General features: G+C 39.5%; 3 protein-coding genes and 1 pseudogene across 4 annotated transcripts; 3 read left to right on the forward strand and 1 right to left on the reverse strand.

Moving 5' to 3' along the window:
* Nucleotides 1-3,666: 3,666 nt before the first annotated feature.
* On the forward strand, nt 3,667-5,690 carry LOC100773719 (regenerating islet-derived protein 3-beta). Its single transcript, XM_027429557.2, has 5 exons — nt 3,667-3,742; nt 4,257-4,375; nt 4,556-4,693; nt 5,226-5,352; nt 5,623-5,690. The coding sequence occupies exons 1-5, from the start codon at nt 3,667-3,669 to the stop codon at nt 5,688-5,690; spliced, it is 528 nt and encodes a 175-aa protein (XP_027285358.1).
* A 3,984-nt stretch (nt 5,691-9,674) lies between these two features.
* On the reverse strand, nt 9,675-12,148 carry LOC100773429 (pancreatic beta cell growth factor). Its single transcript, XM_027429556.2, has 5 exons — nt 12,076-12,148; nt 11,047-11,165; nt 10,740-10,877; nt 10,010-10,136; nt 9,675-9,742 (listed from the first exon to the last, which is right to left on the reverse strand). Exons 1-5 carry the CDS (start codon nt 12,146-12,148, stop codon nt 9,675-9,677), a joined length of 525 nt encoding a protein of 174 aa, XP_027285357.1.
* A 2,747-nt stretch (nt 12,149-14,895) lies between these two features.
* Nucleotides 14,896-18,681, forward strand: LOC100750692 (annotated as a pseudogene).
* A 14,180-nt stretch (nt 18,682-32,861) lies between these two features.
* On the forward strand, nt 32,862-35,055 carry LOC100773144 (lithostathine-2). 2 transcript variants are annotated; one of them, XM_035448511.1, is made up of 5 exons: nt 32,862-32,933; nt 33,483-33,614; nt 33,917-34,054; nt 34,694-34,805; nt 34,988-35,055. In XM_035448511.1, the coding sequence occupies exons 1-5, from the start codon at nt 32,862-32,864 to the stop codon at nt 35,053-35,055; spliced, it is 522 nt and encodes a 173-aa protein (XP_035304402.1). The 2 variants fall into 2 exon arrangements, with proteins under 2 accessions (XP_035304402.1, XP_027285356.1); XM_027429555.2 differs by having other exon boundaries at nt 32,862-32,925; nt 33,475-33,614.
* The last annotated feature ends 37,034 nt before the right edge of the window (nt 35,056-72,089 follow it).

The raw sequence follows: 72,089 nt of genomic DNA on the forward strand, positions 1-72,089 counted from the left end.
TTGGAAAATCACTGTGGCAATTTCTCAGAAAAAATGTGAATCTATCTACCTGAAGTAGAGGCAGGTGAATCCCTGTGAATTTGAGACCAGCCTGGTCTACAAGTTCTAGATCCTGGACAGCCTCCAAAGCTACAGAGAAACCCTGTCTTGGAAAACTCCACACAAAAAAGAAACCACAAAACAACAGCAAAAAAAAAAAATCTGCCTCAAGATCCAGCTATTCCACTCTTGGACATATACCCAAATGATGCATATTCAGACAGCAAGGACATCAGTTCAACTTTGTTCACAGATAGCAGCATTGTTTTTAATAGCCAGAACCTGGAAGGAACCTCCACAGAAAAATGGATGGAGAAAATGTAGATTTACAAAATGGAGAATTACTCAGTGGAAAATAAAACAATGAAATCTTGAGAGTGAATGGAATGAACTGTAAGAAATTATCCCGAGTAGCTGAAAGACACATAAGAAAGTGTTCAACATGCTTAGCCATCAGGGAAATGCAAATCAAAACACCTCTGAGATACCATCTTATACCTGTCAGAAAACCTGAAATCAAAAACACCAATGACAGTTTATGCTGGTGAGGATGTGGAGAAAGGGGAACACTCCTCCACTACTGGTGGGAGTGCCAACTCATACAGCCACTTTGGAAATCAGTATGGTGATCCTTCAGAAAAATGGGAATCAGTCTACCACAAGATCCAGCAGTTCCACTCTTAGGCATATACTCAAAAGGAGCACATTCATACAAGGACATCTGTTCAATTATGTTCATCGCAGCATTTTTTGTAATAGCCAGAAGGTGGAAACAACCTAGATGCCCCTCAACTGAAGAATGGATAGAGAAAATGTGGCACATTTACACAATGGAGTACAACTCAGCGGAAAATAACAATAACAATGGAATCTTAAAATTTGCAGGCAAATGTATGGAAGTAGAAGAAACCATTCTGAGCAAGGTAGCCCAGTCACAAAAACACAAACATGGTATGTACTCACTCATATATCAAGTTTTGACATAGAGTAAAGGATTACTAGCCTACAATCCACACTGCCAGATAAGCTAGTAAACAAGGAGGACTCTAAGAGAGACATATATGGTCCCCTGGAGAAAGGAAAAGAGACAAGCTATCCTGAGCAAAAGGGGAGCAGGGGGTTAGGGGATAGGGAACTAGGAGAATGAGAAGAGGAGAAGGAGAGTGAGGAGGACATGATGGGGCAGAGACTTTGAGTTTGGGGAAGAACAGAAGAGAGCAAATACGATATACTACAATAGAGGGAGACATTATGGATTTAAAGAGAAATCAGGCACTAGGGAAATGTCTGGAGAGCTACAAAGATGACAGCAACTAACAATCTAAGCAACAGAGGAGAGGCTATCTTAAATGCCATCTCCTGATAATGAGATTGATGATGATAATTCATATGCCATCCTGTAACCTTCATCCAGCAGCTGGTGGAAGTAGAAGCAGACACCCACAGCTAAACCTTGAGCTGAACTGGAATCCATTTGCAGAGAAGGATGACTGATGAGCAATGGGGTCCAGACCAGGCTGGTGAAACCCACAGAAACAGCTGACCTGAACAAGGGAGAGCTCTTGTTCCCCAGATTGATACCTGAGAAACCAGCATGGGACTGATCCAGAGTCCATGAATGTGGGTGTCAGTGAGGAGACCTTGGAAATCTATGTGGCCTCTTGTAGTGGATCAGTACTTATCCCTAGTATAGAAATGGACTTTTGGAGCCCATCCCACATGGAAGGATACTTCCTGAGCCTAGACACAAGGGGGAGGGCCTAAGTCCTGTCCCAAAGGATATAACAGAATTTGAAGATGCTATGGAAGGCCTCATCCTCCCTGGTGAGCAGAAAGTGTATGGGACAGGAAGGATGTTATTTTTAGGGGGGGCAGAGGAGGAGGGGAGGGAGAGGGACCTTGGATTGACATGTAAAATAATCTTTTTTTTTTTTTTGGTTTTTTGAGACAGGGTTTCTCTGTGTAGCTTTGGAGCCTATCCTGGCACTCGCTCCGGAGACCAGGCTGGCCTCAAACTCACAAAGATCTGCCTGCCTCTGCCTCCTGAGTGCTGGCATTAAAGGCGTGTGCCACCAATGCTCAGCTAAAATAATCTTTCTAATTCAAATAAAAAGTATCAAAAACATTTATACACAAGGGTTAACATTTCCTACAATTAATTTCTTTTTGTAATTAAGTTAAATAGTATTCCAAAGTGATGGCATCTTTATTGTGCACATGTCCTACTGCAATGGAAACCAAGGCATTGCAAATGGTAGGCAAATGTTTTACTACCAATTTATACCCCAAGACCTATCTTTATTTTCTCCTTTGAGATAGGTTCTTTAATATGGTTCTCAGATTGGCCTTATACTTATTCCTTAGCCCAGACAGGGCTAAAACTTTCAGTCCTTCTGCCTTTGCACCTTTAGTATCTTGGATTGCAGAACTTGACTGCCAATGAGTATTTGATACTTAAAAGTCTCTCACTATGAAGAACACAGAGTGGTGATCCTGCCTTAATCAAAGCTAAACCAATAGATCATTTCTTTGGTACCATGAGTACAGATGTCACAGAGTGAAATATTTAGTATGAAATGCACAGTAGACTAGTACAGTTACTGTAGAAAGATCTACATGATCCCAGTGAATAGGAGATCCCAGTCTGTTCATGCTTCCCAAGGTAACAAACTGCCAGATTATAGTACAATGAACTGACATTTATTCGTAAAGTCAGAGGAGTACATGTTGGATGCATCTGTCCAGATTTTTTTTTAATTTCTAACAAGACTCTGGACTTATTGAAAGTTTACATACTGATATGAATCTTTGTCAGCATATGTAACTTATTATTTCATCTTTCAGAGTGAATTCATCCTTTGTAAATGATGACTTTGCCCATAAAATTCCCATTCCACTCAGTTCTTACCAATATGTTTTAAATATTCCAAACAGATATAAAGAAATGTCTACACACTTATATTTATTTTCCTTAACTATCCCTTTTATTTACCTTAACTTCCAGGTAACAATATGTAAAAACTATGTCACAGCATAATTTGTGATCCAGTGCTGCTGTTCTTCACTCATGTTTCCTGGTACAGAATATCTATAAGAGGGTGTGGAAGGTTGAACTTCACTCACATCTGAGGGTAAAGGGCTGCTAACAGGAAGCAGGCAATATTTATGAAAATTCTGTATCTTTGCCAGGAAGAACCTGCTGCTCTTTCTGGGAAACTCCTCTCCTCTGTACCAAGCACTACCCACCCTTTGATGCCCCTCCCTCAAATCCTATTATAAAAATACAGCCATCTCTGCCCTGACAAACCATCCCAAGATCTCTTCAAGATGGGTAAGTGGGAGCTGAAAGATGATGGAAGCTTTGCAGGGGTTCACCTGCCACTAGCAGAAGGTGTTCCAGGGTTCATGCTCTCACATAATAGAGAACTTTGTGAGTCAGTCAAGCGTAGCTGTGGAAATCTCAGAGGAAGAAGGAAACCTGGATTTCCAGACCACAGGGGAAGATATGACAAAATTAGTGTCATACTACCAAACTAGTAGAGCGAAGGAGAGCAATGGTCCTTTCTGTGCACCCTCTCTAACCACACTACCTGGAGTGACTCTGATTGTTTCTCCCTAACAGGCAAGATGCTGTCTGGCATAGCACTCACCAGCGTGTCCTGGATCCTGCTATCCTGCCTGATGCTCTTAACTCAGGTGCAAGGTAAGACTTCTCTTCCTGTAGCACTGAGTTCGAGTGATTATTTGGAGTCAGGTAGCAGAGGAAAGTCTCATGAGGAATAATGAGGAATTTCTGTACAGAAAATCTGCTGTAACACCTCCACCATCCTGCATTCCTCCAGGTCACTGGTTGTGGAAAGTACCATGTTGGTTTGCCACCAGTGAAATGGACAAGATTTATCATTTTGTCAGGATGCTACAATTTATGTTGGTAGAATGAAGGGGGGAAATGATGATTAACAATGAAGTCTATGTGTGAAGAATGATGGACAACTTAGGTTAAGCCTATCAGCCCAGAGTTGGTGGAGTCATGAATTAATACATAGGAAGGAAAAGAAATGTTCATTATAAAAAAATAAGTCTCAAAAACTATAAGAAGGCTTTATATTGATTTCCTTCCAAGAAATAGTCTACTAAAATAGTCCCTACTTTGAACAATCTATCTAAATCCCACTTTTCATTTCATCCCATTGCTCTATTTATCTTACTCCACCCAGGTGAAGACTCCCAGAAGGAAGTATTCTCAGCACGCATTAGTTGTCCTAAAGGCTCCATGGCTTATGGATCCTACTGCTACGCCTTGTTTCGGATACCACAGACTTGGTTTGATGCAGAAGTGAGTACTGAGAGGTGGAAAGCACATGTGGGTCACGGGGGAATGTTGGGTTCCATTCTCTCTAGTTTATTGTGTCTGAAATGAATACTGGACTTCAAAGTAGCCTGTTCCCTCGCCTACCTCTTCCTGGCCATTATTCAGTGCAGTCTCAATCTTCTTTTTATTCTTTTCCTCACCCAGCTGGCCTGTCAGAAGAGGCCTTCAGGACACCTTGTGTCTGTGCTCAGTGGAGCTGAAGCTTCATTCCTGTCCTCCATGGTGAAGAGCACAGGGAACAGCTACCCGTACATCTGGATTGGGCTCCATGATCCCACCCAGGTATGACATCCTCTTCTATGTTTCTGCTTACCTGCTATTATCACATAGGTACACTTGCTGAGCCTCTCCAGAAAGAACCCTAAAGGACACAGAGTTCAAAGATGGGGTGACACTGGGACAAAGGAAACAGTCAAGATGAGACAGTAGAGATGAGCTCTGTGAGGATTCCTAGACTTCAGATGAAGTACATGTGCCGGTTCTTGACTTTTTTGAAGGTGTCACAGGAGGCATTGGAATAATTTGCTGTTAGTTTTAGAGAGCTATCACACACACACAGTATTTTCAAGAAATACAGAATAAAGAGACAATCCATATTTTATCTTTGTGGAATAAATATTCTACTTCCATTTTAGAGGAAATTGTTAGTTTACCACAATATATATTTCAAGTAAATTTCAGTGAGTTCCAATTTTATCAGTAGTTCCTAGGTTTATAAACAGAAATGAAGCAACAATAATTTCTAGAGTCTTAAAAATTGTGTCTGATCAGAGCATTGAGAACCCTATCTTTTATCTGGTTTGCTCCTCATCAGGGTGAAGAACCCAATGGAGGTGGATGGGAGTGGAGTAACAGTGATGTGATGAACTACTTTAACTGGGAGAGGAAGCCATTTGCTGCCTTAGACCGTGGTTACTGTGGCAGCTTGTCAAGAGCTTCAGGTAAGAGAGAGAAGAGCCACGTCACCTTGAAGCATACCCATCTTCTCACATCTTGGGGTACCTCTAGCTAGGAAGTGGAATGCTGTCTTCTTCTGTCAGTTCTTTCATCTTCTTTATTGGCTTCTTGGATATGTCCTTCCTCTAGATTGTACTTAGAGGAAGTGAACAGGAGGGAGTGACTTTTAAGTTGGAGCCACAAATTGAGGCATTTCTTCATTATGTTCTCAAGATCCACAGTCCTCAATTACTTAACCCATTTTATCTTTCCAGGATTTCTGAAATGGAGAGACAATACCTGTGATGTGAAGTTGCCCTATGTCTGCAAATTCAGTGGATAGGCTTATCAAAAATCAAACAGCTAGAATTTGTCCTGAAGCTCATCATGGACATGGGACCAAATGTGAAGACTCACCCAGGAAGAGCATGTCCTATCCACGGTCCACATCAGACACCTCACTGCCTCTTTCCAAATCTTGCCTTAGTCATTTCTGTATAGGTTGAGGCCTCAAGTCTCAGATAGAAATAATAAAACTTTAGTCACACTTTGAGTTTTTGTGTTCCATCAAAAATATTATTTATTATCACTGCCTATGTTATGCATGCATGTATGGGTGTGTGAATACCACAGCATTTCCATGGAAATCAGAGGATAACTTTGGGGAATCATTCTTATCTTCTATCTATTGAGACAGGGTTTCTGGTTTTTTGCCACACAGTAAATTCACAAGGGTCGGGACAGTTGTCCAAACTCCTCTGCTTTCCACCTCTCCACAGGAGTACTGAGTTTACAAGTGGCAGACACTGTATCTAAGTGTTTTTAGTTATTCCCCTAGGAATTAGGGCAAACAAACTCACATCATCAGGCTTGAGAAATAAAACTTTAGCCTACCAAGCCATCTTGCTGGCCCTGTGCATCATTTCTAATTGAAAATACTTTGCATATAATATATAATGCATTCTGGTCTCCTACCCCAACTCATCCCAGATCATCTCCACCTTTCTACCAATCCAATTTCATGATCTTTTTGTGTCTATCACTTTAAAACACAAATAAACGAATAAACTAAAACCAAGAAGCAGACTCAAACTCTGCAAAGACATGAAAATGGAAACCAAAATATTCAAGCAAATGACAAATAACAGGAAGGTTGTCAGAATGGCAGAGGAGACATCGGATAATTCTTCTCAGTTCTGTCCATACAGACAGTGCCTAATGGTGCATGCTTAGCACTGCCCTATAACTAAGAATGTTGGCCGTGCTCATTGAGCGTTGTACTGTGACCATATGAAGGCATTACCTTCCTTTACAGTCAGGGCTCCAGTTGCAGGCTAATGACTGATGTTTTCAACAGTTCAAGAATCATCTTTGAAGACTAACATTAAAAACTGCAATCTATATGAATGATAATTTTTGTTGGATATGGTAAAAAGAAATGAACTTACCACAATAGTGCAGGCATAAAGAGTCTATAACTTTCTTATTCTCTTTCCAACAAGACAAAAAGAAAATCTGAAAGTACTTTAGCAAATTCTTTTTGGACTAATGAGGGAATGGAAGCAGCAGGGAAAAATCCTTTTCTGGTTTTTACAGAAGAACCAAGTGCATAGCTTCCTCCGTCTATACCTATAAGATGTTGGAGTAAGGTTCAAGGCTATGTGGGGGTCCTTGGTGAGAGGAAAACACCTCTACAATCTCTTATTTCTAGAGAGACCTGCGAATACTCCCAATGGGAATTCTTTTTTCATATAATTCATCAATTTCTTATGATAAAAGCCAAGAATAATTACTGCAAGACCTGTAAGAGGGAGGAGAACATTAACCCTTTGAAGTCAGCTGTAAAACAAGTAACTCTCACGACAGCTTGTGCAAAGTGTTTATTCAAATCCTCCCTCCTTTATAGTTCCTGTTTTTTCTAGAGTGGGTAAAGCTAAGAAACCCTTTGTAAGTCTTGACCTTGGGTATAGGACCAACACTGTTTTTTTTTTTTTTTTACTTATTTTTTGTGTGTGAGTGTGCATGTACACATGGACCAGTGATCAACTTTGTGTTTTTAAGGTGCCTAGGAAGTGTTAGTCCTCATGCTCTGTTTACCTTGTTTTATATCATGGGGTATCTCATTGGTCTGAAATTCCTAAATTCAGCCCTGATAGCTGAGATCCATCAGTCTTTGCTTTCCCTGTTCTGAGATTACAGAAATATGGCACCACACTCAACATTTTTTTTAAAAAAATAAGTGGATACTAGACATAAAGCAAAAGATACCCAGCCTACAATCCACAACCCCAGGGAAGCTATAACCCTCTTCCAGAAACAAATGGAAGCAGATGAAGATATCCACAACTAACCAATGGGCCAAGCTCCTAGAGTACAATTGAAGTGAGGGAGCAGTGATAATATAAACAAAGGAATCAAGACCATGATGGGGAAACCCACAGAATCAGCTGACCTGAGCTAATGAGGGATCACTGACTCAGGACTGACAAATGGGAAACCTGCATAAGACTGAACTAGACTCCCTTAAATATAGGTGACAATGGTGTGACTGGGACAATATTTGAGGCCACTGGCTGTGGTTCCAAGATCTAACACTAATGCACAAAGTGACTTAGTGGAGCCCATTCTGAATGGAGAGGTTCCATGCCTAGCCTAGACACAGGAGTGTGGGGTTGGAGAGGTGCCTTGGTCCTGCCTCAACTAGATGATGGGACAGACTTAGTAGACTTCCTAGGAGAGGCCTTACTCTCTCTGAGGAGCAAAAGGGAGGAAGGGGAAGTGGGGGAGCAGAATGGGAGGGGGAAGGGGGAGGGGGAACTAGGATTGAAATGTAAAAAAGAAATTAAGAAAAAAAAAGAGAAATGTCACTTTATGAAGGGTCTAATACATAACTACGGTGAGTAACTGGTAGAACCATGAGTACCTCGTCTATCAAAAAGAACATCTGGTGCTGGGTGTTGGTGGTGCATGCCTTTAATCCCACCACTCAGGAGGCAGAGGCAGATGGATCTCTGTGAGTTCGAGGCCAGCCTGGTCTCCAGAGTGAGTGCCAGTATAGGCTCCAAAGATACACAGAGAAACACTGTCTAGAAAAACAAAAACAAAAACAAAAAGAACATCTGGGAAATTCCAACAGTTATGGGAAGCAGAGACAGAACAAAGATCTCTGGAGAGAATCATGTGCAGAGCTCTGTACTGTGGGGCAGTTATGCCAGTACACAATAAAGAAGAGACACATTCCTACCACTTCCAGGCAAAGGTCACTAGCACTGGTTACCTGGAAGCTACTGCCTAAGAGCAATGTGGAATTAGAGTGTCCCAACCTTTGCTTTGTTTATGACACACATGGTTTAAGAAATACAGGGAAAAATTTTGCTAGAATATTCCTTCTGACTGACTCAACTCAAGCAGTTTGACTTGAATTTTTTTATTTTTATTGATATTTTATAATCTATTGATGGGTCTAATATATATATATATATATATATATAATATATTATATATATCCTATGTATGGACCTTAGCATTGAAGAGAACAATATTTTGCTGTTTTTTCTCTTGTGAGCTCTTTTCCATGTCCCATTTTTATTTCCTTTTTTTCTCTTGATTTCTTTTCTCTTTCTTACTATTTTCAGTTATTACCTTCATTCTTCTCTTAACTTTTACCCTGATATCAATTTTCTATTTAAATACTTGATATTTTGTTGGCAATGAGGGAGTAAGAAGGTCCAAAACTCTCTACCTGTACTTTTATTGTAAGTCCATAGAAGTAATGTTTTAAACCATATTCTATAAAAGTTTGATTGTTCAAAGTAGATTTCATTTTGATTAAAGTTATACTTCAAAGATGATATTTATGCTTGGCTGCTTAAATAACATCAGACTCTATGTGTCCCAACATGAAGGTATGTATGAACAGGCAATGTCTTCATCTGTTCACAACACCATCTTCTATAAGCCCTGTCCACACTTTCAACGCAGTATACCAGTAGATACAAAGTTAGACCACTGTTAGGAACAATGGTTGGAACTGGGATGCAGTGATTTCCAGAAGTTCCTTCTGTAATTACTCGGCACAACTTCATACAGCCTTACTACAAAATCAGACCACAAAAGCCCAGAGTGGTTACAACATTTTATTTTTGTTCTCTGAGCCTTTAGGTTAGAGCCCCCACAAAATGTATTGATAGAATAACAGTGGAGATGATATGAGGGATTTGCTGTGGGTGTGTAGGTAGAGCTTGCTCTTTCTGGGTGAATCCTCATACTCATTCCCTTGTCCATGTGAGCTTCATAATATTTTCAAGCTGTTGAAATCAGAACTGCCCTAGGCCTTGAATTTGCAGACATAGGGAAGTAGTACTTCACAATTATAATCTCTCCACATCTGGTAACCTACGGAGAGATACAAGTAAAGGGATTGGGGCAGGTGAATCTGTGAACTCAAAGAAAGAATGACCCAGTCTTTACCCTCGATTTAAGACACATCTCCTGCAGGCTAGTCACTGTTGCATTTCCAAGGGAAGGAGACACAGAAGGAACCATTAGAGATGATGGCAGATCACAAGTCCACACTGTATTTCTCAAATATGTCTCACACCCAGGTGGTCAAACTGGATAAGGGGAGGTGGGTTAATCAGAGGTGGCTCTTCTCTGTCTTACCTGAGTTCCGAGACAAAGCTGCACAATAACCACGGTCTGCAGCAACAGAGGGGTTCCTCTCCCAGTTATAGAAGGTCAGCATATTGGAACTGCTCCACTTCCATCCACTTCCATTGGGGAGTGTACCCTGTAGAGTGGGAAGGAGTTGGTGGTAGAGATTCACTAGCACTCTGCATGATACCTTCACTGAAACACTTGATCCCAGTGTTCCCTAGCCTTCCCAAACATTGTATGTTCATACAAGAGCCATTGTATGCCAAGAGCCTTCTGGTGAAATATTATTTCAGAATTCCTTGGCCCTATTTACAAACCCCAGAAACAATGGAATGAAATTGGGATTGACTGGAATTTATCTGCTCTTGATAAATACAACTGGCAGTACTTTTGATGTTTCTTCAGAAACAAATGTACAAAAACCTGTTCTATAGAGAAAACACGGGAGATTTCTTTGTTCAGAATTTCCTGGCAATTGTATGTGCAGACTCCCTGATACTGATAAAATCCTCCAGTATCTCACACGAAATCTAGAAAAAGTCAATCACAGGCATACAGACTTCAAGTGAACTCTGAGATTTCCAGAGCTCAGCTCTTTGGTTGCTATTTCCCTTGCTTTAATGCCATCCAGCATTGGGGATCTATGACCCATTTGTGTTTTCTGGGGAGTCACAGGGAATCTTCCTCAGGGATAAAAGGCACTATGGGAAAAATCAAGGCAAAGATAGGATCGCACATGTGAGGGATCATGGAGTCCAATCCAGATGTATTTGTAGGTGGTCAAACTGTTCTTCACCAGGGAGGACACGAAGGTAATTTCACCAGTACTGAGCAGAAATGCCAGGTGTCCTGAGAAATGCATCTGACAGGATAGCTGTTTGAAGGACAGAATGGAAACAATATTAAACCCCCACAGGGAAATGGTAGAGGTGAGGGATTGGGTTCATCTCAGTTAACTAAACCACAGAGATTGAAATCCAACACTCCTCTTGACCTGGAATTACTTGCTTCTATTGCTCCCAACCCTGTGTGTCACTACTCACTTCTGCATCAGACCAGGTCTGTGGTATCAAAATCAGTGAATAGCAATAGGAGCCATAGGCTACAGAGCCTTGAGGACAGGTGATGCGTGAAGAAGGCAGTTTCTTTTGGGATACTTCACCTTCACCTGGTGTAAAGGGAGAAATAGACAGTGATGGAGTGAATAAGGGAGTGAAGATTAGAGAATGGTGGTCAACATAGAAAAAGTTCCCACTCTTTACCATTTCCCTAGTTCTCTCTCTCTCTCTCTGGTGTGTGTGTGTGTGTGTGTGTGTGTGTGTGTGTGTGTGTGTGTGTTAGGGGGTGTTTGTGCAGTAGTATACGTGAGCATAGAGACATGAATGCCAGAGGTCAGTCTCAAGTGCCATTGCTAAGTCCCTATTCATATTGGAATTTTTGATAGGGTTTCTAACTGACCTTGGAGGGTAATATATTTTGCTAGAGTGGTCATCCACTGATTACTCATGGATATTTCTGTGTCCTCTTCCCCAGTATTTGCATTGAAAGCATGCATACCATGTCATGTTTAATTTATGTGGGATCTGGTTGTTCAACTTGGGTCCTCAGGCTTACTTTAAAAAGCACTTTACTGGCTGAGCTATTATATCTGCAACTTCAGGTTCTTAATTTAAAGAGACTTCTTCATGTGGAAAAGCATGACATTTTGTTTTACCATTCCTGCATTTAATAGTCTTTTATTTTCTCTATTCACTAGGAGGACAGCCTATGGTTCATCCTCTGCCCTCTGTCTCCTTCCTTAGAGTTCATTCCTGACATTTACACTTTCATTTTTTTTAACCTGCCAACATGAATTAGAGACCACTGACAACTTGGAGAAACTTTCTTTCCATTACAATGATGCACTTTGGTATATTCCACTTCCTCCAATGATCCAGAGGGAGGCAGGATGAGGAAGATTTCCTGTGAGACTGCTCCCCTTACTTAACACATCAAACTCCCCAGAGTGAGTCTCTCCTTCTCACCCCTGAAAACTCATGGGGGACCCAGTGCTAGATGCACAGCAAGTTTACCTTCCACCCGAGAAAGGAACATCAGGCATGAAAGCAGCATCCAGGACATAGTAGAGAGGGTCATGGGAGGCATCGTGGTACCTGTGAGGGAGAAGGGAGTGTGGTCAGAGAAGACATGAAAGCAGAACACAGCCTCTTTCTATCATGCTTGCCTATCTCTTCAGGGAAGCACTCATTTGGGTTTGACCCCTCTCCTATTCCAGAACAAAATGGAGATCCCATGTTTAGCCTTCAGCTCCAATCTCTGCTGAGTTTCAGAGCAATACCTTGTGAGGGCCGAGAACTTTCTCTACCTTCTCCTGCAGTGTGAGAGGTGAACCCATGCCTGTCTCTAATCATCATTCAGCTCCAGCTTACCTGTCTTACAGAAATCTGGAGTGGTTTGTTGGGACAGAGAAGACTGTGCTTTTATAACAGGATCTGAGGGAAAGGCGACAAAGGACATGAGTGAGTGTTAGGCCCTTAAGAGTGATCGGTAATGCCTGGCATGGATTCAAGGAGGTTTCCAGTAAGAATGCATGACTTTTCACAGCAAAGACTGGGAACTGCCACACATGTGTCTCCTTTCCTGTTAGGCCAGCTCTGTCCTCAGATGCAGCTGTAGATTAAAACCCTGCCACCCTCTACAAGGTGTCAGGTTCTGCAAAATTTAGGAATACTCAGGCAGCCTTTGCTGCAGATTAGGAAGTTTTATTTTTTTAAAAAATATCAATCTATAAAAATTACAACTTCTAGTCTTTAATGGTTATATATGTATATACATATATATATATATATAATATATATATATATATATATGTAAATCAGGAATGCATTTTCAGTTGTACTAAAGAACTGACTTCTGTAGGTACAGATGCATTTTTATTCCTATCTAAAAAGATTTAAGATACATCAAAAGAGCAAAATTTGGTGTGTTAAAACTTGATTTGTTGAGTGAGGCATAACAAGCATTTAATACAAAGTAGAATTACTGGTTCAAATGGCTGCTACAACTTTTGAGTATAAACTTTAAAGCAACCATTGAGTCAACACTGTAGCCAATATTTTAAGGAAAAGCAGCTGAATAGATTTGATTTTTAGCTACTTCCATGTGTGAATACATAGGAACACTCTGAAAAAGACAAGAATGTTTTGCATTGATCTTAGTTCAGTCCCAGTTTAACTCAGGAGAAACAACTCCAAAATAGTTCATTCTAAGTTCTGCCATTTGTGTGATAGTGTCCTCTTTAATTCCATCTTTAAGTAGACATTAGTTACCAACATACATTTACTATTATTCCTTTCAGTAAGTATTATCTTTCAGTTTTATTAAGATATAAAAACCACAGTATTTTGTTTCTTTCCATGTCTTTCAGCACTTTTCTTTAAACAGATATGGGTTATTGGTCTGCTATCATTTTTTTTATCTGAAAGATGCTTTACTATTTTTCTGGGACTGAGTTTTCCCAGATCTTATTGGAGATAGTCTACACTGCTCCTTCACATTGAAGAAAATGTTGCAGACTACAAAAATCTAGTTTAATTTTTTCTGATGAAAGATTCAATTAAGATTCAATTGTTTATTCTATTTGGTGAAAGTCTGTTACTACAATAATGATTGTCAGAGCACCTCCAAAGGTAATCTAGCCAAAGGTAGTCAGCAAAAACAAAACTAAAAATCTGCAAGAAACAAGGGTTGGGTCATGTACAAAAGTGACTTCTCAGAAGAAATTCCAGGGTTCAGAAGAGTATGGGATGGTGTATTTTAAGTCTTGAAAGAAAATAACTATCACTGATATATATTATATATATATATATATATATATATATATATATGTTATGCTTATGCTTCAGGTTTAAAAGAAAAAATATAACAAGAAAAAATAAAGGAATTTATATCTACTAAACCAGAATAGTAGGCAAACTAATGAGAAATAGGAAGAGACCAACCAATTTCAATACAGTGAATGACCAAGAAATGATTAAGAGCAGAAGCAATGGGCACAGAATACTGAAAACAACAAAAGGAAACGTCAACGAGGTGACAGGAACAACCATACCCTTTCAGTAATAACTCTGAATGTAAGTGATAAACAGTAAGAGAGAATGTATGTGATTTTTTTTTCAGTTTTTTGAGACAGGGTTCCTCTATGTAGCTTTGCAGCTGGAACTTGATCTGTAGACCACTCTGGCCTTGAACTCACAGAGATCCACCTGCTTCTGCCTCTTGAGTGCTGGGATTGAAGGTATGAGCCACCACCTCCTGGCTGTAAGTGAAATATTTTGATGACAAACTGTATTAAAAAGCAAGACCCAGTAACATGTTACATGCAAAAGACTCGGCACACAGGATGACAAACACAGACAGGAAGTAAATGAGTGGGAAAGACATTCTAAGAAAATAGAATGCAGGCCAAGCACTACCCACCACCCTGACCAGTGTAAGTGTTCCAGTTGTTCACTTTGATGCCCCTCTGTCAAATCCTGTGTTGAAAGCACAGTTGCTTCTGTCCTGACAAACTATCCCACATCTGTGCAAGATAGGTAAGTGGGAGATGAAAGATGACAAGAGCCTTACAGGGGTTTAACGTCTCAAACCACAGAAGATATGGGAGAGTCCCTGTCTTCACAGGCTCTGAGAATTAGCAATGGCTTCCGGAAATTTTCAGGTAAATGGAAAACAGATTCTTCATTTCATTCCAGACTATAGAAAAACAGCAATGGGGTTCAATGTATCCCTGCAGATCTAGACAAAGCAGAAGGGAAGGAATGACCATCTTTCCATGATTTCGCTTACCACACTCTCTATAGAGTTGTGATTGCTGCTCCCTCATAGACAAGATGTCGCGTCACCTAGCCCTCAACACTGTGGACTGGATGCTGCTCTCCTGCCTGATGTTCTTATCTCAGATGCAAGGTAATGCTGTTTTGCCTCTAGAACTGAAATCCCTGTGAGTTTCCATAGCCAAGAAGCAAAGGAGGTTTTTTAACAATCTCCCATGGAAATTATGAGGCGAATCCATGCAGTCACATTGCCTGCAAGTCATCCATCATCTTGCTTTCTTCAAAGTCACTGGTGGTGAAAAGTAACACAGTGATGCATCAACAGGGGAATCAGAGGGTTTCCATTTTGCCAGGAGGATCTAAATTATGTTAGTGATTTTGGAAAAGTGAAGTATGAGGGTCTATAATGAAATGTACAAATAGTGCAGAGAATTGTGGAATATTTAGGAAGGGTAAGATGAAAGGAGAAGCTCTTCTACATTGAACAGGGTTACAAAAAACAAAGAAACTAGCTGGGTGGAGTGGCATACAACTGTCATCCCAGCATTCAGGCGGCAGAGGCAGGAGCATCTTTGTAAGTTCAAGGCCAGGCTGATCTACATAGTGAGTCTCAAGACAGTCTGGGCTACAGTGATGTTGTCTCAAAAAAAAAGGAAAACAAGCAAGCAAAAAACAATACAGTATAAAGAAAAATCTTACTGAGGCTATCATTGTCATAAGTGATATGACAGCCACCATGGGAAACAAAACAAAACAAAACAAAAAAACAGGCTTTATAAACCTCTTAATTTGACCTCCCCACCAACTCTCATTCTTCATCTCATTTCATTCTCTCCTTACCTCCCTCCACCCCCAGGTGAAGACTCTCAGAAGGAACTACCCTCTCCATGGATCAGCTGCTCCATGGGCTCCAAGGCATACCACTCAGACTGCTATGCCCTAGTTATGACACCCAAATCCTAGTACCAAGCAGATGTGAGTATTAAAGGATGGAGCTGAAGATAATAGCATAAAGTAGAAGCTGGAGACAAAATAGTCCTCAGGTTTTCATGACTCCATGGGAATCAAAATGACTGTTCTTTTTTATGTAATCTATCAACTCACATGCATCTATCCCACCAATGATCAGAGAAGTGTCAGTCTCTCTCATTCTGTCCCTCATATAGCTGGCCTGTCAGAAGAGACACTATGGACACCTTGTATCTATTCTTCCTGGAGCTGAAACTTCCTTTGTGTCCTCCATGGTAAATGACAGAGTGAATAACTACCAAGACATCTGGATTGGACTCCGTGATCCTACAATGGTTAGATTCTGTCTTTTCCCATTTCATCTCCAGAAGCTGATACCTCCCAAGCACAGGTATTTTCCCCCTTTTTTATTTAAATTAGAAGCAATCTTATTTGTTCATGTCAGCTGTTTCTGTGGGTGAATACATACCATGTTTGTCTTTTTGTGACTGGGTTACCTCACTCAGGTTGGTTTCTTCTAGTTCCATCCATTTGCCTGCAAATTTCAAGATTCCATTGTTTTCTTCTGCTGAGTAATACTCCATTGTGTAAATGTACCATATTTTCTTCATCCATTCTTCAGTTGAGGGGCATCTAGGTTGCTTCTGGGTTCTTGCTATTACAAATAATGCTGCTATGAACATAGTTGAACATATGTCCTCATTGTATGAATGTAAATCCTTTGGGTATATGCCTAAAAGTAAAATTGTTGGATCTTGAGGTAGACTAATTGCCATTTTCCTGAGAACCTGCCATACTGATTTCCAAATGGCTGTATAAGTTTCCCCTCTCACCAACAATGGAGGAGTGTTCCCCTTTTTCCACATCCTCTCCAACATAAACTGTTGTTGGTGTTTTTGGTTTTAGCCATTCTGACAGGTGCAAGATGGTATCTTAGAGTTGTTTTGATTTTCATTTTCTTGATATCTAAGAATGTTGAGCATTTTCTTCAGCTCCTATTAAGAATTCTATTGAGAATTCTCCATTTAGTTCTGTACTCCACTTTTTAATTGTATTTTTTGGTGTTTTGGAGACTAGCTTCTTGATTTCTTTGTATATTTTGGAGATCAGCCCTCTGTCAGATGTGGGGTTGATGAGTATCTTTTCCCATTCTATGGACTGCCATTTTTTCTTGGTGACTGTGTCCTTTGCTTTACAAAAGCTTCTCTGTTTCAGGAGGTCACATTTATATTGTAGATCTCTGTGTCTGTGCTACTGGTGTTATGGTTAGGAAGCAGTCTCCTGTACCAATTCGTTTGAAGAGACCACCTAACTTCAATTCTAAGAGGCTCAGTGTGGTTAGATTTATGTTGAGCTCTTCGATCCATTTGGACTTAAGTTTTGTGCATGTCAATATATATTAATCTATCTGCGGTCTTCTATATGCTAGCATCCAGTATTGTCAGCACCATAAGTTTAGCTTCTTTGTCAAAAATCAGGTGTTCATAGGTGTTGGAATTAATATTATGGTTTTCAATTCTATTCCATTGATCTACCTGTCTAAGTCAGGGATGGTAATGCCTCCGGAAGTTTCTTTATTTTTCATGGTTGTTTTTTCTATCCTGGATCTTTTTTTTTTCCACATAAAGTTGATAATTGTTCTTTCAAGGTCTCCGAAGAATTTTGGAGGCATTTTTATGGAGACTGCATTAAATTCGTAGATCCAAGCACAGTTTTTTTCTCCAGTCCATGTATAATATGAGGAGGACCTATAACTCAGATGTAAGGTGACATTAGGATAAGGGATGTCCTCAATGCCAAAGTGAAGGGCTGAGTTCTATGGAGGTTCCTAATCTTCAGATTAATCTCTTTGCCTGTTGTCAATTTTTCTTTTATCTTAAGAAAGCCAGCTTGTGGGTTCTTTTGTCTTCAAGCAATCTTCACAAAGAGTTCTGAGAGCATTGTAAATTAAGATAAGATTTATATTTATTATTTAAAGATTGGGTTTATTTATTTTATTTATATGTATTCCCTGAACATATTGTGTACAACATCTGCACGCCTGGTGCTTAAAGAGGTCGGAAAATGACATCAGATCCCTTGGAACTGGAGCCACACATGGTTGTGAGCCACCATTTCAGTGCTGGAAGCCACTCTTGTGTCCTCTGAAGGAGCAGGCAGGGGTCTTACCTGATGATCCATCTGTATGCCTCCTACTTTAGTTGTTTATAGAGAGGATACTGTGAGATTCAGAGGATATCTCAAAATGTATCATTATTCATAGTGAAGCAAGTACTTTGGTACTCTAGTTCTATAGTCCTTGTGATTATTGGCAAAAAGAAGCCTAGGGGAGATAGAATTTTTATCAGAACTTCCAAGTGAAAAGGCATCTGGAGAGCATGGTGAAATGGACCAGATTCTATGATGCACTAATGTATTTTCTCTTCACATATGTACTGTGCAGGGTCAAGAACCCAATGGATTATGGGTGGGAGTGGCGTGACTCTGTTGTGCTGAATAACTTTAACTGGGATGGAAATCCTTCTTATGTTGTAAACTGTGGTCATTGTGGGACTCTGAGAGCAACCTCAGGTAAAACATGGAAGCACCACCTTTGCCCAATCATTTTCACACCTCTCCTCTGCTACTGAGTCTGACTTTGTCACTATCCTCCTAACCTAGGGAATGTAGTATGGATTTTTGCTCTAACTTTCTGAAATAAAGGCTTCTGAGACTAAGGCTGGTTTTAAGTTGTCCTAACATGACTTCTAACAAGATCCAGCACGTTTCCTCTCTCTAGGATTTCTGAAGTGGGGAGATCATCACTGTGATGGGCAATTACCTTTTGTCTGCAAGTTCAAGGAGAAAGAAGGTAGCATCCTGAGTTTATCATAAAGCTCATCATGACAATGGATCAAATACAAAAATTCACCCAGCAAGGCTGTGCACACTTCACTGTCCCATATCAGATGTGTTATTCTTATTTCCTATCTTCTTTCATGCATCTCCTTGCCCTTATTTCAGGCTCTTCTGTACAGTTCATGATTTGAAATCTTGCATATAAATAATAAAAAATCTTTTTTGTACTTTTGTGTTTTACTTTCATGGTAAAACTGTGTGGATGGAGCAGAGAGTGGCTGGAGAGGGAATCTGTATTCTCACTACAGTTCAGTGCATCACCCCTGGTTTGCTATGATGAATGAAGATACCATACTCTCACACACTCACTATTGGGGTAGAAGGAAGGTAAAATTACCCTCTTTATCGACCCAGGGCAGTAGCAATAGGGTATCACAGTTAAATTCCCATAGTTGTTGTCCCAGCCCTAACACTAACCCTCAGGCCCACTCCTTGTATCATGTCTGCTCCTTTTGCCCTTGTCACAGGAAACCCCCACATACTGTGACCCTCCCCTGACCTTCATGGCCATCAAGATTCTCCTCAGGATATTAAGATGTGCTTATTGTCAGCTATATCTCATCCATTTAATTCAGACATCATGAAGCCTCACTGCCTCAGTTACTATGGCCACCTACAATATCTGTAGTCCTGTATTCCAAACCTCAACTCTGAACCTCACCACCAGACAAAAACTCCCAGATACAGACTTTAGGAATGTTGACTGCCTGGCCAGTCTTTTTTTTATCAACATCTTTTCCCACTTTCTACCTAACACTGTGTCAGTCCCATTAAAAAGACCTCATGATTTGATAATCTCCTATGGATCTGCTTCTAGGTTATGCCTCATGATGACAGGAACCACTCTGATACAGTGATGTCCACTCATCTGAACTCCCACTAAGCTATGATTCAAATCAATCCCCATAGACATAGATTTCCCATCTGTCCAAGTGGTTAGGCTGCCTACTAACATGCAGATGAAAATTGCGTAAATACAGAACACTTATTATTAAATGACAGGATCAAGTTTATCATGAATTAATTGAACAAAAATTGTGTATACATACCACATATCCATACTCACTTGATCTCCACATGAGCACATAAAAATATCTCAAAGACCAGAGTGATGGCCCAGTGGGTAAAGGTGCCTTCTGTCAATCCTGTGGATGGGAGTTCAATTTAGGACCCAAATGCTATAAGCAGAAAACTCTGACCCCCACACACATTCAGCAATGTTGTAGCTCAAATGCACCTTCCGTATCACACATATGTACACAAAATAAATGAAAAATAATAATACTTAAAAGTAAATAAAATAAAAATTAATTCAAAATAGTTTAAAGACTTGATTGCATTACCAAAATCATGAAAAATCATTGGTGTAGTTTTGATAATATATTAGTTTTGGCAATATCTTTGGATGAGAATTCAAAAGTATAGATAAGAAGTCAAAACAGAGACAAGTGAGTATATCAGAAATAAAAAGTGTCTATGTGAGAAAGTTAATAAACCAACACAATACAGGTTGAACCGGTAATATTTAGGAATATATATATATTTTTTTTTCAAGCAATGAGGATTAGTGAAAAAAGTGGCCAAGAACATGAAGGAGAATGGGTAGGGGTATACTAAAGGGTTTAGATAAAAGAAAGTGAAAGAAGTGTAATTATATTACAATTTGAAAATTAAAAATATTAAAAATGGAAACAGGTGAAAAAAAGTGTGTGCCAAGCATTGTAACAGTTATCAGAATAGAAAGTGGATCTACAGAACAGGAGAAATTACTTAGAGATTGTGTATGAACCCAATGGATCAAACACAAAACATACAAGGAGATCAAATAGTTTAATCATGTAGCAAGAATTAACCTAATTATAAAGCAACTGAATAGAAACCACTCAACAGGAGTTATGAATGACCACAGGTGTGTTTGAAAAACAAGTCTTAACATCTCCTAATTTTCAGACATATGCAAATTAAAATCATCATGTGGCCTCTGCTTGCAACTGTTACCATGACTGTTAGCAGCAGATGAAAGATAAATGTTTGGGAAGATGCAGAGAAAAGGGAACATTTGTCCATGTTTAATTGGAAGGTAATTTTACAGCCATTATGTAAAATATGGAGCATCCTCAAAAAGCTAGAAACAGAAGTGTCATGCGATATACCAATCCCCTGATGAATAAACAGCCAAAGGAGACAACATCAGTATGAAATGAAATTTCTTTAGCCTGTGTATTTCTTTCAGCAGTGCTCATAATTTAAAAGATGTAGGTGAACAGGCTTTCCTTTAATGATAAATTTTATTTTAATTATGTGTATGGGGCAGTGATATGTACATCAGTCATGCTCCTGTGGAGGCTAGAGGAGGGTGACAGAGACTCTGGAGCTAGGATTACAGGTATATGAGCCAGTGAATGGATATGGGTGCTGGAAACAGAATCCACGTCTTCTGCAACAACATTTATCTTGGCCTTGATTTTCCTTATATGTTATATTCACGATAAAATACTATTCAGCCATTAGGTACAAGAAAATTCTGTCACTGTTAGCACATCAGTGAACCTGCAGGATACTGTATTAATTGAAATAATCTAGGCATAGAACCTCAAAAGACACATGCTCTCAATTACACATGAGAGAGTCACTGCACAGAAAGGCCTAAAATATCAAAAAGAAAATTTATGGATGAACTATCTGATGCCTCTAGCAGTAAGGTTGTCTTAAATAAATAGCTCAAGTGCTATTTATCTGGGTGGGGAGTTGCCTAAGCTCTCCTTCATCTACATCTTTTCCATGTTTCTTGCTTCCCTTTTACAGCAGCAACTAGGACCACCCATGCCCCACCTGGCCCATAAGAAAGAATTCAGTCTCTTTCCTGAAATTACAGAAGAATTCTGAGTTACTCTTTTTAGGCTAGCTTGAGACCTCCCCATGGGCAGGGACATGTGATGCACCAGTATTTAAATTACTATATTTTAGCATTGTTTTTACGACCAAGAGAGTATGCTATATAAAAAAAAATGGTTAAATTATAAAAATTCTAAACTTTCCAGATACTTAGATTGTGGTAATTATCAACATAACCTCTGGAAGATATTGTCTCAAATATGAGTGGTAATATCTTCTCAGAGGAATGCCAGGGTTCTATTTAAGAAATATAAAGGGAACAATGAAATAATGAATATAGTCAGGGTTGTTACTGTACACACTCAGGCAAAGAACAGGGAGATGGATAGTAAGCTGTGACGCTGGAATGCAGTATGTCTAAAAGGTGTGTATAATGATTTAAGCACCTTTCATATGATAATTTTCATTTTATTACTGCCATCCAAAAATAAGGTGCAGGAACTAGGTGAACCAAGGTACCTACTACACACTCATCATTTGGGAAGCTGAGGCAGAATGATTTCTGTGAGTTTGAAGCCATTCTTGGCTACACAGTTGGCTGTCATCATAAACTACAACAAAAGATTCTGTTAACAAATACACAGAGAATGAAAAGGGAAGAAAAGGAAGGATGTAGAGGTCTTGAGGAAGCAGAAAGTTTGAGTCAGGTGTAGATTAGAAGAAAGGACATATGACAGGTAGGATTTTAGTTGGGTGGGTGGTAGGGGAGGAATGGATGGAGAAGGGAACTGGGATTGTCATGTTATTCAATCTTCTTTGTAATTCAAATATATAAAAAATTAAAAAATCACCATGACCTAAATAAATAAATAAATAAACAAATAAATAAATAAATAAATAAACAAACAGAGGCTGGGATCTGCCTGTCAGTAAAATTTCTAGTTCTCAACCATGAAGACCAAAGTTCAAATACCAACACTCAGTTAAAAACTGGAGGGTGGAGGTATACACCTCCACAGTGTGTAGGGAGGGGCAGGGATGAGATAGAGGCAGGTGGATTCTTAAATCTCATTGGCTAGCCAGCCTAGTAAAATCAATGAGCTTCAGGTTTAGCAAGAGACTCTTAGATGAACAACAATTGAGGAAGACCCAAAGTCAACCTTTGGCCTTCACAACCATGGGCATGCATGTGCACACTCACACTGTAGTCATCCACACTAACAGAGAAATTCAACAAAACACACACACACACACACACACAGAGAGAGAGGGGGGGGGGCACTGCACAAAATTTAAACATAAAAAACTAATAAATAAGATGAACCAACCAAAGAAATTACAGACATATTCACAGGAAGTATCCCAACTCAGTAGTCCCCAGAACGTCAAGGACCCACTTCTATGTTGTCACTTTACTACTGACACATGGTAGCTATAAAATATACTTTTCTTTGACAAGTGTGGTGGCACATACCTTTAATGTCCCTGTAATCCCACCACTCGGGCTGATGGGGCAAGGAACATTGAGTTCATGGCCATCTTGGGTCTATATAGTCATACACTGTCTTAATTTCCTCTTCTTTTTCTTTGTCAATTCTTTTTTCATTTATGTTGCCAACATTCCCTTACAATTTCTTTTTGCTTAGATATTTCTGCGAGTGTTGGCTACACTCTGCCTCCTGACAGTAACTAAGCTCAATGATACTGAGCTTTAGGTGTAAGAGTTTCACATGTAAAGCTGCTGATATACATTTCAGGCAAGGAAGGAGTAGGGGAAGCACCTGCTAAGAAATGAAATAAAAATGAAACCCCTCGTTGGAGAGATTGAACGATATGGGAAAACTTGAGATATCATGGCTTAATAATATTTTTGGTGATTTATCTCTCTAAGTCAGGGTTAGATTGGACATTGCACTTTTTTGATGATGGGATCAATAAGAAAATACTTAACTTATAGCTCCGGTGAGGTTCCTGGAATTCTCAGTCTATAGACCAAATAACTATAAGTGATTCCTTAAGATTACAGAAAAAAAAAAAACAAGTAATTACATGCTACAAGGCATTGTTTTAGAAACAAATGTTTTTTTTGTGTGTTAAAATTGCAAAAGCCACATGCACTTGAAATACTATTTTAAGAAAATGTACTTTTACCTATTTATTTTTCTCCTTGAATATATAATACAAATGTGTGGACTAGAGAGATGGCTAAGTAGGTTAAGAGTGTGTACTGCAAGGATGACCTCAAATAAGAATCTAAACAATAGTGCAGAGTCTATCTTAAATGCCCTTCCCCTATAATGAGATTGATGACTACCTTAAATGCCCCCATAGAGGTTTTATCCAGTTGCTGATGGAAGCAGAAGCACAGATCCATAGCTACACACCAAGTCAAACACCTGGAATCCAATTGTAGAGAGGGAGGAGCGATGAGCAAAATGGGTCAAGACCATGTTGCAGAAACCCACAGAAACAGCTTGCCTGAGCAATTGGGAGCTCACTGACTCAAGACTGACAGCTGAGGAACCTGCATAAGATTGAACTAGGCCCCCTATATGTGAGTGTCAGTTGGGGGGCCTGGGAAGTCTATGGAGCCACTGGTACCAATATTTATCCCTAGTGTATGAACTACCCTTTTGGAGGCTTTCCCTATGGAGAGATATTTTCTCAGCCTAGATATAGGGGGATGGTCTTGGTCCTGCCCCAAATGATGTGAAAGGCTTTGTTGATCCCTCAAGACAGGGCTCACCTCCTCTGAGGAGTGGATGTGGGGGTGGGATAGAGAGATGACTAGGAGTGAGAAGACAGCAGGAAGGGGGAACTGTGATTGTTGTGTAAAATAAGATTGTTTTTAATTTAAATTTGTAAAAAAGAGTGTATACTGTTCTGGAAGAGGACACTAGTTTGGTTCTAATCAGACATGTTGGGCATCTCACAAATCTCTGTAGTAAGTAGCTCCAGCTCTATGGGATCTGACACCTTCTCCAGGACAGCAAAAGAATGTGCACTCATGTGAAGGCCCTCCACCCATGTCACACAAACATATAATTAGAAATGAAATAAATCTTTGAAAAATGACAAAGAAAGGCCTTCAGGAAGACAGATGTATTTAAGAAATTAGTCAGAGCTGTTAGCTCAGACTTACATCCTGTAACCCCTCAGTTGTTAAGGCTGAGGCAAAAGGACATTCTGAGTCTGAGCACAACCTGGGCTACATAGTGAGTTTCAAATGGTCTTGGTTACATAGCGAGAGAGCCTACCTCAAGGGGAAAGTGTGATGAAACCATTGACCTGAATAGATTTTCACCATTCTTATGGTTTGTTGTTGTTGTTGTTGTTGTTGTTGTTGTTGTTGTTGTTGTTGTTTTGGTTGTGAGCCTAGCCTTTAACAGTTGAGCCATCTCTCCAGCCCTTATTTTCACCATTCTTAACAGCAATATAATTTTTCCTTTTTGTTAAATTTTGGAAAGTCAGATTCTAGAGAGGAGCTGAAAGCATTTCAGCAACTATTTTTTTTACAGTCTCTCACCCCTGGTTCAGCTCTCACCAGAGCACACAGGTAAGACATGCTACACAGCACCCAAAGTAGAAATCAGTGTCTAGTCAATGAAGGAAGCACCAGAATACACTGCAAGGAGAGTCACAGTACAGCCCAGGACACTGAGTGTCACACAGGGTAGAGCACAATATCATCTAGAACACACACACACACACACACACACACACACACACACACACACCACAGGAAGATAGTTGAGAGATGTTTTTGGCATGCTGAGATGCTCTTCCAGGAAGAGGTAAGATATCATAATCAAAACAAACTTTTTTTTCAAGTAGTAATAGAATCTAATTGCTTTGGGAGTGTACCCAGATGCTCAGTTCCCACAGCCCTGAGACTCAGAAGGGTCATGAAAAGATCTTCCAGGAAAGTGTGTGAAAGATCGTTGTAGTAGCCAAGAATACAAACATTCTACATGGAATACTAAAGGCAAATGGGGAGAAAACATGAAGAAAAGAGTAGTAGGAGCAGTGGGCATATTTTATTTTATTATTCTCTATCGTTTACCCCTATAAATGAAAATGGTGAATTTGTAACTATGTAGAATCTTGCTGGGTTTTGGTGGTTCATGCCTTTATTCCCAGCTCTTGGGAGGCAGACGCAGGCAGATCTCTGTGAGTTCGAGGCCAGCCTGGTCTACAGTGCAAGCGCCAGGATAGGCTCCAAAGTTACACAAAGAAACCCTACTCCAGAATCTGATAGCTACAGACTTCCTGGTATTCTTATCCTTAAATTTTCTCTGCCTCTTCTTCCATGATGTAGATGAAAGAAGAATAGACTATATAAATGCATATGTGATATGCATATATATCTATACCTATATGAATGTATGTATTAATAAAAGTTAAGGAATAAGAGGTGATTAATTTGAGAAGGATTGGTGCATTTAAAGGGAGGGTAGCTTGTAGGGTCTTGAAAGAGAAACATAATTAGAGATCATATTCAGCTAAACTAGTGAAATGAAGGAGGATAAATATTGACCCGTCCTGAGGGTCCAGTCATTCAGGGTTCTGAAGGGGGGCTGCCTGAAAGAGTCATGGGCGAGAGAAAGAAAGAAGACCAAGCGGCGCAAGAAAGGACAAGAGTCCGTCTGTGCAATGTTAAGGTCTCGATTTATTGGGGCTTAGAGTGGGCTTAAATAGCCCTGCAACAATAGAATTGGGGGGAATAACAGAAGGAACATCAGGTATTTGCTGGGACTGGAACATTCTTCTTATCAGCCAGAACATCTAGTGGTCTTCCTTGGAACATTGAACAGAAAAGCCCCAGACCCTTTCTCGGAACAGAAGCAGTTAGCAGTTCCACTTGGCCAAACCGTGTCTAATTACAGGTTACAGGAGGCTCACAGACCTGGCTTTAAGCCGCAAACTTAAAGGTCACTAAAAGGCTTACAAAGGTGGGCTTTAAGCCGCATAGTTTTGGTCCCATGGCCCCTTACAAAATATTATACATGTCTTCCCATCCTCATTTGTGGAATCTACACTTTACACACACACAAACATCCATGCAGCATCCATGTATGGATGCATGCACCCAGTCACACATATGCATGTGTATTAGAATATAGAAAAAAAGTGATAGGAGAATAGTAGGAAAGGTAATGGAATGTGAACATTGTCAAATTATGTTACTCATTGACAAACTAAAACAAAAATATCACAGGGAAATTCTTTGAAAAATAATCAGTTTATTGCTCAAAGGGGAGATACACATTCTTTGAAGCTGGAAATTTTCATTTAGAAAAAGTTTGACTGAAGATGCTCTCTGAAGGATCTGCCTGGGTCTTAAGTATATGCATAAATGCTTCATAAGGATGATGGAAGTATTTCATTGTCTCATTATTACTGTTGGTACACTTCTATTCCGATGTTTTAACCATTTTCCAGTGTTCTGCCCTTTTCACTGCCACCATTTCCCAGAAGTTGCTTCACAACATTAGATGCCTCAGAATTGTTTTATCTAAAATCCTCCAGCAGAAGTAGAATATTTGCCTAGCAAATATTAAACAGTTATACAAAAATTATTCTGGGAAAAGTCAAGAGTTTCTTTCAAATGACTGATAAAATATTTATAAATAGAAGAAACTCATAAGTAATCTCAAATAAAATATCTTGCTTGTTTTATTGAGATAGAAAAGGATGCTCTGAGAAGTCAGAACAGTCCTCTTAGGATCCTCTACTTCTTTTTGGGCAGGGTTGCAAGTACATTTGGTCTAAAAGGTGTTTCAGATGTTTTGAAAGTAGACATGACATCTCCCTCTAAAGCAGCAGTTCTCAACCTGTAGGTTGTGACCCCTCTGGGGGTCAAATGACACTTTCATGGAGCTACCTAAGACCATTGGAAACTGTATTTACCTTACTATTCATAATAGTACCAAAATTACAGTAGCAAAAATCATTATATAGTATACGGTTAGGTGTCATCACAACATGAGGAACCATATTAAAGGGATGGAGAGTTAGAAAGGTTGAAAATCACTGGTCTAGATGGTCTTTCAAAAATTCTGAAGGTATACATGCTGATATCTGCCTCTAAAACAAGAGAAAAGGTTGGTGTATCTTCCCCTAGAGAACAAAAGACCTGCTGTCTTCCCAGTGTAGCAAAGATATTATTGCAAAACAAAAGGCCACATTAGCAGAGAATACTCATAGGAATAATTTGTTCCCTGTTATTTAACCATTACATGTGGAGACATCCATCAATGCTATTTTTTGAAATAGAAGTGTAAAGAACTAAGGTTCTGATTACTCCAATAACAGCACATTTTTTCTTCAATAACAATAGAACTATGGAAGAATAACCTTGTCTGAAAACTGAGTAAAATCCTACAGCTTTTCATGTTTCCTGACAGATAGGTAACTTTATCACATATTAAATTAAAAGAAAAAAATCTTAACTAAGGGGACAGTCACACCCATTAATTTTCATACTGACTCCAATGAGCCCTCCTTTTAGAAAAGTGCACATTGCTTCTTTCAGTTGCCAGTCCTTCTGTCCTTTTCTGTCCCTCTGACATGCTTTGCCTACTCACCCCACCAGGGCATAATTGTTACCAACAATGTCTATTCTCTGTCTCCCATGTCTTGTACCTATTCCTCTACTAACCTCATAGTGACAATGTGTCTAACACAATTGAAACCCAGAATATGCTCACTTTCTTACCTAAAGAACAACTTAGAATCCCAGGGACTTTTATCCAAAGACAGTTGAGTCTTAAACAAACATTCTTCTAGAACATCTGGATATATCAAATCTCTGCTGCTAAAGAAAGAAATTGTATTTTAGGTTGTCTTATAAGACAATAAGCATGGAAGGAGACAAAACAGCATGATTAAAGTTAAGAGTTAGGTTGTTCATGCTTTTTATTTTTTTCTTTTTCTTATTAGAAAGAAAATCATTTTACATGTCAATCCCAGGTCCCTAACCCTCCCCTTATCCCCTGCCCCCCCAACTAACACCCTACCTATCCCATACCCTTTCTGTTCACCAGAGAGGGTGAGGCCTTCCATAAGGGGTCTTCAGAGTCTGTCTTATTCTTTGGTATAGGGCCTAGGCCAACCCCCTTGTGTCTAGACTCAGGGAGTGTACCTTCATGTGGAATGGGCTCCCAAAGTCCATTCCTATGCTAAGGATAAGTACTGATCCACTACAAGAGGCCCTATAGATATCCAAGGTCTCCTCACTGACACCCACATTCAGGGGGTCTGGATCAGTCCCATGCTGGTTTCCCAGATGTCAGTCTGGGGACCAAGAGCTCTCCTTGTTCAAGACAGCTGTTTCTATGGGTTTTAGAGCCTGGTGTGGACCCCTTTGCTCATCAGTCCTCCTTCTCTGCAACTGGATTCCAGTTCAGTTCAAGGTTTAGCTGTGGGTGTCTGCTTCTTCTTCCACCAGCTGCTGGATGAAGGCTATACTATCGCTTATGAATTAGTCATCAATCTCATTATCAGGAGAGGGCATTTAAGGTAGCCTTTCCTCTGTTGCTTAGATTGTTAGTTGCTGTCATCTTTGTAGCTCTCCAGACATTTCCCTAGTGCCTGATTTCTCTTTAAACCTACAATTTCTCCCTCTGTTGTTCATGTTTTTATTAGCCTGTTCTCAAAAATACTTCAGGAAAGACATTTTAAATTTTTCCTACTTTTAGAAATTTTAGATACTATAAAACCATCCTTAGAATATTTTTATTTGAAATCTCTGTAACTTTAGAATGTAAGGTGCCACATAGTGGAATATCTCATTAACAACTCACTTTGTGGGCTGCTAGAGCTATGGCTTGTCTTTCGAGTGATATTACCAGAACTTTAAGTGACTAGCACTGTTGGCATCAAAATCTTTGTTCATATTAAAAGACACAGTCGATGCCTAAAGTCCATTGAGTAACTGTCGTTCCTCATTTAAAAAGGGGAAGTAAAAAACTGAGTTCCTTAACCTTATAATTCCACTTGTTATGAGAATTTTGAATGATGAAATAGATCAAGAGCTTTATATGAGGAGCAAAAGAGACAATGAAGTCTTAAGAATTGCTTCCCTTCCAGGGAGAACAAGGCAGTGTAATATAAACTGCAAGTGGACTAAACAAAGGCCCTCCCCTTCTCGATTTTTATTTTACTTTTTGTTTTTAAGCGCGTGTGTGCATGTGCGTGTGCGTGTGCGTGTGCGTGTGCGTGTGCGTGTGTGTGCCCAGAGAGGGCATCTGATCCCAGGGAGGAAGAGTTATAAGCAATTGTGTGCTGTAGGCATCTGGTCTGTGAAAAATGTAATAGTGGCCACACCCCTTTCTGTGTGGCTTCAGGCAGATCGAAGCAGGAGGGAAGCTTGAGATGTGCCTATCCTTTCCTCAGTCTTTCTGATGGGTCAGCCAATCTGGTAGGAAGGTCAGAGAAGTACTCTTGTGGTTCTTTGTATTTTTCTGTATGGTTGTTCCTTAATAAACACCCATTTATTATTTATCTGAATTTGGATCCTCTGCAAGAGCAAGGGCAGATACCTGCTGAGCCATCTTTCTATCCCCCCAAACAAAATTTTTTTGAAACTGCTTGGCATGAGTTTAAGACATTGAAACTTAAAAGAGGAGGGGATACTCTCTAGGACTTTAGAGTAGGAGCATGGGTTAAGGTTCAGATGTTGTCAAGTATCAATGACTTGGTTGTGTTTATTACTAGCTGTAGATTGAGCAATATGAATCTCCCCAAAAGAAGTTCAGAGAAGCATTTAGTGGATGAAGCCATTACAGGTGCTGTTGGTAGTAGAATGTGTTAATTAGTCAAAGTGGCAAAGAACTGCAAACATTCAGGGAGAGTTCTCAGGTTGAAAGTTCTTTCACTTATATCCTATGTGTGAATTCAGATTTACCCCCAAGAAGTCTCACATACAATGGGTGCTCTTTGAATGTGGCCAGAACCTATGAAAGAGACAGGATATAAACCTCAGAATGGCATTATATTCTTCAGAAATAGAAATTATGGAAGATGAAATTGTTACCTGTATTCAATTGCCCTTGACTTTCTAAAGACAGAGATTATGGAACTCTTTGGGATGAATCCAACCTAGTCATTTGATCTGTTTAAAAACAGATTTCCCATGGTTGGCAGCATGGCCATTCAAAATAGCAAAAGTATTAATGGAATCTTTATTGTCTCAGAAGATGGAAATGATATTGTTTCAAGGAATACAGTTAAGAATGCCACCTATACTAACAGCTAGAAAGGAAATGGGGACCACAGTAATATACCTTTGTAACTCAGTGAGTTCACTCAACCACCAGAATGAGATTAGAAATTTATCACAAAAGAGTGATGAACAATGCACCATTATTGGAAGAAGAATATATAGACACAGGCTAGAATTACTGTAGAGCATTGGTTGTCCACCTTCTTAGAGCTACAACTTTTTAATACAGTCCCTTGTGTTGTGGTGATTCTCAGCATAAAATAAATTTTGATGCTACTTCTTAACTGTAGCTTTGCTAGTGTTTTGAATTGTCATACAAATTTCTATGATTTCTGATGGTCTTACGTGACACTTTTGAAAAGATTCTTTAACCCCCAAAGAGTTCACAGCCTCGAGGTTGAGAATGATTGATCTAGAGAGTCGTAATTACTTTCTCCAATTGTTAAGGTCTAGATAACTCTAAAGTTGTTTCTACAAAAGGTTTATTTTAAATTTTATTTTTGAGTATGTGTTTCTGTGTTTGTGAACATTTGTGCAGGTAACTGTGGGGATAAGAAAATGGCATTGGATCTTCTGAAGTTGGAGTTACAAGGGGTTGTGAATTGCCTGATATGGACAATAGCAACTGAACTGAGGTCTTCTTTGAGAGCAACAAGAGGTTGTAATTGCTAAGGCATCTCCTCAGCCCCTCTAAAATCTTTACTCACAGATCCTAAGACATGTTCTGCTAGATTCTAGGTGTACTTGAGTACATAGTTTGGGAAAAGAAGGATAAATCTTCCTGGTGCATTCTTTAATTTAAAAAGAAAATGAAATGTTACTATGGGTGGGATCAATACATAATTTTCCCACTGGCAGAATCCAAGAATGGACCAGCATATGAAATGAGGGAGAGTCTAAGAATCTGTGTGAAAGCTATGTTGTACAAGATGAAACAGAATCCTTGTTGATCTTAAAGCTCACTGAAGAGAAAGAAGTGAAATAGACTTTCCATTTGTGAGACAGTGGAAGCTCTCCTGCACAGTTTAGGAAGAAGACGATGATCAAGGCAGGAGTAGATATGCTACATGGACAGCTGACATCTAGGCAAGTGGACAAGACAACCTGAACAGGAATCTGCCAATGGGAAAGCTCAGAGAGCAAAGAGTATACAGCATGAAGTTAAAGGAAAGAGAAAGATAGAAGAGGAAAACACCAGAATAGAAAATATTGACTTCAGCCTTCTTTTTCTTATGTAGTGGCATGCTAGAGAAGGCACCTAAGTTGTCTAAATCCTAAACTACTTTACTTTCTGTCTCAGCAGTCTGCTCTATGTCCTGTATGGCTACCTATCCTTCTCCAAGCCCCACAGACTGACCTGCTCTAGAGTCACACATATCCTTTGTATTGCTCATGCTGCCCTCCCTCCTCTCATTAGCCATCTTGAGTTCCTGGAAGGGTTCTGTTCCTGCTCAGGGACATGGGAACTCAAAATCTGGATTCTGTCATAGAACAAAATGTTTTTTTTTTTTAACTTGAGATGATTTCCCGCTATAAGTGTGAAGAATTCATCACCTGTGATCATTCCCATGATGTTCCAGAAATACATGACTCCTATTGCCAGTATTTCTGTATGCCATCTGTGCCAAAGACAAGTCTTCTGAGACTCCTTGCCCCTCCCCTTGATCAATTGTCATGACTTTTCTACCCTACCCTGTTGCATATAAAAGACCAACCAGTACATAGCCCGACAAAACTTATTATTCCTGGTTGTCAGGTAAGTGTTTCCAAAAAGAAGAGTCCTCAGTAGAAGCTATGCTACTTAGATCTGGGGAAAGAGACAAAGGGGTGTTGTAAAAATTTCTATAGGCACTGGAAGCCCAGTAGAGGCCCAAACTGCCTTTCTAGTCCTAGGGCTATAAATTCCTAAAATCTCAAGAAAAGGAGTTGAGTATAAGGGCATGCCAGACAGCTTTCTTGAACTATGAAATCAAGAGACAAGAGGGCTTGTGGAGATCAAGTTTGCTGTGTTCACCGCTCCTAGAGTTACCTTCTCTTTCTTGTTCAATAGAATTGTTGATTTTGAATTCAAATCTAAGACTGCCTGCTGCTCAGCATGGCTCAGAACATTGAGTACCATGTCCTGTTCACATGCCTGATGCTCCTCTCATGCAGCCAAGGTAAGCTTGTTACACCATAATCCCCACAGACCTGAATGTTTGGCTCCATTCTTACACATGGCCATGTTCTTGGGGAAAGGGCATAGTAAACATTGGGGGTTATTGCTTCATTGATCACAGTCAAATGCATCCTCATCTATCAGAGAAGTTTAGTTTGAATATTAAATTATCCCTTGTTCATACAACTACTGTTTTCTTAGTTGGTATAGTTAAATCTAAATGTCTTCATTAGTTCATGGAGGCTTTATGCAGAGAATATAAAGGAGAATCTTATGTAAGAAAATTCATAAGATACAGAAGAAAGGTAAGAGCTTCACAAACAAGGGTGAAACTGTGAAGAAATAGCCTCAGAAATTAATAGTGAGTTCTTGTCTCAAGGAAATTAATCCTGGGAGAGAAAAGTGACAATGGAGGGTTATAAGGTAGGCAGTCACTCCACTGCCTGTCTTACATCCTTGCATACCTACAGAGGAGTTTCAACATGGGTGTCTCATCTTCCAGGCTTTATCCCATCCTGAGCATCTCCTTTACTTCCTTTTCTCTTCCTAGGCCTGAAGGCTGAAGAAGACTTGCCTACGGATGCGGAAGACCATCCTTCTGCCAGGATCACATGCCCAGAAGGTGCTAATGCCTATGGTTCCTACTGCTATTACTTCATTGAAGATCGTATGACCTGGGGGGAGGCAGATGTAAGTGAAAATAGAAATGTGCGGGGAGGGAGGTATCTGAAGGTAGAGACAGTTAACATTTCCAACTGGCTTCCTAAGATAGGGCTGGTCACCTATTTTCCCCATCACCAACCTCAGTTTTGTCCTTGATGGTGGCTGTTGTTCTGAATCTTTCAAGCAGAGACCTTGATGCTCAGTCACAGTATCATCAGGAACATTTCTTCACTGTCCTTTTTCTCAAACATTCCTTAGTAGGACTGGTATATTGTTAACAAAACACCCTTCTATATTGAGTAATCTATTTTCTCTTTGAATGCCTATAGCTCTTTTGTCAGAATATGAATTCAGGCCACCTGGTGTCACTGCTCAGCCAGGCTGAAGACAATTTTGTGGCCTCTCTGGTTAAGGAGAGTGGTACTACAGTCTCCAATGTCTGGATTGGACTCCATGACCCCAAAAATGTGAGTATGTGGCCTCTTTATCTTCTAATAATCAGGTGAAGGCGAAATGAAAGAATCAAGTCTAGCCTGTGAAAAGCCAATTTTAAAACATTTACAAAAAAAAGCAATGTGTCTGTGGATGTTAGGATATATGAGCCTGTTGAGGCTCACTTCAGGTAGTTGTAGATATAGCTGAGGCTCAAGTTCCTCCTGAGAAACTTTTGTTATGTACTCATTATTATTTATTGTGTACCTTAATGATTTGTGTGTTAGAAGAGAAGCCTTCTCAGATAACAGAGAAGAAAATACTTTACTGCCTGTTTTGGTGAATCTGTTGCTTTACCAACGCACCTAGTACTATCTAGTGATAAGTTGAAAGGGGCAAGGTTTGGTCCTCAAGAAAGAGTCTCTTGGAGCAGCTTTCTATAATACATGTTTATAGGTCTTTGTAAAATTCAGAGTACTCTGAAGGACAGTAGAAGGAGTTGCATATTTCTGGAAGGTACAAAAGCAAAGAAATGCTATGATTCTCAATGGAACTTTGATATTTATTTTGGTTCTGTTTTTTTTTTTTTTTGTACATTTGTGAATATGTACACGGTACACTTGTTTCCCCTACTTTCTAAGTGACATTGGCTCGGTTATACTCATTCACTGTAGAACCGTCGCTGGCATTGGAGCAGTGGATCTTTGTTTCTGCACAAAGCATGGGCTACTGGAGCTCCAAGCACTACTAATCGTGGGTTTTGTGTGTCACTGACTTCAAACACAGGTAAGAAGCAAAAAGTTTGCTGTTTGTGTCTTCTGCTCAGCTCTGGGGACAGACCTGGGGATGCAGATAGAGGAAGGGTTACTTATGGAAAAAATTGAAGTGTTCTCCTTATTTCCTCTCTTGAGTCTTAGAACTAGGTGAGACCACACTCTCTCAATTTGACTCTTTAACTTTACTTGTAGCATACAAGAAATGGAAGGATGAAAACTGTGACGCACAGTATTCCTTTGTCTGCAAGTTCAAAGCCTAAAACAACCTGAACATCAAATGTCCATAACTTTGTTACTATGGATCAGAAAATGAAACAAAACCATCTATATGTCCCAAATTAGATACTCTTTTCTGTTGAACTTACAACAGATTTGCAGCATTTTTATATACCCCATTTTTAGACCCCTGACCTAATGCAAATAAATTCGTATCCCTCACTTGTCCTGTCTTCTGTGCTCACTATGTTCATTGTCAATGGTTGGGTACCTGAAATAGAAGGGATTTTAGAACTGTTAACGTTGCTCTGACATAGCCATTGTTAAAATTACAGACTTCATCAAACTTTTGTGCCATTGTTTATGATAAATTTAAAGTGCATGCATTCTTTGCATTTGCTTAGACTGTGATTGCACAAATTGTGAATGGCAGGGGTGTATATGTATATATATATATATATATATATATATATATATATATATTCTGTGAGATGTTACAAGCTTGAATTCTAAGGAAGCCACTTTTCTGTATTCAAGAAAACAATCTGAAGCCATAATTGATTTGAGATTTTAAGGAAAATTCTTTGCTTTAAATTCTTAATAAATTAGTGACCAATAGACTAGAAGTTTAAAAGCCAGCACAGTCTGTTAAATGACATTCTTTGAATGCACTAACTAATAAACACATGATAATTTAAATAAAGAAAATGTATAAGAATAGTTAACTGCTCCTTTAAGAAACCTATCTCCAAATTACTGTCAAGTGTTAGAATTTTAACAAATTTATCAGTATAATTCAGCCCTAGCACTTATTATACCAATGAGACTATTAAATAAAATTTGATGAAACAATCAAATCTCTTCAGACACATATCAGTATGAATTAAAACTATGACAACACAATATGAAAAACAAAGATGCAATTTGTGTATTTACATATCTATAGGAAATATGCCTTATAGTGAAATATACAAATAGTTTCAAAGGAAAACATGTAAAAGATAAGATAAAAATAACCACAAAAGCACTGAAATATGCTGATATGAAATTACCTAAGATACAATAACTAGGACTCTAACACATGAGAGACAAAGTAAGAAAGAAAGATTGTACAATAGAGCACTGGGTATCATACATAATATAACGCAAAAGGTAGTATAATATACTTTTTGTCCTGTGGTGGTATTGGCACAAAAATAGACAGATAAACCAATGGAATCAAATTGAAAACCCTGATATTAACCCACACACCTATGAACACCTTATTTTTGACAAAGATGCCAAATCTATATAATGGAAGAAAGATAGCATCTTCAACAAATGGTGCTGGCACAACTGGATTCAGATATGCAGAAAACTGCAAATAGATCCATATCTCTCACCATGCACAAAACTTAAATCCAAATGGATCAAAGATCTCAACATAAATCCAGCCACACTGAATCTTCTAGAAGAGAAAGGGGGAGAAACCCTTGAATGAATTGGCACAGGAGACTGCTTCCTGAATATTACACCAGTAGCACAGACATTGAGATGTGCAATTAATAAATGGGACCTCCTGAAACTGAACAGCTTCTGTAAGGCAAAGGGCACAGTCAGCAAGACAAAACAACAGCCCAGAGAATGGGAAAAGATATTCACTAATCCCACATATGACAGAGGGCTGATTTCCAAAATATACAAGGATCTCAAGAAGCTAGCCACCAAAACACCAAACAATGAAATTAAAAAGTGGGGTGCAGAACTAAATAGAGAATTTTCAACAGAGGAATCTGAAATGGCTGAAAGACACTTAAGAAAGTGTTCAAAATCCTTGGCCATCAGAGAAATGCAACTCAAAACAACTCTGAGGTACCACCTCACACATGTCAGAATGGATAAAATAAAAAATACCAATTACAATCTATGTTGGAGAGGATGTGGAGAAAAAGGAACACTCCTCCATTGCTGGTGGGAGTGTGAAATTGTAAGACCACTTTGGAAATCAGTATGGTGGTTGCTCAGAAAAATGGGAATCAGTCTAACTCAAGATCCAGCAATTCCACTCTTGGGCATATACCCAAATAATGCACATCCATACAACAAGGACATATGTTCAACCATGTTCATAGCAGCATTGGTTGTAATAGCCAGAACCTGGAAGCAACCTAGATTCTCCTCAACTGAAGGATAGAGAAAATGTGGTACATTTATACAATGGCATATTACTCAGCAGAAAAAAAGCAATAGAATCTTGAAATTTGCAGGCAAATGGATGGAACTAGAAGAAACCATCCTGAGTGAGGTAACCCAGTCACAAAGAGATGAACATGGTATGTCTTCACTCATATATGAATTTTAGAGATAGAGCAAATTATTACCAGTCTACAATCCTCTCCACCAAAGAAACTAGGTAACATGAAGGACTCTAATGGAAAAATGCATGGACTCCAGAGAATGAGAAGGGGCAGGAACTCCTGAGTCAATTGGGAGTATGAGAGTAGGGGAGAGGGAGCTGCCAGAATGAGAGGAGGAGATGTGGAGAAGAGAGGAGAGGATGAAATGGAGGAACAGAAATATTGAGTTGGGGCAAGAATAGAGGAGAGCAGGATGAGAGATACCATATTAGAGGGAGCCATTATAAGTACGATGAGAGATCTGGCACTAGGGAGATTTCCAGAGACCTACAAGGATGGCATGTACTGACAATCTAGGCAATGGTGGAGAGGATAACCTAAATGCCCTTTCCCTGTAATGAGACTGATGACTAATTTTTATGCCATCCTAGATCCCTCATCCAGTGGCTGATGGAAGCAGAGGCAGATACCCACAGATACACACTGAACTGAACTCTGAAACTTAGTTGAAGAGAGGCAGGGATGAAGATCAAAGGGGTCGGTTGTAGGAAGCCGGTTCCTGCATTATAATGGTGCCTGAAGACACCAAGATGTGAATTACTTCACAGGCGCTGGGTAATCTCCATTCCTTTGATCTCTGCCTATCCCGTGGCTCATTTTTGCCTGAGGAGCTGAAGCCATTCTTAGGGTAACACGTCCCAGGCGGCTGGTCAGCCTTTATATAGGGATGGTTTTCTTGGTTTAGTGTCTCTGCTCTGGTCTCCACTCTGGTAAGATGCATTAAAGCTTGTCTGCAGAAGGATCCGAGTGTCCTGCGTGTATTTCTTGCTGGCGAGGAATACAGAGCACGCGCGGGACATATGGTGCCGAAACCCGGGAACATATGAACATCTCCAGCACCGCGGAGACCCCTTGGCTACAAGGCGGATTCAGAACTGCAGGATGGTAAATTCGGAGAGGTATGTTTTTTCTGGACTTTGGCTTAGGAATGTTGCTATTATGGGAGGTTAATATAGAGGACTAGGAACTATTTTGACTTTTCTATTGTGGGAGGTTAATATAGAGGCTTCTATGCTTTTGCTAGGAGCTATTTTAACTTTTCTCACTATTGTAACAATCTTAAAGAAGTCCAGAATTACATATCAGAAACCGAATGTAATGAGAGAAATTCGGAGAGGTATGATTTTTCTGGACTTTGACTTGGGAATGTTGTTATTGTGGGAGGTTAATATAGAGGCTTCTATGCTTTTACTAGGAGCTATTTTGACTTTTCTCACTGTTGTAGCAATCTTAAAGAAGTCCAGAATTACATATCAGAAACCGAATGTAGTGAGAGATGGGGCGTGCCTAACAATAAAATATAAGAAAAAAGGACCTCCCGGAATGTCTACTGACAAGGGAGTGTGTACAGAAACAAATAAGAAAAAAGGACCTCCTGGAATGTCTACTGACAAGGGAGTGTGTAATTTGTTAGATGAGTCTGTAAATGAGTTTAAAGCTTTAAATCTTGATAGCTCTAATGACGCTATAAGCTCAAGAGATGGGGTTTTAGAAGGAACAGCTCAGCTGGATGAGGGAGAGACAGAGAAGGAGGGAGAGAAAATAGGAGATAACCGGTCACACCCTGGTAAATTTAGGAGAGATGAGGACTCGAAACCTAGCCTCTGCCCTGCAACGAAACTGGAAGCCTTGGAGCTGAGCAGCTCAGACTCTGAGATTTTAGACTCTAACAAGGAAGCAGAGCTAGAGAAAGAAGCAGCTCGATACCACCCCGATAGATATCGGCTGCCAAAAATGCCAGCGGGTGTGCTTCCATCAGCACCCCCACTATTTGGTACCGACTCCTTTTTACCATCAGAGGAGCGGAGAAAATTACAGATGGCTTTCCCAGTCTTTGATAGGGGAAAAGGCCATGCCTGCTATTCAACACTTCTTAAAGGCCTGGAATGCCTGGGGCTTTAAAGCCTCATTAACATTGACGCTCGGGCCAAGCGTCTCACCTCAAAACCTAAAAAACCAAAAGGAAATGGTAAAATGAAAAGATATCTTAACTGATCTTTGGAGAAGCCTGGATCCTATTCTCATAAGATCCAGGGGAGCGATATGTGTTTTTCCACAGGATGAAGAAAATCCTCTGTGGATCCCAGAAAGACTCACCCGAAGAGTCCCTTCAGACCTTCAAAAGTCGGAACTCCACCCTCCCCCCGGGAATTGAGAGCCGCTATTGTTATCCAGATTAACTCCTGCCCTTGGCGGAGAGATTGTCACTGCTTAAGGGGTGGGGTGTAATTGTTTGATGCAGCCGTTTGCGGATTGCTGTTATTTTTGGCTGGTCTGTGAGAAAAGGGGTGGGGGTAATTGTTTGATGCAGCCGCTTGCGGATTGCTGTTACTTCTTTGGCTGGCCTGTAAGCTCCAGGGCTCAAACCAAGAGATTCGCCCAAGCGTTTATATTTTGGCTAACTATGCTTAAGCGATAGGCCGCCGGCCAGACAGCTCTTGCACACCCGGAGCCTAGGCTCACTGCACAGGGTAGAGTGTCTGGTCTGAGCAGCCCAAAGAGGGATGCTGAGCATAGGCATCGCACAGAGTTGCCTATTATACAGGCTTCTCTGGGAGGTACGTTGACCTGCATAAGGGTTACCTGCCCTGAGAATTCCCTTTCCCAGAAAAACGGCAGAGGACAGGTCGAGAGTACTTCGGGTCAAGCTAACAGCCTGATGGTGACTCCCGTACACAGTCTTAATGTTTGATTTTGGGAAGGTTCAGCCTCTACCTCTATCCCTCAACATTTGGGTGACCTATTTGCTTATAAAAATATATAAAGCCTTTTCATTAATTAATAAAAAAGGGGGATATGTAGGAAGCCGGTTCCTGCATTATAATGGTGCCTGAAGACACCAAGATGTGAATTACTTCACAGGCGCTGGGTAATCTCCATTCCTTTGATCTCTGCCTATCCCGTGGCTCATTTTTGCCTGAGGAGCTGAAGCCATTCTTAGGGTAACACGTCCCAGGCGGCTGGTCAGCCTTTATATAGGGATGGTTTTCTTGGTTTAGTGTCTCTGCTCTGGTCTCCACCCTGGTAAGATGCATTAAAGCTTGTCTGCAGAAGGATCCGAGTGTCCTGCGTGTATTTCTTGCTGGCGAGGAATACAGAGCGGGCGCGGGACAGTCGGTACCAGGTGGGTGAAACCTACAAGGGGGTTTGTACAAGGGGGAGCACATTGACCCCAGACTGCTGTCTGGGAGGCCAGTACAGGACTGATCCAGATCCCTGAACACAAATGTCAATTAGGAGGCCTCTACACTCTAGAGGGTCCCTGGTAGTGGATTAGTATTTTTTCCCTGGTATAAGAAGGGACTTTGAGAGCCCATTCCATGTGAAGGGATGCACTCTTGGCCTGGATACATGGGGGATAGCCTAGGTCCAGCCCAGGATGATGTGTTGGATTTTGGGGAGTCCCTGTCAAAAGCCCTACCCTGCCTGGGGATTGGAGGGTGGATGGGGTGGGGGATAGGTTGGGCATAGTAGGGGAGAGGTGAGGTGAGGGGAGGGAGAGGGATAAGGGTCTGACATGTGAAGGATGCTTGTTCTTCATTTGAACTAATAAAAACGGTAGTATAATATATAAATAAAATCTCACATAATAATTCTCAAAACAACTTGAACTCACAAGATCCGTATATCAAAATCAAGATAATATCCCAGATCAGGTCAGATGGTGAGATAAAAGCAGAACTCCAAAAATTATTATACATATATAACACCCTTTAAATTGTCACATGTCTTTGTCAAAGTTAACAAGTTTACCTAAATTTTACATGGAAGTTAAAAATAATAGAAACACACTCTCTGAGCACAAGGATATCTTTACTAAAAGAAAAGTCTGAGACATCATCCTTTTCTAGAATCCCTTTTATCTCCGTCTCATTCTATTACTCTAGCTAACATGTGGAACAGTGCATTGCATAAGAATGGAGCAAGTAGATGTCCTTAATTTATTCCCAATTTTACTGTAAATGCTTCCAATGTTCCCCGTGTAGCATAATGTTTGTTTCATGTAACCTACATCTGCAAGACCCCTCCCCGCCCCCCCTCCCCCCCGAATCTCAGGCCTCCAGAATCTTTTCCCAGGTCTGTGGCCACCCCAATCACCATGAGGAGGCAGAAACTTGATGCAAACAGCAAGAGGCTTTAATGAAAGGTGGACATTTGTAAAAAAAGGGCTCTCTCAGCATGCATGCTAGAGAGCAGCCCCATCCCCCAGGCACAGGCATTTTTTAAAGGCAAAAACCATAAGCTTAGGGAGGGGCCTCGACTCTCTGTTGAATATGTGACCAGGGTCATGGGTTCCTAGGAGGCCCTTTGTCCTGAGGGGAGGCCTGGGAATCAGATGGCCTCCTGACCCACCAGTTCTAAAACTTGCAGACCTCAGGATATACTTCTCTTGATCTTGCCTGAGCAAATGGTAGCTATCTCTTTGTTTCATAGGGACCCTTAATTGTTAATTATTGACACATTGGCCAGTGGGGCAATCGGTTTCCTCCATGAGCCCCTCAGGGAGGGTGGCCATTTGGGAATTCTTGGTACCCAGTTATCTTATGGCCTTGTAAGCTGGTAAATTCCAGGCACTAAGTCATAGTAGTGGCCTTAATTTCTGGGTTAGGCTGCCCTACATTCAGTTTGGAGAGTTCGCTTATCTAGGCTATATTTCTTTGCTAATTTTTAAGTCTTTCACATCATGTTGAAATATGTTCCTAAAGTTTCTTTATGTCTTTTATTGTAAAGGGATGTTGGGCATTTTTCAAAGCCTAACTCTAATTGACACAATCATGTGACTTTGTGTTAAACCCATTCATATGCTACATTACATTTATCAATTTGTGTGTTGAACCACACCAAAACCTCTGGAGTGAAGTCAACTTGATTATTGTAAATGTGTGTTGTTTTAATCTAAATCTCAATCATTTGATTTTACCTATAAAATCTCAGGAGCCAGATGCTGGGGTGAAAACCTGCTGGCTCAGAGAGGCAGGGAAAGCATGTACTTGACTTTCTTTATCTGCCAACATCCCAGAAAGAGGCCTTTCTCCTACCCTGTATCTAACAAAACTCCTCAAACTGAATGTCCTTCACTTCATGTGGGGGACCAAAATATTTCCGCTATGGAATATTTTGAGATCCAGCCTTGGGTTTCACTAAACAGGAACACCAGAAAGCTCAGGCCCACTATTGTATTGTTGATGCCAGTAAGGCTACTATTGTTTACCATGGCCTCAGGGTAATAGGCCTCCTATTTGTATCTCTGTGGGCCTAAGCATGTGAATAGGCCTGCATCTGGGCCGAGGTGCAGGTGTGTGAGTGACTAGGGAAGACAGAGGTTAGGGGCAAAGGACCAGAGAGCAGAGAGGAGAACAAGGAGAGAAATGGTTCCCTTGTGGTCATGACAGGACAGTTAAGAAACAGCAGAAAGGATGACTAATAAGGAAATGACTCTAGTTCTACAACATGGAACTGAGAGCTCTTTAAAGTTGAAAAGATCCTTGTGTTTGGTCTTTATCGCCGATGGGTTGCTAGGAGCCTCCAGGTCCACACCCCCCAACTCAGGCCGAACCTCATGGATTGAGGCTGAAACATGCTGGGTCATGACAATTTCTGTTTCCTGTGTGCCTTTCTATCCATCCTCCTGACTCCCTTTTACTCTCTATGTTTTTTTCCGTTCACTTCCTGCCAATAGGTTGCTTATGTTACCTCTTGAACTATGACTGATTTTATTTACTCCTGTTTACAATATTCAAGCAGAAGGCTCTTGGATTAGAGATGTTTGCTAATTCTTGAGCTACATAACAAATAGAAACAGGCTCTCCCAATAAATAACACAATATCAGGGGTTTACAGTTCTATCAAATATCTGCAACAACTATTCTCTTTGATAAATTTTTGAATTATGTTTGCAAGTATTTTCTTGAGAATATCATATTTGTGATGTGAACTATATTGGCCTATAATATTCTCTCTCAGTCTGTGTGTATGTGAGTGTGTGTGCATGAGTATGTGTGTGTTTGTAGGTATGTGTTCATCTAGCTTTCTACTCATGGTAACAATAAATTTTTAGAAGAGTTTGGAGGTATGATTTCTATTTTTATTTTATGGAATAGTTTCAGAAACTTTTGGGGTAATATTTCCTAACAGGTGTGATAGAGTTCTATCTGGAACTTAACAATTTTTATAAGAGAAACTTTATGACTGTGTTTATTCTCTTGCCTTTTATAGATTAAGGTATTTAATGTCATCTTCATTTAGTTATGGTAGGTCACATGAGTATACATATTTATACAATTACTTCAAATATTTTTATTTGGCATAACATATTTATAAGGTATATCTTAATGATCTCCTGAATTTATTACCATTGTTGATTTTAATTGCCACTAAAGAACCATAGTCAAAAATCATCATAGTATGGGTAAAAGACAGTTAGATTTAGGAACACAATAGGCTGCTTAGAAACAAACCCATGCATCAACAGCGACCTAGTTCTTGGTAAAAATTCAAAATATACATGGAAAAATAAAAGCTCTTCAACAAAAGGTGCTTGTAAAATGAATATTAACATTTAGAAGAAGAAAATTTCCTATAGTGTATGAAAACAAATCCCATATTAGTGAAAGGCAGTAAGTTAGGATTTGAATTATTTAAAAGAAAGAGAAAAACAAAACATGTACAGAATAGTACAGAACATACCTTAAGACACCTAAACAGGCAAGAAATTTTAAAACAGGACCCCAATTACTCAAGAAATTGTGTCAATAGTTAATAAATGAGTATTCTTGACGCTGAAAGACTAGTGTATCACAAAGGGAACACTCCATTTGCTAGAGTGAGGAAAAACATACATAATAGGAGAATATTTTCTTTATTCATATTTCTAACAGAAGATTAATATCTAGAACACACAAAGAGCTTTCCAAAAAACTAAACATACACAAATATAAACACACACACACTAACACCTGTATTAACAGGTGTTAATATGCTAATAAAATCTGCAGATGATTCTTAAATGAAGTACAAATAACTAACACATGAAATGTTTTCCATCACACTAGCTACCAGAGAAACACAAGTCAAAATTGTATTGATACTCAATTTACCTAATCAGAGTGGCAGTCACAAAGACACATAAAAATAAATGGTAGTGAAGATATGACTAAAGGGGCAGCATTACAAATAGCTGGTGGGAATGTAAATTCCAGTTACCATGGAAATTATTACAGAGGTTCCTCATAAAACTAAAAATAAACCTTCAGGTGATCCAGCTCTATTCTGAAAGACTATTTGTGGATTTATCACAGAGAAACTTCCACATCAACATTTTCTGCATCACTAATTCACAGCAGCTGAACTAGAGAACCAACCTAAGAGTCTAACAATAGGTGAGTGATTAAAGCATATGTGATTTAAAATCAGTTAATTTTTTCAGCTACAAGGAAGAATAAACTGATATCATTTCCTTGAAAATAGATGCAACTATCTTAGTCAGAGTTTCTATTGCTGCAATGAAACACCATGACCAAAAAGCAAGTTGGGATGGAAAGGTTTCATTCATCTTATACTTCCAAATTGTTGTTTGTTACCAAAGGAAATCAGGACAGAAACTCAAGCAGAGCAGGAATCTGGAGGCAGGTGCTGATACAGAGTTATTTGGTAGGTTATGGATGTTTGTCATCATTTAGGGGGGTTGTTTACAAGTTGTTGGTCATGTTCAGAAAAAAAGCTGAACATAGGAGATTAGATTCAGGGATCTTTTCTGAAGGGGAAAGGGGGGAATATAGAATGATGTGATAAAATGGAAGATTGCTAAGTCTACTTTTCAACAACCACTACTCTCAAATATTTTAAATTTGTATAGATTTTTCTATATTGGTACATATTTAGGCTTATTTTGTTATATTGCACATATGTTTCTATACATCTTAAAGAGGCTATTGTACCTACATAGGTCATTTAAAAGTATAATGTAAAGCTTTAGTCATTGAAAGCTATTTAGGATAATAAAAAAAGTACAAGATAGTAGTTAATCATCTATAATAATCTAACTTAAAATCATGTTATGTATGCTTCCAAGATCAATCAGATATATTTTAAATAGATTGTCTTCAAAGACCTACAGAATTTGGCATTTAAAATGTTATAATAACAAAAGGCTTTTCATAACAGTATGATGTGTGCTTCTGGCAGCATCAACTTACTTCAAAAATGGAAGAAAGGAAGACAGACAACAAAGAACCTACATATGGAGTTTGATTTCATGTGTGTCAAAGTTAGACACTGGGAAAATAGACTGCCCCTGCCTCAACTGTTGACAGTATGCTGTCCAAATTGAACAAGCAATGCAGTTTCTAGAAACTTTTCCAGTTTGCCAGTGACACTTGCCAATTTTGGGATGTTTTCCAAATTCTCAAAGCAAAAGAAACAATTAGTACACTGAAGAGGCATCCTAAAGAATGGCATAACACTTTTACCATTCATGTACCTGACAAGGAATTGATATCTAAAATATATAAATATGTAAGAAAACTAAACACAAGAAAAACCAAAATTCCAATTAATAAGCAGACAAACAAAAAGCACAGACATTTTTCAAAGGACCAATTACAGTGGCCAATAGACACATTAAAATACGTTCAACATCCATAAGCTTTAGGGAAATGCAAAGCAAAGTACATTAAGATGCCATCTCACTCCTGCCAGAATGACTATCATTAAAAGAACAATAGCAGTGCTGACACATCGAAGTGACATTTACAGAGTATAATTCTGAATTGACAGAATGGGGATTGGTTGCTACATACTATCAAACTCCTGGTATTCAATGGATATTGTAATCATTTCCATAGATCTTTGGTCCAATAACATAAAAATTGAGAACAACATCTTGAAATGTATCTCATTGCATGTTCAGAGATAAAAAGAATTACCCATTCTTCTCTGAAGGCCCATAGTAGAAAAATCAGCTGCCAAGTCACAGGGGTTCTTTTCACTGGGGTTAGGAAAGGATTCCTTCCTAGAATGAGAACACTGCAGGCCTTTTATCATAAGGGTAAGGCTTCTGGTCAATTGTGGTCAAAGGTGTAACCATTGACATCTCAGAAAGAATATTCTTACAATGGAAGAGGTAGGAAGACCAATGATAGAATAATAATTATGTTTTTCTTTCTCTTTAGGGGAAAGTCTTCCATAAAGAACATTCATTGTAGTTGAAGGACCCTCATTGAGGGACCCTCAATACAACAACAACAATATAAAAAGCAAGAACAAAAATATGGTGGTAAGGTGTAGGAATTGTAAACTATTGCAGTCACTATAAAAAAAAGATAGAGATTCTTCAAAAAAAAACACAAATAAGGGCTGAAAAATAAGTTCAGTGGCAGTGTGTTTGCCTCACTCTATGTCTGGCTTCATTCACCTCAGAAAAAAAAAAATCATCATATGGCACCCACAAGACACCTACTTATTCATTTCTTGTGAAGCTCTTCACAGTAGCCAAGAAATAGAGTAATCTATGTCTAGCAGCTAGTGAATAGACAAAAATATAATGTATACTTGCTGGTTTTTAATTCAGTCATAAAGAAGAATGAAATTACTTCATTTGCAGGAAAATTCATAGAATATGACACCAGTTTATTAAATGGAATGACTTAGATTTAAAGAGAAAGATATCATGTCTTCTTTCATATGCACAACTTATAATTTAGATACACACACACACACACACACACACACACACACACACACACACACACACGTATGTATGCCTGGAAAACTTAATGTAAAAACACAAGGGCTTCTATTTGAGAAGATGAAGGCAGCTAATGGGGTAAAGAGCACAAAGTAATGAATATGATCAAAATACACAATTTTTCACAGTTGTTATCAATATTGTTTTCTAATTTAAACATTTTAAAATACACATTTCCCAATACATATGTTACATGGCTGGGACAATTAACAGATATGAGAGTTTTCCTAGGAAAATATGCACAACAAATAATTTCTTTGGGAGATCCCAGATCATCTTAGGTGCTGCTGACAATGCTACACTGGATTGGAAAGTCTCTTACCTGCACAAGACCTTGCGTGTGCTCCATTTCAAGTTCATCATTTTAAAGATTTCAAATGCTCACTTCTCTGGCTTGCTACCATCGAAAGATCAATGTCTAGCTAATTCTAAAATCTTACTTGACAACTCCATCCCATTTTTGCTGTATCCTAATCCTAATGTTTAAGAAAAAAACTTGGAGGAGAATGTTTTATTCTTTGATTAAAGACGAAAACTCTACTACTGAAAAAGGATCGACCAAAATTCCAAACCAGTTCATCTGAGGACAGGACAACATGTGCAACTAGAGAGACTGTGAAGTTTCCTGGAGATCCTTTGTACAAATTGGCTGTTATCCTTCTTGTTCTTAAAACACATCCATAGCAGAAAGACAGGCATAGACTTCTTTCTAGCTGCTAGAAAGTTCTCATTAGTTTGAAAAGAAGAGGGAAATCAGAACAAGGCCAGGCATATAGATGACTTCATGGGGGACTCAGAGCCTGAGGTGATCAGTAAGTGACAAAGTTCCATGATGTGAGTTGTAGCCCTTCCCTCACACAGTAGGATGGGAGAAGATGCATCTAAATGATCTGAAGTTTAAACTACTTTCTCCATTGTCAGAAGCAGGGGTGCTCCACATCGTGTCCTACAGTATCTGCCTTTCCTGTCCCTGTCCTCACTATGTCCCTGCTCTGGAAGCACATGGGATAGTTCTCTCCTCCCTTGCCCCAGTTAGCCTTCTTGAATTTCTGGAAGGACCCTGCTCCCACCTAGGCTGTTTAGGGACGTGGGCACAAGGTACTTGTTTGCTTCTGGGGAAAGACAAAAAAAAAAAAAAAAAAAAAAAAAAAAAAAAAACATGTCTGTAACCTGGGAAACTTGCCAGCCTATGTGTGGAAAGAGAACCCCATCTGTGACTGTTCCCAGGGTGTATCAAAAAGGGTCTGTGATGGCTGCCAGGCTTTGTCTGTCAGTACCCAATGCAGGCTCTCTGACATCCCTTGCCCCTCCCATTCTCCATCTGCCCTAGAGTTTCTATTCAATCCTGTTGTGTATAAAAGACCTACATATCCTAGCCTGGTAAGACATCTTGATATCAGCCTGCAGGTTAATACATTTTACAGATAGGTACTTGTAAATTTGCCTTCTTATATCTGAGGAAACTAACTAGATTTTTAAACAAAAGCTACTAGCAATGATTCCCCAGCAGAGCCAGAGCTGCCTTGGAGTTTCATGGTCTATACGATCCTCTGAAGATAAATATTTGAGCATGTGTGGTTCTCCAACAGCCTTCATTCACCGAGTAATGGAAAGCAAAGGGGCCCTTCCAAAGAGCAAGTGTGCTATGTTCACTTTTTGTTCATTTTAGAGTTTTCTCTAAAATGTGCTATTTAATAGAGACTGCTGTTTTGCTTCTTAAGAAAAAGACAGTCTGCCACTAAATATAGCTAGGATCATAGCCTACTTCACTCTGGTCTCATACCTGATGTTCCTGTCTCAAAGCACAGGTGAGCTCTTTTCCTAGAACTGTATTATGACACTATCACCCATCCCTATCAACTAATGCACTTGGAGAAAGGCAGAGGCAATGTCAATCATGGGTTGGTCTTAACAGTAGTCTTAATACCATCTCTTCTAGGATTTTGAGATAAATTTAAAAATCACTGCTTATCTACAGCCACTGAAGTTTGATTGGTTCCTCTTGTAATTTTAGCTCTTGTGAAAAGTTTGAGGGGGCTTCCTTAAAAAGAGGAATGAGGAAGTGAGGGGATTCCTGTGTATGGGAAGGTGGACATCAGACTAATGAAATAAATTTCATTTCATTGGGAAACTCACTTGCGTTCTTGTCATGAGCAGTAAGAGAAGAATAAAGATGCAGGCAGTTTAGAGGCAGTGTATTCTAATCACATGCTGTATCCCCGAGTTCCTACAGAGGAACTCCACCAGTTGTTTCATCTTCTAGTTTCAGCCCAGTCCTGGGCATCTCCTGTAACTCTTTTCTTTTCCTAGGGCAGGAGGCTAAAGAAAACCTGCCCTCTGCCTGGATCAGCTGTCCAGAAGGTTCCAATGCCTACAGCTCCCACCAATACAACTTCATTGAACACCTTTTAACTTGGGCCATGAAGACATCATTTGACTTGGGCCATGCAGGTTATTATTTTATTTGGGCCATGCAGATATAAGTGAGTAGAGAAATATGTGTAAGGGAGGCACCTGAACGTAGAGCCTGCTGACACTTCCTGGTGCCCTTGGAGGCATCATTGGATCACCTAATTGCCCATTCACTGAGGTTTTCTCCCCCAAAGCCTGCCTTTCATTTTGAACCTTCCCAAAGATCCTGGTAACCATCATAGGCCATCAGGAATATGCATGCTCTGTCTTTTTCTGTCTCATTCCTTGAATGGACTTAGTTTATTGCTCAAAACTTCCTTCTCCACCAATTCTCTTTCTCCCAGTTATTCAGGTGTTTTTTTCTCAGAACATGAATTCTGGCTTCCTGGTGTCAGTGCTTAACCAGGTTGAGGGCTTTGTGACCTCTCTGAGTAAAGATAGTGGTACTGCAGTCACCAATGTCTGGATGTCTGGACTGGCCTCCCTGACCCCCAAAGTGTGAGTATGTGGTCTCTTTCTCCTAATAATCAGGTGAAGATGGAGAGGAAGTTCCACGATGTAAGACAAGCTTCTATGGTGTTCACAGGAAGGCAATCTGTCTATGGATTCTAGAACATGTGAGGTTTGTAAGGATCACTGTAGGAAAGTTGCAGAGACAGCTGAACCCTCAGTTTCCTTAGCATTTCTTCCATTAATGAACAGTTCCCTTCTATTTCAAGGAAAATGTCTTTGGTGTGCTCCATTCTCACTGGTCAAGGTAATCTTTGTCTTAGACAAAGACTTTACAAGGGACTAAAGACAAGATAATCTTGTATAGTAACTAGCAACTAAAAGTGTGCTGGATTGTGAAATTTTGCCTCCAGAAAGAAAATTTAAGGACCACTTTCTGTAATGGGTGTTTATAAATTCTGTAAAATTGAAAAATTGACATGTTTGTGGTACAGAGGAAGAACTTGGATATTCAATTAAAAGTGAAGCTGAGGCTGGGTGGTGGTGGTGTACTTCTTTAATCCAGCACTCCAAAGGCAGAGGTAGGCAGATCTTTGAGTTCAAGGCCAGCCTGGTCTACAGAGTGAGTTCCAGGTCAGTCAGGACTACACAGAAAAACCATGGCTTGAAAAACAAAACAAAAAGTGAAGCTGAGAACAAAAGCTTAGGGAATCTCACAAAATCCACAGAGACTGTGTGATTCAGTCTTGAAACATATTTTTCAGGTTTCCAAGAGTATACTTAAGACACATCCTTTTGCTCCTTTCTGATTTGCAAATGCTCTTATAGTACTGTTTGTCTTCCAGAATGTCTTTACCTTTGGAATGATGGGTCTGTGTCTAAAAATATTGGGGCACTTGGTCTCTAAACACAGTCATGGTCTCTAAAACAGTCATGGATACTGCATATCACTGACTTCAAAGACAGGTGAGAGACAAAGACTCCTCATATTATTTTTGCCTCTGTTCAGGTCTAAGGATGGAACTGGGGTGGGTCTTGGGCTACAGGTAGGGCAATTTCACATGTGAGAATTGGAAGACAGTTTCCCTCATTTAATATGTTTTGGCTTTATAAATTTAAATTAGAAACAAGTTTGTTTCAATCCCAGTTCCTTCTCCCTCTCCTCCTCCCCTGCCCCCCATCTACCCCTATACCATTCCCTTTCTGCTCCCCAGGGAGTGTGCAGATCCATGGGGTCTTCATAGTCTGTCATATCATTTGGAGCAGGGCCTAGACCCTCCCCAGTGTGTTTCTAGGTTGAGAGAGTATCCCTCTACGGGGAATGGGTTCCCAAAGTCATTCATGTACAAGGGATAAATACTGATCCACTACCAGAGGCCCCATAGAAAACCAGACCTCCAAACTGACCTCCTCATTCAGGGGTTCTAGAACAGTCCTATGCTGGTTTACCAGCTATCAGTCTGGGGTCCATGAGCTCCCCCTTGTTCAGGTCAGCTGTTTCTGTAGGTTTCTCCGGCCTGGTCTTGATCCCTTTGCTCATCACTCCTCCCTCTCTCCAACTGGATTCCAGAGTTCAGTTCAGTTTTTAGCTGTGGGTGTCTGCTTCAGCTTCCATCCAGTTTCCCTCATTTATTATCCTTAGTCTATGGCTTGGCGGGGTTTTCCTCCTTTTGAATCTTTCAGTCTGACTTTTCCCATTGGGCATGTAGGATACAAGAAGAGGAGAGCAGACAATGTCATGCACAGTACTCATTTGTCTGCAAGTTCAAGGGCTAAAGTCACCTAGAAAAAAAAAAAAAGATCATCTGGAACCTGACCAGAAATTACTATGACGTCAAAAATTAAATTGGACCATCTGTCAAAAGCAAATCAGACCGTCTCTTCCTTGACAAGCTTTCTTGAATAACTGGCCAATGATATCTTTATCTACACTATTTTCTGGAGCCATGCACAATTAAAATAAAAACATATCAGTATGCTTTTTCTGAATTAGTAATGTACACTGGTGATACTTGGCTGTTGTGGGTAGAAAAGATTCTATCATTTTTAGCTTTTCTTTGATAAAGAAACTTTTAAAATTCCACCAACATAGTTTGCATGTTAGTTTATGACACTATTGTCACCAAAGTGGAATGAATGAATAAAAATTCTACCTACAGTCTGTATGATTTCATGGGCTTGCAAGAATTATTAGATGTTGGGTGCACGAATGCCTCAAAGTCACTTGGCTAAATTGTAAAAGAGTCATTTTCCTCACTCAGCTAAATGAATTAAAGCCATAACCAGTGTGGCAATGTTAGGGGACTTCTTGGGCTTAGAATGTTTAATGAAGAAGTGGTAGCAAAAATTAGGACTGGAATCCTACAACTGATGCTAAATGGCGATCTATAAATTAATGACTAAGTAAGCTTATCATGAATGAAGTAAACAAAATATATTGGCATACTTAATTTCCTCTTTAAATATATAAAATACTGAATTGAGGTGGTTACTGCCCGTGGAGCTTCTTCATGATTTTCCTTGTCCTCTTCTTTGCCTTCCTCTCTAGGCTGTCTTTAGCAAGAAGAAAACCTCTGGAATGTTTTCTGTGACCTACATACATATTCTGTCTAACTTGCTCTCCTGCACCCTGGTTGTCAGCACCCTCCATCACTTTTCTTTACATGGAGGGATGGAATACAGTTGTTGATGTCCATAATATCTTTGCATGTTGTAGGGTACCTCTGCATATGATAGGACCAATGTTTCTGGGCATAGCATTTGGTAGCATTTCACATCTCTTGTTCTTCTCCCCACTCTCACTATCCGGGTAGTTTTGCTGGTAATTTCATGGAGGACCCCTACAACATGGATAGTGTCTTTAATGGTTACAGTTTTCTGTGTGTTTACTGACTTTAACTGGAACTCCAATTGTAACATTTGCTGCCTCTGTACCCTTATTCCTTTCAACATCAGCCTCCACAGTCTCTCTGTCTACACTATGATGGTACTTCCAGGACTTATTCTTCTTAATGGTTACAAATGTCTTCCTTGATGGCATTTCTGTTAGTAAAACCACATCTGTAACTGAAATTGAACAATTTGACTGTCCCGAAACCTTCATTGTGATGACCTTCTTGTCCCCACTGGTGGATCAGCCAATGTGAGGCCCTCTAGAGCTGCCACTACCCACTGTTGCTGCCAATAGAGCCAGCTTGGTGTTCACAGCACTGAGGGGTGTCGAAAGCTGTATTGTGGGGTGTGGCAAAGGAGGCTGGGGTTGCTGGGTTTCAGCCTCAAATCTGCTCACGATCATGGTGTTTATGACAGGGGCAAGCAGGCAAGGGCTTTGCCTAGGCTAATGCTCCTGATAGGTAGTTTAGATTTAAATGGTGATCCCTAGAAACATACATATATGAGAAACACTAAATGAACTCAGCAGACTATATACACACAGGCACACAAATGCAGGGTCATGTGTACATGTAGCAATAGTAACTGAAGAAGAAAGGAACTTGAAAGGGCATGAGGGAACATGGGCAAATTTGGAGGGAAAGAAGGAGAGGTGGTTGAAGATGAATTAGAAATCTTATAAACCAAAAGCCACAGAAGTTCTAGATATATAGGTAAATACAGTTACATGTCGTGTGTGTGTGTGTGTGTGTGTGTGTGTGTGTGTGTGTGTGTGTGTGTATCAGAAGGGGAGGCTAGAGACCAAGAGAAGACTCTGTAAATTCTTTTTCTTTTTAGTTCTAGTTAGGGAACAAGCTTGTTTCACATGTAAGTCCCTTCTCCCTCTCCCTCCCCTCACCCCCATCCCTCCTCCCCCACCCCCAGCCTACCCCCACCCCATCCACCCACCACTCCCCAGGCAGGGTAGGGCCCTCAACAGGGGCTCTGCAAAGTCCACCAAATCTTCCTGTGCTGGGCCTGGGCCCTTCCCCATGTTTCCAGGGCCAGAGTGTAACCATTCATCCCACCCGTGGGATGGGCTCTCAAAGTCCCTTCTTGCACCAGGGAAAAATACTATTCCACCACCAGAGGCTCCCTGGAGTGCAGAGGCCTCGTTATTGACATCCATGTTCAGGGGTCTGGATCAGTCTTGTACTGGCCTCCCAGACAGCATCTGGGGTCGATGTGCTCTCCCTTGTTCAGGCCAATTGTTCCTGTGGGTTTCTCCAATCAGGTACAGACCCCTTAACTCTTTATTCCTCCCTCTCTTCAACTAAATTACCAATTTCAGCTCAGTGTATATCTGTGGATGTCTGTCTCTGCTTCCATCAGCCACTGGGTGAGGGCTCTAGGATGGCATAAAGAGAAGTCATCAATCTCATTTTAGGGGAGGGCTTTTAGGTTATCCTCTCCACCTTTGCCTGGATTGTCAGATTGTGTCATCCTTGTAGGTCTCTGGAGATCTCCCTGGTTCCAGATCTCTTCTCAGACATATAGTGGCTCCCTCTGATATGGTATCTCTCATCCTGCTCTCTCTCCTCTATTCTTCCCCCAACTCAATATTTCTGCTCCTCCATTTCCTCTCCTCTTCTCTTGCTCTTATTGTAGCAGCTCCCTCACCCCTACCCTCACACTCCCAATTAGTTCAGGAGTTCATGCCCCTTCCATTCCTGGGGACCATCAATCCCTTAGAGTCCTTCATGTTTCCTGATTTCTTTGGTGAAGAGGATTATAGGCTGGAAATCCTTTGCTCTATGTCAAAAATTCATATATGAGTGAGTACATACCATGTTTGTCTTTTTGTGACTGGGTTACCTCACTCAGGATGGTTTCTTCTAGTTCCATGGTTGAACATATGTCCTTGTATGAACATGCACTATTTGGGTATATACCCAAGAGAGGAATGGCTGGATCTTGAGGTAGACTGATTCCCAATTTTCTGAGCAACGACGATACTGATTTCCAGAGTGGTCTTACAAGATTGCACTCCCACCAGCAATGGAGGAGTGTTCCTTTTTCTCCACATCCTCTCCAGCATAGATTGTCATTGGTATTTTTGATTTTAGCCATTTTGACAGGTGTGAGGTGGTATCTCAGAGTTGTTTTGAGTTGCATTTCTCAGATGGCCAAGGATTTTGAGCACTTTCTTAAGTGTCTTTCAGCCATTTTAGATTCCTCTGTTGTGAATTCTCTATTTAGTTTTGCACCCCACTTTTTAATTTCATTGTTTGGTGTTTCGGTAGCTAGCTTCTTGAGCTCCTTATATATTTTGGAAATCAGTCCTCTGTCAGATGTGGGATCGGTGAAAATCTTTTTCCATTCTGTGGGTGGTCATTTTGTCCTACTGACTGTTTCCTTTACCTTGCAGAAGCTTCTCAGTTTCAGGAGGTCCCATTTATTAATTGCAGACCTCAATGTCTGTGCTACTGGCGTAATGTTCAGGAATCGGTTTCCTGTGCCAATTTGTTCAAGGGTAATTCCTACTTTCTCTTCTAGAAGATTCAGTGTGGCTGAATTTATGGTGAGATCTTTGATCCATTTGCACTTAAGTTTTGTGCATGGTGACAGGTATGGATCTATCTGCAATTTTCTGCATGTCCGAATCCAATTGTTCCAGCACTATTTGTTGAAGATGCTATCTTTTTTCCATTGTATAGATTTAGCACCTTTGTCAAAAATAAGGTATTCGTAGGTGCGTAGGTCAATATCAGGGTTTTCAATTCGATTCCATTGGTCTATCTGTCTATTTTTGTGCCAATACCAAGCTCTTTTCAGAACTATCGCTTTATAGTAGAGCTTGAAGTTTGATATTGGCTGTTGGTTTGGTGTATATTGTGTTTATCATGTTTAGATATGTTCCTCTTATTCCTGTTCTCTCCAAGATCTTTATCATGAAGGGATGTTGGATTTTGTCAAAGGCTTTTTCAGCGTCTAGTGGATGATCATGTGGTTTTTCTTTTTCAGTTTGTTTATATGGTGGATTACATTGATTGATTTTCTTTTGTTGAACCATCCTTGCATCCCTGGGATGAAGCCTACTTGATCTTGGTGGATGATTTTTCTGATGTGTTCTTGCATTCGGTTCGCCAATATTTTATTGAGTATTTTAGCACCGATGTTCATGAGGGATATTGGTCTCTAGTTCTGTTTCTTAGTCTTATCTTTGTGTAACTTGGGTATCAACGTGATTGTAGCCTCATAGAAAGAGTTTGGCAATATCCCATCTGCTTCTATTGTGCGGAACAGTTTGAGGAGTATTGGTATCAGTTCTTGTTTGAATTTCTGGTAGAATTCTGCAGTGAAGCCATCAGGCCGTGGGCTTTTTTTGGTTGTCAGGCTTTTGATGACTGCTTCTATTTCATTAGGGGTTATTGGTCGATTTAAACTGTTTATCTGATCTTGGTTTAATTTTGGTAAGTGATATTTGTCCAGAAAACTGTCCATTTCCATTAGATTTTCGAATTTTGTGGAGTACAGGTTTTCAAAGTATGACCTGAAGATTCTCTGGATTTCCTCAGTGTCCGTTGTTATATCCCCCTTTTCATTTCTGATCTTGTTAATTAGCATGCTCTCTCTCTGCCTTTTGATTAGTTTGGCTAGAGGTTTGTCTATCTTGTTGATGTTCTCAAAGAACCAACTCTTTGTTTCATTGATTCTTTGTAATGTTTTCCTAGTTTCTACTTTATTGATTTCAGCTCTCAGGTTGATTATTTACTGGTGTCTACTCTTCCTTGGTGAGTATGCTTCTTTTTGCTCTAATGCTTTCAGTTGTTCTGTCAATTCTCTAATGTGACTTTTCTCTAGTTTCTTCATGTGGGCACTTAGTGCTATGAACTTCCCTCTTAGCACTGCTTTCAGAGTGTCCCATAAGTTTGGGTATGCTGTGTCTGCATTCTCATTAGATTCTAGGAAGTTTTTAATTCGTTTTTTTACTTCTTCCTCAACCCAAGAATGGTGCAATTGGGTGTTATTCATTTTCCAAGAGAATGGAGGTTTTCTGCTATTCGTATTGTTGCTGAATTCTAGCTTTAATGCATGGTGATCTGATAAGATACAGGGGGTTATTTCAATTCTTTTATAACTACAGAGGTTTGTTTTGTTGCCTACTATGTAGTCAATTTTAGAGAAGGTGCCAAGTGGCACTGAAAAGAAGGTATATTCTTTTGAATTTGGATGGAATGCTCTATAGATATCCATTAGCCCCAGTTGGGTCATAACTTCTTTCAGATCCTTTGTTTCTTTGTTAAGTCTCTGTCTGGTGGTCCTGTCTAGTGGTGAAATAGGGGTATTGAAGTCTCCTACTATAAGTGTGTGTGGTTTTATGTGTGGTTTGAACTTTAGTAATGTTTCTTTCACAAATGCGGGTGCCTTCGTATTTGGGGCATAGATGTTCAGGATTGAGACTTTATCTTGATGTAATTTTCCTGTGATGAGTATAAAATGCCCTTCTTTATCTCTTTTGATTAATTTTAGTTTAAAGTCTAATTTGTTAGATATTAGAATTGTGACACCAGCTTGTTTCTTGGGCCCATTTGATTGGAAAATCTTTTCCCATTCTTTCACTCTGAAGTATCGCCTCTCTTTGAAGTTCAGGTGTGTTTATTGTAAACAGCAGAAGGATGCATTCTGCCTCCGTCTCCATTCTGTTAGCCTATATCTTTTTATGGGTAAGTTAAGACCATTGACATTTAGGGATATTACTGTCCATTGTTCATTGGTTCTTGTTTGTTTTGGATTTATTGTTGGTGGTATCATTGTGTGTGGATTTCGGCCTCCTTCTTTTTGTGTTTGGTAAAGTTAGATTATCTATTGCCTGTGTTTTTGTGAGTGTGGCTATGTTTCTTGGGTTGGAGTTTTCCTTCCAGAACCTTCTGTGGTGCTGGGTTTGTGGATATGTATTGTTTAAATCTGTTTTTGTCATGGAATATCTTGTTTTCTCCATCTATAGTGATTGAAAGTTTTGCTAGATACAGTAGTCTGTGTTGACATCCATGCTCCCTTAGTGCTTGTAGGATATCTATCCAAGACCTTCTGGCTTTCAGAGTTTCCATTGTCGGGTGTGATTCTAATTGGTTTGCCTTTATATGTTATTTGGCCTTTTTCCTTTGCTGCTCTTAATATTTTCTCTTTATTCTGTAGATTTGGAGTTTTATTATTATGTGTCAGGGGGACTTCTTTATGTGGTCCAGTCTGTTTGGCGTCCTGTAAGCTTCTTGTATTTTCATAGGCATATCCTTCTGTAGGTTGGGGAAGTTTTCTTCTATGATTTTGTTGAATATGTTTTCTGTACCTTTGAGCAGTGTTTCTTCACCTTCTTCTACACCTATTATTCTTAGGTTTGGTCTTTTCACGGTGTCCCATATTTCCTGGATATTTTGTGTTAGGGATTTGTTGGACTTGAGGTTTTCTTTGGTTGATGAATGTATATCCTCTAGCGAGTCTTCAATAGCTGAGATTCTCTCTTCTGTTCTCTTGGATTCTATTAGTTATACTCACATCTTTAGTTCCTGATTGTTTATCCAGTCTTTCCATTTCCAGCATCGCCTCATTCTGTGTTTTCTTTATTGTGTCTAATTCAGCTTTCATGCTTTGAACTGTTTCAAGAGCTTCCTTCACTTGTTTGGTTGTTTTTTCTTGGGTTTCTTTAGATTCTTTTAGAGATTTGTTTATTTCTTGAATTATTTGGTTTGCCTTTTCCTCCATTTCATGTAATTTTTCGCTTGCTTTTTCTTCTATTTCTTTAAGGGATTTTCTTGTTTCCTCTTTAAAGGTCTCTATCATCTTGCTGAGATAATTTTTGAGGTCCATCTCTTCTTCATGCACTGTGTTGGGCTTTTCAGATCTTGCTGGAGTGGAGTCACTAGATTCTGCTGGTGTCATATTGGTCTTTCTGTTGTTGAGCGAGTTCTTATTCTGTCTTCTTCCCATATCTTTTTCCAGTGAGTATAAGTGGGGTATCTCTATCTTCTCTTGTTACCCAGTTGTGTGTGGGGGAGCAGGAATTCAATGTCCGAAGCTCTGGATGGTCTTGCCTCTCCTGGTAGTCTCCTCACTCTGAAGGAGTTAGGCCTCCATAGAGGTCCGGTGTGTGTGGGCGGGACAGGAAGTAAGAGTGGGGTGTTTCAAGGCTCTGGGAGTTCCTCACTGCCTTGGCAGGTCTACCCCAAGCAAGAGCAGGTCCAGGGAGATCAGGGAGGATGGAGCTTTGGAAGGGAATGGGTAAGAGCAGTGGATCACTCACCTCCTTGTGGATTGGTCGGTGGGAAGGGAAGGATGAGTGGCCTGTACCCAGATTCAGGGATATCCTCCCTGCCTAGGAGTATATACTTCAAGCAGGCACAAGCCTGGGGAGATCTGGGAGAATGGCGCTTTGGACAGGAGTTGGGTAAGAGCAGGGAGTCACTCACCTCGTTGTGATCTGTGGGCAGAAAAAACATCCGCGGACTCTGTAAATTCTGATAACAAAGAATATTATTGGAGGACTTTCAGTTTTTTATTTTAGTATTTCATATACATTTACTGCAATTAAGGCTGTATTAACCATTCATAAGGCTCACGGATATCAGAATCACAAAATCTGGGTTCAGAAGTAACTGTTCATTCATACTTTTTGTTGTTGTTTTTGCTTTTTGTTTTTCTTTACAAGAATCCTGTGGGAAATCAGTGTGAAAGAATATTCCTTAGCAAATGGTCTGGAAGAAATTAATGTAAAAATAATGAATTGAGTCTTTCTTCTATTGTTGTACATGAAAATTAGCTAAAAGGGATTTGTGAGCTTAAAGGCTGAAAGGATCAAATCCTTAGAAGAAAATATACAAGTTAGGGTTGGAAAGATGTCTCAGTGGTTAACAGCATTTGTTGCTCTTCCAGAGGACCTGAGTTCAATTCCATATGCCCACAATGGGCACCTTATCAGCTCCTGTAATTCAAGTTCTAGGGGATCTGATACCTCAGGTTTTCATAGACACTGGACTCTTATGCACATACCTATACACCTATAGAAACATACACATAAGTAAAAATAACAAAAATATTTTAAACTAAATAAGTAACATTCCATGCCCTTGGATGGGACAATTATATCTTGGTGATATCATCTAAATCAGAGTAAGATAAAAGTATATTTATATCAAAATATGTGAGACTCTGCAACATTTAATAATTTGGTACCTGAGATGATGGAATTATGAAAGTGAAATGCTGACTCAGCAAGGTACAAAATGCTGTGAGACATTTTATTACACTGTGTAAAGATATGTCACTGTGATTGGTTTAATTTAAACAAAAACTAAACATCTGATATTTAGGCAAGAGATATATCAGGTACTTCTAGACAGAGAGAGCTCTGGGAAGAAGAATGGCAGAGTTGCCAGCCAGATATGGAGAAAGAAGGATGGGCACTACAGACTAAAGTTAGCAGAACCACATAAAAGAACATAGATTAAAAGTAGGGTTTAATTTAAATTATAAGAACTAGTTTGGAACAACCCTAAGCTAAGGCCAAGCTTTCTTAATAAATAAGCCTCTGTGTCCTTTTTTGTGGGCTGGTGGCCCAAAGGAAAGTCCAGTTACATATGGTGTCCAAAATGGGAACTCAAATATCCAAATATAAGGCCTGGGAAAGCTGAGAAAAGTTCTGACAGGGAGCCATATGCATCCTACTAATCCTGTAGTCTTTCAGGTGGACCATTGCTCAGCAGCATACAGAAATGCAGCTATTATCCACTGCATGCAGGGCTAGAGTCAGTTGCAAGCACAATGCACCAGCATCATGCCCTAAGCAGAGCCACGTGGTGGCTGCCATGGCAATTTCAGATTTGTTTCAAGCAGTCAGAAAACACTGCAGATGCTTGGTAAAGCCAGGTCCAGACACAGAAAACCTCTAAAAATACAGCATGTTTAAAAATGTGCTTAGATATTGAAGAAAGAAGAGAAAAATGTGGACAGAGCGTGATGGAAAGAAATAGTTTACAAATAATAAAGTCTTTAAAAAGAAAGTAAAGTAATATAAAAAGTAAGCCATGTAAGGATGGCAAATATTATAACAGAGGGTGTTTGGACCTTAGATGGTGCTTTGATAATTTTAAATGGTTTAAATATTAATGAACAGAGAATGACAGTGAGACAAATCTGCTCCTGGAAGCACCAATCTATTTCAAAAAAGGATGAAAGACATTAAAGAGCCTCCATATGTAGTTTGCTTTCTTTGTGGCAAAAGCTAGCCATTTGGATAAGAAATTTCCCTTGCCTCAACTGCTAACAGTATGCTGTCCAAACTGGACAAACAGGACATATAAGAAAGTGACTATCAATTTCAGGATTCTATTGTTTTTTTTCTGCTGAGTAATAAACCATTGTGTAGATGTACCACATTCTCTCTATCCATTCTTCAGCTAGGTTGTTTCCAGGTTCTGTTCTGGCTGGAACTAGAAGAAACCATTTTGAGCAAGGTAACCCAATCACAAAATGAAAAACATGGTATGAACTCACTCATATGTGGATTTTAGACATAGAGTAAAGGATTGCCAGGCTTCAATCCACACTGCCAAAGAAGCTAGTAAAACAAGGAGGACCCTATGAGAGACATACATGGTCCCCTGGAGAAGGGGAAAGGGACAAGATCTCCTGAGCAACTTGGGAGCATGGGAGGAGGGGGAGGGAGCCAGGAGATGAGAAGGGGAAAAGAGGAGGAGTGGAGGAGGACATGAGGGAGCAGAAAGGTTGAGTCAGGGGAAGAATTGAAGAAAACAAAAAAGGAGATACCATAATAGATGGAAACATTTTAGGTTTAAAGAGAAATCAGGCACTAGAGAAATGTCTGGAGATCTACAAAGATGACACCAAATAACAGTCTAAGCAACAGAGGAGAAGCTATCTTAAATGCCCTCCCCTGATAAAGAGATTGATGACTGTCTTATTTGCCATCATATAGCCTTATTCCAGCAGCTGGTGGAAGCAGAAGCAGATACCAACAACTAATCATTAAAGTGAACTAGAATCCAGTTGCAGGAATGGAGGAGTGATGAGCAAAGGGGTCTAGACCAGGCTTGTGAAACCCATAGAAACAGCTGACCTGAACAACAGGGAGCTGTTGGTCCTTAGACTGATAGCTGGGATACCAGCATGGGACTTATCCAGACCCCAGGAATATGGGTTTCAGTGAGAAGACCTCGGAAATCTATAGGACCTCCTGTAGTAGTTCAGTGGTTATCCCTAACATAGGTGTGGAATTTGGGAGCCCATTCCGAATAGAGGGATACTCCCTGAGCCAAGACACATCATATCCATACCAAAGGATATGATAGACTCTGATGACCCCCTATGGAAGGCCTCACCCTCCCTGGGGACAGAAAGGATATGTGATAGGTAGGCCTTTAGTTGTGGGGGGTGGTAGGGAAGGAGGGGAGGGAGAGAGTACTGGGATTGACATACAAAACAATCTTGTTTCTAATTCAAATAAAAAAATCTGGAAAAAATTAAAGAAAGTGATTACCAAACTTTGCCAAGACAGGGAAGGACAGTTATTCAAAACGTCTTGCTTCACAGAACTCTGTCAAATATTATAGACCCACAGGCTAACGATGAATGCCCCAACATTACAGAGCAACTTTGTGTTGATTGTCCATGCAGCTAAATGTCTCTGCTATTTCTTTGTTTTTGAAGCTGCTTGCTCTGTACTTCATGCTTACTCAGGTAATATATCCTTCTGAGGCTTTTGATGGAATTGAAGACTAGATAGTTATAGTTACAGTTTTCCTTAGTTATGGTAGAAGGTAAATTAGGTACACAATTTTAGATGGACCAATAATACAGTATTTTGTCTGAATTTGCCAAATGTAAATTTACTGGACATTGTAAATGTATTTCTTACCTGATAATTTTTCTTATTGTATATTACAAATCGTACATACCCTTTTATTTTTATTTAGATAAAATGTGGAAAATTTTAGGAGATATATACTGTGTAAAGATATGTCACAGTGATTCGTTCAATAAAAAATAATAAATGGCCAATAGCTAGGCAGGAGGTATAGCAGGGACTTCTAGATGGAGAGGCTCTGTGAAGGAGGCAGATTTGCCAGCTGGATGAAGAGTGATAAAGAAATGAAGGGAAGAGGTAAAAGCCGCAATCATATGGCAATATGCAGATAAGTAGAATGGGATAATTTAAAGTATAAGAGGCAAGGGGATAAGCCTAAGATATATGCTAAGCTTTCATAATTAACAATAAGCTTCTCTTGTTATTATTTGAGGTTTGCTGATCCAAAAAAAAGCCAACTAGAAAACCTTTTTAAATTCTGATAATGGTCATACATTAAAGGTTTATATCTATGTATCATCTTTCTGTCTGTCTATAACCTTTTTACTCTTAACATTTGATAGTAGAAGGTAAAGTTTCTAAAAGAATAACTCTATAAAGTTGATACACAGGTAGCCCATATACTATGAAGAGAAAATCCCTGACATGTTGGTCATCAAAAAAATAATGGGAATCGATATTATATAATCATTATTATGGCTACAATCAGAAAAGAGATAATAAGAGACCTGTGGGGATATGGAGAAACTGAAATCCTCTCACATGGCTAGTGAGGAAATGGGATTCAGTGAAAATGAATTGAAAAAACAATGTTGTAGACAGAAAAGTTGTCAATCACAAAATAACTGAGAGTATCCCCCAGCAATTTTATACCTAGACATCAGCAAATTGGAAATGAAACTTGCTTGACCTCTGTTTTATGAGTTGAATACATTCCTACCAGCATCTCTTTCATCTGGTTTTCAAAAAGGTTGGAATTTATTTATAAAGTGCTCAGAATGGATGCTGGTTCAGAAATCATGAGTGACAAAAGTGTGTGCTTAGTAAGCTAGAACTTGTCTTTGAAGCAATAAAAAGGGCAAGTTACAAGCAGGGTATCTGCAAAAAGGAAGTAAGAACCCCTTTGGTCTTCTAGCAGTTTCTCTGGTCCTTTCCATTCCAGTACAGATTTTTTTCAGACAGAATATTGTTCACATCCCTGACAATAAAGTAAGCAAGATGGAGGGAGATAAAGTGGTTGTAGCATATCCAAATGTTTATGGCAAGGGACGAAATCAAGGATTATCTATTGGCAGATGCCCAACATTACCCAACATTAGCTGCAGTTATTCAGTCTCGCTGCCCTCCCCCCATTCCTATTGGTGGCTTGTCAAGAAACTGAATCATTGGGGACTATGGAGATTTACAGAGGAAATATAAAGTCAGCGGCCTGGAATAAACTTTTGAGAACCTTGTAGAAAGGGGTACGTGGAACCTTGTAGATTCTCTGGACAAAGAGATAAATCTTGAAGGACTGAGAAGTACAGCTGCAGCAAATCCTCAGTTGCAGTATCTTTCAGGCAGAGTTCGGTTTGACATATCGCTAGGCAGAGAGAGCAACTGTCTTAATAGACATATAGCTACTGGGTCTATAAATGTACTTATATGAGAATTATGTCAGGTGCTTTAGCTACAGTGTGCATAAAAGGTAATTATATGATAACTGTATCAGTTTTTTTAATTTTAAGTCTGTTTCTTTCATAATTGCTGTCAACCATTTTTTTAAAATTGAAAATAGATTTTGTTTCATTTAATATACTCTAATTAAGGTTTCCCTTTCCTCAACTCCTCCCAGAGCTTCTCTGCTTCTATACCCAACCAAATGCATATGTTTTCTTTCTGTCTCTCACTAGAAACAAATAAGCATGTAAAAACAAACAAACAAACAAAAGAGAATATGGCAAAATAAAGCAACAGGAAAAAAGAGCTAAAGAATAAACACAAGAAACACTGTTTCTGACATACACACACGGAAACAAAACCAGAAACTGTAATATATATGCAAAAGATATGTACAGTAAAAGAAAGAGCTCAGCAAAGCATTTATTATGTATTTTGAAATAGTAGTTCTTTTATACCTGAAAAGTCATTTGAAATTTCAAAGAAGAGAAAAACTCACATTAAAAGATAAATTGCAACCAATTTTAGTGATAATTTAAATTTTTGTAATTTGATTATAGTTGTGAATGAGTGTATGTATGGGTGTGTGCTATGCTTTGTCTTTGTGTAAGTCAGATGACAAATTTTTGTTAAACAGATATAATTATTTCTTCACTTCAGTGAGATAAGCCTGTATTGTTGCAAACAGACTAGATTCATACATTTTGTATCCTTTGGCAACTAAAGAATTTGGGTGAATTTGTTATTTATAGAAAATTAGATATATTTATAGAAAATTAGATATATTATATTATTAATATATAATAATAATTATATATTATTTAAGGAATAATAGATTTTCAGTAGAAGAAGAAATAAAATGGAAGCGATTTTAAGGATGCCTATGAAGGTCCCCTCCAACTATGATGAGTGATGCTAATTTTTACCAGCAGGGTTTTAAATACCCATTTTATAAAACAGACAAACAGAAAAATCTTAGGAAGTTGATATTCTTTGATTCCCTTTCATATGTGATTTATCTGTTAGTAACAGTTTAATATAGAAAGGAGGCTGAAGGTGACATTGAGTCTTCATCATTCTTCATTTTATGATCCGGTCAGAACAGAGACCTTGCTATTGACAACCTTGGCTAAGCCATGTAATTCTGTTGTACTTTGTATCCCTGTCATGCATAAAACTAGGTAGTGGTAAGAGGTAATAATTGCTATGTGGCTTTTATTTGCTGGTAATATACATTAATACATGTAGAGGTTTCATAAATTGCCAAGCACCTGGTCAAGTTTCAATAAATGTTGGTTATTGTTACTTTGTAAGAGCAATAATATTCCAAAGTAATAAACAAAGAAAACTGCCTATTTAAATTATGGGACCTTAAACTATATCTGTAAGAAAATATCTGACAATGAACAGCTTTAGTTAGGAAGGAGGTATTCTAGCCAACAGGTAGGGGTTATTCCATCACTGTGGTATATCTGTAGCATCAGAAAGGGAAGTTACAGTGACAAGATCATCAGGTGTCACAGTCAGGAAGCAGAGAGTAATCAGGAACATAGAACCAGGCTACAAAGCTTCAGGATCTGTCCCTCTGATGCACCTACTAAATTTTGTACATATTTATGAAACAGCGCCACTAGCTGGGGACCAACAGCTCCAAAGTCAAAACTTCATCATGGGAGGAAATGCATTCCAAAGTGAAAGGTATATTTATGACTAAGGGACCTGTAGAGGCAGAATTAGGTGGCAGCTGTTTTCTGCTGATGGGTAAATATTTTGGTAATTAACTGGCTTTTGTTAGGAATATTAATTGAAAACAATATAGTGCCTATTCCCACAGGAACAAAGTATGAATATTAAAAGTTTTGTTTTCTGTGATTTAGCACGCTTTAGGCCCAAGAATCACAACTGAGGGCAGGAAAATTTTTAAGTAGAATCATGGAACTTTCTAGAAGGCAAAATTTGAAAGGGACAAATGTTTCTCACTTGAGGGTGACAGGACACTGGTTTCTGAAAGGGCATTTGGAGGGATTTCTACTGGCAGCTCAGTCAATGAGCAGAGTTATTTTTGATGTTGCTGTTTTCCTATACAGTAGGTTCCCACACTGCCACTAGACCCTAAAGTTCTGGGCCCTCTAGAATTCCTGGAGCTAATTTTAGGCTTTTGATGCTACCCATTTAGGCCCACTCAGTCAGTTCCTCTCAAGACTCAACTCCTTATTTCAGCTACAAGATGGTTTTTCTTTTATTCCAAGAAAGATCTGAAGGGATGGTATTTATAGTGGAGGAGCTGAAGGATGGGAAGAGAGGAATGCTAAGGGAACTGTAGCAAAGTTTTCTGAGAGTGAAGTTTTGGTGGCTTTTGTTTAACACACCAACCAATTTTCTACCTGAAAGTATCTGGAGGTTTCCAAACACCACAGAAACTTGGTGGTGAGACATGGATACTTTCAGATCTAAGGAAGAATAAACAGCTTGTGTCGACTTTGAAACACTTTCAGCTACAGCTGCTTCCCTGACAGAGGACAATTCATTTGGAGCTCTGTGGTTTGGGGAGCTGTGAGCTTAAGGCTGGCACAACTATTGTGCCAGCTGTTCACACTTCAAACTGAGATCCAAAGAGAGGCTGGGATCCCCCTCAGAAACATCTCTAGATTCTCTGTTGGTGAGTCTTCCAGTATTTTCCTCAAGGATGGGCTGGCACTGCTGGTTGGAAAAGCAGATGGGATATGGTCTACAGAGCTCAGATTATGCCAGCTGATGGGAGCGGAGGGGTGTAGAGGGTGCCAGGAATCTAAATGGTGACATACTGCATTTAGTAGGCTGATAACATGCGCACGTTGTGTTTAATTAGCAGTTTTTTGCAAGTCACAAGCATATGCTCTGTCACTTCTTGTTGTTTTCATGGAAAGCTATTATGTACTTTGATGAAATCTTATGTCTTTTCTGAGATAGTCTTGCTTGTAATCAGCAGATTAACACCATATGTTAATCCCACCCCTTTTGCCCATGCCCGTCATCCTCCACCTCCCTACAAATAGGCAATATGGATACCCAAAGCAAATGTGACTCTGCCCTGAGCCCCTCCTAGTGGGAACTCATTAGGGAGTTGGGCCAGAGAAAGGTTTGACAAACAAAAGAATCCAGCAGGGGCATAATCACAGTAGAGAGAAGGTAAATTCTCATAGGAGATGTTGTGTAAGCCAGGAGCTCAAAGTGCAATGGCTACCAAAGGCACAGAAACCTGGGGACTGAACCCAAAGAAACAGAATAGTCCAAGGATGTCCCTAGCATAAATGAAGCAAATTGAGAGCTTGCTGAAAGCGTGACTGTCTTTGCTTCTTGACTATCAAGATCCACCAATGGGTGAGTTCCATTTGATTTGTGTTTGGTATTGGATCTCTGGCCAGAGTAGACTGGAATTCATTACGTTCATCATGTTGGTCTTAAACTTAACAGAGGTCCTCCTGCTTTAGCATCCTGGTGCTGAGATTTTAGGTAAGAATCATCATGCTATATTTGAAAGGAGAAATGTTCCTGCAAGTTAAGCTTCAGGTGCATTTCTGAGGCTATATTTCCTGTTGTTGGAATTATTAAAGACACATGTCTTATCCATACTTTAAAGGAGACTCAGAGTATAAAACATACAAATCCATGGCCTCTATCATCATTCCTTCCTCCTTCCCTCCCTCCCTCCCTCCCTCCCTCCCTCCCTCCCTCCCTCTATTCTTCCCTTTCTTCCTTATTCACTCCTGTTCTTTTTATTTCTTGTGTATATGGGTGCATTGATTGCATGGTCACCATGCATGTACAGGTGCCATCAGGAGCCAGAATTAGGCATCTGATCCAATGGAGCTGGAGTCACAAGCAGTTGTGAGCTATCTGATGTGGGAACAGAAAACCTAAACCAGATCCTCTGCCTGAGCAGCAAGTGCCCAACTTTTCAGCCTCTTCGCTGGGTCTGTTTTTCAATAGTCAATGCAGTGATAGACTTTTTCTGACTTGAAATGTACTTGTTTGGATCCAGGACAGTCTCTGTTCACATCTGTCTTAAAGTGAAGAACAGCTTTTTAACATTTTAGAATAAACATCTTTTTTTATTTTTGAGTAAACATCTTAAATAAATATTCTTCTCTCTATGCTATTCTCTCTTAGAAACACACACACACACACACACACACACACACACTCCACCACTACCACCACCACCGCCACCACCACCACCACCACCACCCAAAACCAAATAAGACACCTTTCTGTGTAAACAAGAAACAACAGTAAGATATACAATATTAAAAATGAACCATTTGTACACAGATAAGTCTCTGCATGAAAAAGGAAAACAAAGTTCAGAAGCAATCATCTTCTACAACATATAATTAGTTTACAATCCAAGTAGAACAGTGGATTCTAATTCAACAGTTTAACTCAAGGTAAAGAATAACCTTGCTGCATTGACTTGGATAGATAACACACCAATTATATGCTTTCCCTCTGAAATGAAGCATTTCCATCAAAAGATAATTATTTCCCCTATATCATATTAGGAAACTATTGTACTTATTTTCTTTGTTGGAGACCAATCTTATTCTCACAATGGGCAAAGATTGGCCTAGCTCCAGTCCCAGGATTATGTATTGGGTTATGCTAATTGTGCTTTGTGGGTTTCAGTTTTATCTAAAGGCTGTACATTGTATTCCAATCCCAAATGCACCAAATCAATGTGTGGGAGTGTATGACTGCATGTATATTCATGAGAGAGTTGTGCCTAGCCTATACTTGTGAAGGTCCAAAGACAACCTCAGGTGTTGATCCTCAGGTGGATACCATCCTTTACAAGACAGGAGAGAGTGGAAGTGACCAGTATCAGTAGTCCTGTGACCTAGTCATAGGCAGGGCATTGTCTCACTTTGGTCATGTTTTCTTAGTTAGAACAAACCAAGAAGGCTGATTTGAGATAGCTGTAAAAACAAAGCATGAAAAGGCTCTTCACAATGCTTCAAAGATTCTGTGGAAACCTGTAGTCAAATATCAGAAATCAAGAAAACTCAGGAAAGTTTGGCAGCTGAAATTAAAAGCAAGCTCACATACCTAGAGCATTATGTGAATATGGAGCAACCACCACTGAAATTTGATTGTTTCCAATGAGGGAACCCTCCCCAGGCTTCATTGAGAATATTTGTTCCTCTCTCTGCTTTCAGCATTCCATCAATATACTAGTCATGCGCAGGGCACAAAGTTCCAGAAGGCTGAGAAACAGAGGCTTTAACAATTCACTTTTAGGCTTTTATGGCAGAATCTATTGCATTAGCATCTTACAGGACCTATGAACAGCACCAGGCTATTTCTGAATAATGAGGTAAGGGGCAGATTCTCTAGGAAATCATAGGATTTAGAAGGTATAAGGACCTTCAAATTCTAGGTTTTCACTTATTATTTTAAATTGCTTTCTGGCAACACATTCCTGGTTATCCAGTTAGCTTTGGGGTCATAGTTTGGATCCCCTTTTTATTTACAAATTGTGTAGTTTCATTTGCAAGGTTTTTAGGTCAGTTCTGTGAGATGAATTGCAATTCAATCTCAGAGGGAATAAAAACAAATTAAACATATTTAATTTCCTAATACTTATCCTCCAACCCTGTGTTTCCTATAGCAGATGTAGTTTCTTTCATACCCAGAACTGGAATGTGTGTTAGCCTAACTCTCCCTCTACTGGTAGTTTATTTAATTCATCTATAGTTGCCTCAGAGTTTCTTTGTTATTTTCAGTGGTATTCAAGCATTTAACTGCTATTTGAAGTAAGAGTTTTGGTTTCTTTTTGGCTGGGGATGCTGTAGCTCAGTGGTAGAGTGGCTGCCTAGCATACACTAAGACCCTGAGTTCAATTCCCAGAGTAAAAAAAAACAGAAATCACAAAAAGCCTTTACTTCAAGAAATACAATTTTTTATCTATACTATCCATGTATGTACAAATAATATAATAAAAATTTTATAAACAATATTTCTGTAACTTTACTCAATATAATGTGGCATTTTATTTTTTATTTATTATTTTTTGGTCTCTTGTGTGCTTTTTCCCTTTTTTATTTAAATGAGTAACAAACTTGTTTTACATGTCAATATCAGTTCCCAATCCCTCCCCTTTTGCCCTACCTCCCACCCACCCTGTATTACATCGCCTTTCTGCACTCCAGGGAGGGTGAAGACTTCCATGGGGGAAAGTCATATCATTTGGGTGTAGACCTAGACCCTCCCCCATGTGTCTAGGATGAGAGAGTATCCCTCTGTGTGGAGTGGGTCCCAAAGTCCATTTGTGTACTAGGGATAATGTGGCCTTTTATATTCTATCCCTTTTACTAGACAATTATATTAGTTATTATTCACAGAAGTGACTTAAAGTTTTCAGTCACCACTAAGGTAAAGCCCACCCCTTATAAAGCAGTGTTTTAGACTATTATTAAAACTATATTGCCTATTTCCTATACTAATAGAGCATTTATCCCAAATCAGGGTGTCAGTTGTGCACAAAAGATGCCCCACCCCCAAATGACTGACAAAGCCTTATTCCTTCCTTACATTTTCATAACATATGTACTTTTTCATAGCAATATATTTTTAACTTGTAACATCACTAATACGTGTCTTTCCCCCTTTGGTTGGACAGATATTCACAAGTTCTATACATTTTTAAAAATTATTGTTTTTTTCTGTTTTGTGAATATTTTTGTTGGTTTCACATTTTCAATCAGTGATTTTTAATCTTATCATTTCTCCTCTGCTTATTGTACACTTTCATGGTTTTCTTTCTATTTCCTCAGGAGTAAGCTTGGATTATACTCACAGTGCTTCTTAACCTGTTGGCCATGACATCTTTGGAGTTGACTAAGACCAGGAGAATACACAGACACTTACATTATGATTAATGACTGTATCAATCATAGTTATGAAGTAATAACAAAAAAAATGTAGTTTTGGAGTCACCATAACATGAGGAACTGTATTAAAGATTCACACCATTATGAAGGTTGAGAACTTCTGGATTATATGCATTGATCTTGGCTCTTTTCTAGTGCTTTCATTCAATGTTATCAGTTTCTCCCTAAGCACTGGATTAAAGGTACATTTTATGCTTTAATATGGTATGCATTCATTTTATTCAAACTATTGCAAGATCTTTGGTGACTTCTTTTTTCCATGTATTATTCAGAAAAGTCTCATTGCATCTCCAAAATGTTGAGATTTCTCTATTATTTTTCTGGTTTTGGCTTGAATTTTAATTCCATTGAGATCTGATAAAATATTTTGTGTCATTTATCATTTTTCATATTTATTTATAATGTTATCTATCTGGTTAACTAACTATTCCACTAAACTTGAGAAGAATGTGTACTATACAACTGGATAAAGTATGTCTTTCTTTCTTTACTGGATCTGACATTATAGTAAGGGTTGCTTTATACATTGTACACAGCCTCCATTTCTCTTCTCCTTCCCACCATCACTAATCCTTTTCCTCCTTTTACTTTCATGATTTTATGGTGTGTGTGTGTGTGTGTGTGTGTGTGTGTGTGTGTGTAGAGAGAGAGAGAGAGAGAGAGAGAGAGAGAGAGAGAGAGAGAGAGAGAGACCCAATGGGTTAAGTTAGAACTCCTTACAGAGGAGTTTCATGCT

Source organism: Cricetulus griseus, chromosome 8 (assembly GCF_003668045.3).
Source record: "Cricetulus griseus strain 17A/GY chromosome 8, alternate assembly CriGri-PICRH-1.0, whole genome shotgun sequence".
In the NCBI taxonomy this organism is placed as follows: domain Eukaryota; kingdom Metazoa; phylum Chordata; class Mammalia; order Rodentia; family Cricetidae; genus Cricetulus; species Cricetulus griseus.

Excerpts from the sequence above, each read along its gene's own strand:
- LOC100773719 (XM_027429557.2), top strand. The coding sequence starts at position 3,667 with ATGCTGTCTGGCATAGCACTCACCAGCGTGTCCTGGATCCTGCTATCC. Across the intron at positions 4,376-4,555 it reads AGACTTGGTTTGATGCAGAA|CTGGCCTGTCAGAAGAGGCC; the intron begins GTGAGTACTGAG and ends TTCCTCACCCAG. Across the intron at positions 5,353-5,622 it reads CAGCTTGTCAAGAGCTTCAG|GATTTCTGAAATGGAGAGAC; the intron begins GTAAGAGAGAGA and ends TTATCTTTCCAG.
- LOC100773429 (XM_027429556.2), bottom strand. The coding sequence starts at position 12,148 with ATGCCTCCCATGACCCTCTCTACTATGTCCTGGATGCTGCTTTCATGC. Across the intron at positions 11,166-12,075 it reads GTTCCTTTCTCGGGTGGAAG|GTGAAGTATCCCAAAAGAAA; the intron begins GTAAACTTGCTG and ends CACCAGGTGAAG. Across the intron at positions 9,743-10,009 it reads AGCTTTGTCTCGGAACTCAG|GTTACCAGATGTGGAGAGAT; the intron begins GTAAGACAGAGA and ends ATCTCTCCGTAG.
- LOC100773144 (XM_035448511.1), top strand. The coding sequence starts at position 32,862 with ATGGCTCAGAACATTGAGTACCATGTCCTGTTCACATGCCTGATGCTC. Across the intron at positions 32,934-33,482 it reads CATGCAGCCAAGGTAAGCTT|GCTGAAGAAGACTTGCCTAC; the intron begins GTTACACCATAA and ends CTAGGCCTGAAG. Across the intron at positions 34,806-34,987 it reads GTCACTGACTTCAAACACAG|CATACAAGAAATGGAAGGAT; the intron begins GTAAGAAGCAAA and ends CTTTACTTGTAG.